The sequence below is a fragment of the Camarhynchus parvulus genome, chromosome 4, assembly GCF_901933205.1.
Source record: "Camarhynchus parvulus chromosome 4, STF_HiC, whole genome shotgun sequence".
NCBI classification, from domain to species: domain Eukaryota; kingdom Metazoa; phylum Chordata; class Aves; order Passeriformes; family Thraupidae; genus Camarhynchus; species Camarhynchus parvulus.
Window position 1 is genome coordinate 46,567,231 of NC_044574.1, and position 60,948 is coordinate 46,628,178.

At 40.2% G+C, this 60,948-nt stretch overlaps 2 protein-coding genes across 2 annotated transcripts; both read left to right on the forward strand.

The window, feature by feature from the left end:
* Window positions 1-5,678: 5,678 nt before the first annotated feature.
* SGMS2 (sphingomyelin synthase 2) lies at window positions 5,679-40,051 on the forward strand. Its single transcript, XM_030948427.1, has 6 exons — window positions 5,679-6,093; window positions 27,621-28,246; window positions 28,985-29,102; window positions 30,820-30,973; window positions 33,566-33,732; window positions 34,718-40,051. The coding sequence occupies exons 2-6, from the start codon at window positions 27,792-27,794 to the stop codon at window positions 34,919-34,921; spliced, it is 1,098 nt and encodes a 365-aa protein (XP_030804287.1). The 5' UTR covers window positions 5,679-6,093; window positions 27,621-27,791; the 3' UTR covers window positions 34,922-40,051.
* Window positions 40,052-46,499: 6,448 nt separating this feature from the next.
* On the forward strand, window positions 46,500-60,701 carry LOC115903666 (cytochrome P450 2U1). Its single transcript, XM_030948302.1, has 5 exons — window positions 46,500-46,987; window positions 52,236-52,868; window positions 56,068-56,229; window positions 57,193-57,360; window positions 57,777-60,701. The coding sequence occupies exons 1-5, from the start codon at window positions 46,549-46,551 to the stop codon at window positions 57,953-57,955; spliced, it is 1,581 nt and encodes a 526-aa protein (XP_030804162.1). The 5' UTR covers window positions 46,500-46,548; the 3' UTR covers window positions 57,956-60,701.
* The last annotated feature ends 247 nt before the right edge of the window (window positions 60,702-60,948 follow it).

Consider the following 60,948-nt stretch of genomic DNA (forward strand, 5'->3'; position numbering starts at 1 on the left):
TGCCTCATCTTTTCTGTAAGTTTCTTTCAAGTACTGGAAGGCAACAATTAGGTCACCCTGAAGCCTTCCCTTTTCCAGGCTGAAGAATCCCAGTTCTCTCAACCTTTCCTCACTGGAGATGTGCTCCATTTCTCTGATGACTTGGGGGCCTTCTTTACTTACTTCAACAGGTCCTTGTCCTTCCTGTGCTGGGCCCCCCAGAGCTGATGCAGCCCTGCAGGTGGGGTCTCACCAGAGCAGAGCAGAGGGGCAGAATCCCCTCCCTCCCCTGCTGCCCACGCTGCTCTGGATGCAGCCCAGGACAGGTTTGGCTCTCTGGGCTGTGAATGCCCATGGCTGGGTCATGTCCATCCTGTCACCCACCAGCACCCCAAGGCCATCTCAGCAGGGCTGCTCTGATCTGTTCCTCTCCCAGCCTGTGCTGGTACTGGGGATTGCCCCAGCCCAAGTGCAGCACCTTGCTCTTGGCCTTGTTACACCTCATGAGATTCCCAGGGACCCACTTTCTGGAGCCTGTCTAGGTCCCTCTGGTTGGTATCCTGTCCTTCATATATGTCAGCAGCATCACTAACTTGGTGTCATCTGCATCTATTTTCCTAGAATCACCTTACACACATATAGAGGTGATAAATTAGAATTTATTGTCATTGTTCCCCATCTCCCATTTCCCCCCTACAACCTCTGTCAAGTATTTCTGCCAAAGCCTTGCTTCATACAAGAAAAGCATTTATTGTATGCCACTGTTGTGTATAGAAAGGTCTCTGAAGTTAGAGACAGAGATTTTGGATGTGCATATTTTTAGACAGAAGATCAAATTTTGGCTTCGGTTTTTAAGGAAACTGGTTGAAAGACACTGAACCAAGATCTCTTTATTTTACAACTTCTAAGGTATGTCTGATTTCATATAGTTTGAATACTTAAAGAATTACCAAAATCAAACAAGAAAACACTCCCCCACCCTTTCTGTCCCATTCCTATATATATTAGGAAAAAATTTCTTCCCTGTGAGGGTGGTAAAGCACTGGAAGTAAAGCACAGGTTGCCCAGGGAAGTTGTGGGTGCCCCATCTCTGGATGGGGCTTTGGGCAACCTGGTCTAGTGGAAGGTGTCCCTGCCCACAGCAGGGGTGTTGGACCTTAATCTTCAAGGTCCCCTTCCAACCCAAAACCATTCTAAAATTTTATGATTCTATGATCCCACAATATATCCAAAGGAAAAAAAAATAGGATAAATTTGAGGTACAGCTTTTTCTGCTTATGAAAGTGAAATAGTGACGGAAAAGTAAAAAGATTGTTTTAACTTACTGCTTTGTTAAAAAGTCTGTAGTATAAATCTGTTTTTTTTCCCCTCGTGAGCTTTAGCAGGGAGTGTAGTTCCACAAAGCTTAATTTCTTTTCCCCCTGAAACTATCCAGGGATGTTCTCAGTAACACATAAGCCCTTGAAAAAATAGTTTTTAAAACATAATATCTCTGCCTAGCTGTTAGTTAGGAAAACAACTAATACAGCAATTTTTGAGGAATGTAAACTGTGTAAAGCACCAAGGTTAGGCAAACGGGAGACAATAATCACGGACTTGTAGGTCTCGGGAAGTCGAAAGAAAGTGACTGGAGGAAGCATCTGCTGTCTCCAGAGATGCCTCCAAGCTGGACCCCGCTGGCAGCGGATCCGGAGGCGGCGGCCGCTCCCGCCCGAGGCCGGCCGGCACCTGCGGGGCGGGCGGCTCCCGCTGCCATTGGCCTGGCGCCGCTTCCCGCCTCCTTTGAAAGCTGGGGAAGGGCGGGCGCCAGCCGTGCCTCGGGAGTCGGGCAGCAGGGCTGGGGCGGCGCGGGTCGGCGCGGGAGGCCGCAGGTGAGGCCGGGCAGCCGACGGGGAGCGCTGTCCCCGGGGGTCCCTCGTGGGGATACGCGGGCTCCTCGGAGCTGACGGAGCCACGCGGCGGTTCCTTGCTCGCGGGTGCTTCGTGCAAGGTGGTAGCGCTGGAGTGACGTTTGTGTGCTTAGTGTGGCTGCGCTTGCCTTGGTGCTTAGTGCTTCATAGTAACTAGTAGTCTATTTTGTTTGGTGGCTTTTTTCTTTAAATTATTTTTTGGGGGGTTGACCTGTTAAGGTAGGCTTGTTATCTAAGCAGCTAAACTTGTGCTTGATCCAGCTGTGGTGATTTATAAATGCATTTCTTAAGGCCCCAGCTTCTCCAGTAGTAGGGCAGGACTGTGTACTTTGGAACTGGGCTTATGATGGAGAAACTTGTCTTGTGATTTCTATTGTGGCTTATCTTTTCATCCACTTGTTCAGTTGCCAAAAAATAGTGACATTAATGGTGAATTTACAAGGTAGGCTTTCTTCTTGTTCTAAAGCCCTTGAAGATGAAAAAGAGTTAGTGAATGGATCAAAAATAATAATCTGGAGACCTAGAATTCATGTCATTGCTGAAGTGCATCTAATTCAAAAACTGTGGAACTTATTTTTGTTAGGGGGTATTTAAGGATTTAGGAAGTGTATACTGATGAAGAATCTCTTCATGGTATAATCCACTTACATTGGGCTTTTGTGTGTTTTGCTCTTTCTTAATTGAGGGGGAATAATAAATCATTCTGGAGTTACTCCATCTGTTTTAAGGTAGAAGTATCAACTATCACCTTCACAGATATAATAGGGCTGCCATGAGAACCAGGGTACAGAATATAATGTCAGACCTGACTAGAAGTAGTCGGTAGGATTACCCTGATTTATATGCTACTTGAAGAAAAGGCAAGGAAGAACTGTAAGTGAGTATAATTATGGCAGTGTATGGCATACTTCAATATTGAATATGTATGTTTTCATCTGCCCTTAATGCACCTGCAATGAAGGCTGCAAATATATGTGAGCACCTAAGAACATATGTACTTATACAGTTAACTAGTTCTGAAACTACTTAGGCTGAGCACAAGTACATAGTTTTTGCCTATCAGTTTCTGCACAGAATTCTGCTTGGCTACATACAAAAAAAAAGCAGCTTTTTTTTTTGTAGTATTACTGTTTATTCTGTCTATAAACTGTAAAGTCAGCTTGAACTAGAAATTTCTGTATGGTTCTTGGTTCCCCCACCACAAACCCAATCTCCCAGCTTCAGTTCTCCCATGGTAAGACTAAGCAGGATTCTGGTGGTAGCTACTTCTGCAAACTGCCCAAGTGTCTCTTTGGAAATAGTCAGAATTTTAATGCACAAGCTGGCTGTGTTTGTTTATAGAATTACTGTTTCCAATAATATCCCTGCTGATCTCATGAAAGGGGGAAAAAGTAAACAGTAATGAAAAAGATGCTGGGTTTGTTCCAAGTGAATGGAACAGTAATTTTTTTCCCCTCAAAGCTCTGTTTCTCTATTCTCTCCCTCTCATCTACCTCCCTGGGAGGTGAAGGGGAATGTGACTTGTATGTGAGTCTCCCCGTGCAATTCTGTCTGTGTGTGCAAGGTTTCTTTTTCCTCAAAATGAGTTATCATTTTGTAAGTATTGTTATCTCCCACTTAATTCCTGCCTGAAAACAATCTTCTGAAGTCAATTTAAAGTAAAGGTCAAGAGATGTGCTGCTATTTCCTCTGGCAAGTTTTGTGACTTCACAAATATGCTGCTTGCTTTTGAAGGTTTGTTGTTATTCAGGACTTGCAAACAGTTTTTACCGGATTAGTTCAAGATCCTCTTCTGGAAGCTGCTCCTCACAAATCGACCCCTGAGCTTTACACTTCAGCCTCTCATCTGCATGGATGGGCTTGTGGGGTTGGGTGTGAAGTGTAGCCTTGAACTGAGTAAGAAAATGTACTGCTACTTTTTACTTACTCAAATACTTCAGAGAATGTTATTATAGAGTAATGCTGGTGTTTCAGCTTACTGATCTCTCTAAATAATTTGGAAAAATGCCAGTAAAATTTCCAGTCTTTGCTTTTAACCTTTCTCCAGTGGCTATTTTTTAATTATGGAAGACTAGGGGAGGCCTCTTTGCTTTGCCTGTAGATAGATGGTTTTTTCCCACTTGCATTGCTGTTTCTACTCTTGATCTGTTACTCTGTCTGTTATTATCCTCTCTGTATAACAGCTTGAAGTAAGATATGATTCTGCAAAGGCACGCATGTGATTGTATCTGCAATAAGGCATATGTAGATATCTCTGTAATCAGTTAAAAACAAATGCCCTGGCCATGGTACCTTTTTTTTTTCCCCCTTTAGATTTTATTTTAAAGGAAGCATTACTTACTTGGGAAAATTGGGGGAGGGTGGTGGGAGGGAGGGGAGAATACAGTGGCAGTAAAGGGAGCTGTGAGGTTCCAGCAGACCTCTTTGGTTCAGCGCTACAGGTGTGTATGTGTATTCACCTAGCAACAGGACCAGCACTAGCCTTGCTGAATTGTTTATCTGGTATAAGAGACTGTTTGCATTAAGCCTGCAGGAGATAAAACTTGGAAATCCTGGCACTCTGTCTGTAGCAGTGCCCTGGCTGTCACTGTTGGACCAGGGCAGTTTCCCTGTCCCACAGAAATCTGAGAGTGTGGAAAATTTTTCCACTCTGTGCTGGAATAAAGCAGATTCTCTCTTCCCTTCCCCCAAGCTTTTGTGGAAAAAAACAAAAGTGTGAGCAACCCAAGCAGAATAGCCAATAGCTGGGTGAAGGGGGCTTTCCAGGGGTGTGACGAACAGAGGGTCAGGTGCCTTCCTCGAACCCGGGCTTCTGTGCCGGGTGTGTGCTCGGCTCTGTCATGTGCCCGCTCGGCGCGCAGCCGGGTGACTGGGGCAGGACAGGTGTGTATCGGCCGCAGCGAGTTTCGGTGAGGATGAGTTGACACCTTCTTCCCCTCCCTTCCTCCCCCGCCAATCACATGTTTCTTACACTGGAAAACTCCCAACAAAATCTGGCTGCTACGTAGTGATGGGGAACTTTTTTGAAAACAAAAGTGGGGGGAGGGGGAAATACCCCTCCATCCACCACAAAAAAAAAAAAAACAAAAAACAAAAAAAACACCCCCAAAAACAAAAAAAAACCCCAAGGAAAGCCAAGTCCAGAGGCGGGGGTGAAACACTTGACAAGCAGGGGGTTTCAGCGACAGTCATCTGTCACGTGAGCAGGTTTGGGGAAATCAAATTCCCCGGCAGAAGCGGGAAGCCCGTCTCTGCGGAGGGCAGCGGCGCCCAGCTCTGGCCTGGCTGCGGGGGCGGCCCCGGCACCTGCCCCCGCTCTGGCTGTGGGGACGGGCGGTGCCCTTCCCGTAGCCGGCGTTTCAGGGTGGGCAGGGCAGGTGTCGGCGCCCCTTTCTGCGGGCTGACGCGGTCCCTGCCCGGCGGCAGCGGCTCCCAGGGGAGCCGTGCGGGGCTGCAGGAGCGGAGCGGGCAGGGCAGGGGGTTCGGGCCGGGATGTGCCCGCCCGGGGCTGCCGCGGCCCCGGCGGAGGCGCGCGCCGGGGCGGGCAGGGCGCGCGGCCCTGCCGGGAGGGGGCGGCGGGCGGCGCGCGCGCGCAGAGGCGCGCGTCGGGGGTGCCGCGCGGGCGGGCGGGGCCGGCACCTTGCGCGGCGGGCGGGGGCTCCGGGAGGGCCGGGCGGGCCGGCCCCGGACAGCGGCGGCGGCGGCGGCAGCGCCGGGTGAGTCACTGCTTGGAAATGGAGTGGGCGGGCGTGCGCGTAGCAGAATGAATGATGTCAGGGAGCACCGCGGCGAGCATGAGGCTCGCGGCAAACGCGGCGGCGGCCGCAGCCCCGAACGAGCGCTGCCCCCGGCGACCCCCGGGCCGGAGCCGCCCTCCAGCGGGAGAGCCCTTCCAGCTGCGGCACTGCTGAGGCAGGAAACCTCCGCGAGAAGTGTCGCCTCCGCCGCCGCCCTTAAAGCCGGTCCCTTTCGCCGGGAGGGAGAAGAGGCTGAGGCTGGGAGAGGAGCAAATTGCAGGGGAAGGTAGAGATTGTGGCAAACTTTCTAGCTGCTTCTGCGTGCTGCTGCCTCACTGGTGGGAGTGTCTGCCCATAAGGAACTGCAGAGCCCAAACCCAGGAGCCCTGGGGCTCCAAAAACGACTTCAGCCGCCTCTGGAGGAGGAACTGCCAGCAGTGCAAGATTTTGCATATACGGCTGAGTAGGTAAGTTGGGAGCGGCATAGGTGGATTGAAAGCGTGGCGTACCACAGGTGCCCACTTGGAGACCCTCTTTCACAGGAGACCTGCAGCTGTCAGCCGGATAGAGACTGGGAAGAGCAGTCCCACGCTTGTGGTCTCTTCCATTTCTAGAGTTTGAGGCCCCTCTAGCAAGGGAGGGCACCTGCTGTTTTGATTTCTCTTGCCAACGTGGAACTTACCTAGTTTGAAAGTAAAATTCTATGGTTTTGGTGTGGGCAATGTGTACATACCTCTTAGGGCAGCACCACCTACCTAGTTGCTCAGGAGGGGACTTCAAAACGTGGGATTTCAGCTCAGGAACATAAAGTATTGTTATAAGGCTGTTGTAAAGGTCTTTTGTTGCAGGTGTTTGTTTTTTTTTTCCTTATTGTGTGTCTGGTCTGTTCAAGCCGCTCTTAAACTTCCTGAACTGCTGCTAAACTATTGACTTAGTGGCAGGTTGCATTTCTTTTAATGTTGTGCGGTTTCTGGTATAAATTTAGCTTAAAATCCTTGTGAAAAGTAGTTAATGCATAGTCTTCTGGCAAAGTAATAAAACTAGGATACAATGTAGAATATCTCTTGTTCAGTTTAGTCCATTTCTAAACATTTTGTTTCATTTGAACACGTAGGAAATCAAACATCTGTCCTCAAACCACTTGGCAGCTTTTAATTTATGCACAGTTCATTATACAAGTGAATGGTTCTGTAGGAGTATTAGCATAAACTGAGCAGATGCATGGTTCTTCATCTGAGACACCAGGCCTTACAGGAGTTTTTGGCAGGCTTCACTTTAAACCACATTTATTAAGTGCTTTGTCCAAAATCAATTTACTGTTTTTAATTATATTTAATATAGTTACTTAGATGTATTATTATTTGACAAGGCAGGTTTTTTGAGGCTCTATAGCCTAAATACTTTCTCACTGTGAAACTGTTAACTTTTTTCCTTATTTTGCCCTAATTTAAATAATCTAGGGCTTAATTTACTAGAAAGATCAATGTGCTTGCTTCCATATTTCTTTCCTTTTAGGTTGCTAGTTCAAAATCAGACAGATTATCACATTCTGCTGAAAAGCATATGCTTGTCTCTGTCCTTCACAAAAACATTCCAGTGTACCCTGGAAGTATGTCAGTCTTAGAGAGCATTGGACAAATTGAGTGGTGATCGAGAGAAACTTTAGGTGAAAATCTAAGGGGACAACAATAGTAAGGTGATAAAGGCCCCTAATGAAGTAGATTTCTGTGCTGTCCTTGAAGTGAACTTACACAATGGAGAAATGACAACTTGGAGAGAGCAAATACAGATTCTTTTTTTTTTTAAGTCACCAGTTGGTAATCTCAATATAGAATGCTTTTACTCCTATATTTTAAATATTGAGCCATGGATGGCATGTTGATAAGCATCTCCTTTTCTGCATTGTAATACTGTAGTTGTAATAGTTGTGTAGTTGTAATACTGTAAGACAAAAATTCATTCAGAAATGAATTTTTCAAGTAGACATCAGAAGTGTTATATCAGTGATACAGTATAGTGAAAAACTGAAGATTTCCTTATCAATGCAAAAAACTCAGCCCACACACGTACCTCCCTGTCTCTGGAAGAGCTGAATAAGAGACTTAAGATTAAGTATTTTTAATTCTAAAGCCTGGAGTTATTTATTTACAGTGTATGAGTATAGCATATTGAAGGTATGAAGACTGAAAAGTAGTGTATAGATTTTTAAGGATTAACAAAATAAGTATTGAAACAAGTGATGGATTTAAAAAATAAGTAGCCTTTTTAAAGGAGCAGAAAATATAGAAGAAGGTTTTTGAAGAAATGGCTCATTACTCTTAAATCTCCTGGAACAGAAGTGATCTTTGAAGATAGAAGTATTTGTAATAAAATTGCATGCCTTTTCTGTTTGGATTTTTTCCCCTAATTTTGGTGGGCTGTTGGCCTACGCTAGTTTTTGATGCTGTTTGTGGGGAGTGGACAATACAGATGCTGTGACATATTATTTAGTATGGCTGTGGTATTGCACTGGTCTACACAGATGCTGCGGAGATTAATGTAACACTAGGTCCACTGTCTTCAGAGATCTCTCCCTGCTGGGAGAATTGTTTGTACCATGGACACCACTGTCCCCAAAGATGCTGTGCACACTAAGAATGTCAGGCATCCAGGCACCACTGTCCCAGCAGATGCTGAAGACCTTAAGAGCTGCTAATAGCAAAGTTTTATGTAACACACATAGGTCTGTGTTATGTTTCAAACAGAAAGTCTATTCTGGACGTTTCTTAACTCTCCTGAAACCCAGCTGTTCTAATGAGGCTCCAGGATGTTAGTAACCACAAGCATCTCCTGTGTGAGGATGCTTGCTTAAGTTAACACTAACAGCTACCACTGTTTCTCTTCCCCAGAACAGATCTTGTGGGGATATGGGTGATAAAGAGAATGAAGTACTTCTTACCAATATAACTGGTTTTGGAAGTCTGTGGCTGTTGCTAGGAATTTTCATAAGACCAAAATATGAAGTAAAAGTGACTCAGCTTTAGGGAAACATGGTACTTACCCTCTAGCTAACATATATGCAGTATCTGTAAAATAAGGGGACTACTGTGCTTTGAGGTCATGCTTGTGGTTGCTGAGTAAAACTTTCTGCTTACTGTCTGTCAGGTGGGTCCTGCTTGCAATCTGATGGTATTTAAAAATGTTGGAGTCGAGTCTGTTGTATAGAAGAAACAGTTTGTCAGAGTGTCTCAGGCTGTTGAGGTGATCATTGCGAATAGAATGGTTTTTAATGAAACAGTGTTTGGGTTTAGATCATCAGAGAAAATAATGAGTGTCATTAATCAGGAGAACTTCACTGCATTCATTCTGACAAGAGAATTTTATAGCAAAAAAAGCATGTATTACTTATTTTTTTCAGGAAAAAAAAATAGTTTCTCCAATATGTAACTCCAGAATGGCAGAATGTCCTGTTTATTTGAAGGTCCCTGAACAAAAAAAATCAAATGTCACTTACCCTTGCTGTCACTTACCCTCCCCAGTTGATAGAGGTTAACTTTCAACTGCCATGTATAAATTTTAAGAACGTTTCACTTACTATTGATAAAGTTTGTATACAAAAATGAAGTTGCTGATCTTAGTAGATCTGTGAGGGTTCCGAAGTCAGATCTTGGCAGTCACACATTGCAATGTCTTCCTGTTCCTAGCTTTTCTCCTGGCTTTTAGAGTTCATCTCTTTCTGCTGTGTTCTGTAGTCATTTCTTCATAGTGATTTCCTCAGGCTGAATCTTACTAGGATCCCGTGCCATGCAGTAAGCTTTGCACTAAACTCTGCAGTGTTGTTGTGTCTGTGGTTACTGATGCAAATTAGGATTAGAGTTGTACACCTGTTTTTCCTTGGGGAAATGCTGAGCCTCTTGGGCACAGCACTGAACGTTTTCAAAAGTTGCATCAGCTTAATTTGGTTGATTTAGAGCTGAACTGGTGCAGAGCATTTAGGAATATGTTTGCTTAAGAATGGCTAAATTTACAAGAAATTCCCTCTGGATTATTTTTGATTTAGAAGTAATCTGAAATCTTAAATGGCATTAAGAGAGTTGGATTCAGTTTTTCAGATAAGATGTAAGCATATCATGGCTGAAACTGGGAAGAAAGTTTAAAGTACAAATAATGATTAACTGTATCTTCAGTTACAGTAAGGTTACTTTGATGGTGAGATTGATATCACAAAAGAAATCAGCGGAAGTGAGCAATAAACCCCAGGAAGCTACTTATATTTAAGGTGATTTTTCTAACCCCCCATCTGAGAGTTACAAACTGCCTGCAGCAGTTTATGATCACAGGTTTTCAAGGGTCCCCAGGCAATTATCATGTTCTTTGTGAAATGCTTCAGAGACAGGTTTACATGTTAGTTGTCATAAACCAGTATGGCCCCTGTAAAGTTCTGTAACCTCCCTGCCTTTGGGAAAGGCCTTTTTGCCTACACTGCCTGTTGCTGTCTTAGGCCTGCGTCAGTCTTGCTGCTACTGTAAGCTTAAATATTCAGAGTGAAGTTTTAAGTACTAATATGGACTAAATACATATAAATAAAAAAGCCCAATATTAGTACATTTGTCTAAATTAGTATATTATTTCTGTCTTTATGCAAGTTCAGATAGCAAAGTGTCACTAAGAGCTATCGAAACTAACTAGAGTTTGTGTTTGTAGTGTCTAACTTAGAGAAGGATGGGTTTTTTGTTTTGCTTGATCATACATCCATGATCATAGTTCATGCCTCTAATAATAGAACTTAAATTTGATTGGGTTTTTTTGGTTGGTTGGTTTTGATTGTGTGTGTTTGGTTTTTTTAAAAATCGAAGTTAACTATAAAATAAATGGGAGTCTTTAATCCTATCAGAGTGCAGAAATCTGTCCAGCCTCTAAGAACAGGCCTCTTGGATCTTATAAGACCTAGCTTAAAGCCCTAAGCACAAGGTGATGTTTTTCATTTCTTGAAGTATTATTAGAAGTATTTTGGCATATGCTACCTCCCGAGAAAATCTTTAATAGAACTCCTGTGTCAGTAAAAGTCCTTTATTAAGAAATCTCCTGCTCTCACTACTTGGTTTTTTAATGTTGAAATATGTTTGCATTTTCTAATCTTTCTCTTTTTAGAGTGTGTATTCTGCTTAGCCTCCTAAGATCTTAAACTGTTGTGTGATGAGTGCTGAATGACTTCTCACAGTTAGTTTCAGCCATGTGAAATGTACATAACAGTGACAAAATGTTTACTTATGCACACACCCAAGTTCCTGCTTATGTTCACTCTAGTGCTGGCCAGTTGGTTAAAGGAGCAGAGCTAAATAAGGAGACAGGGTCTCCAGACTTTTTTTATCCGGTTTCAGCTGTGTTATGCTTATGTCCTATCCAGGAAACTGAATTCAACTCTATATGCTTCATTTAATATTCCAGGCTACTGCTAAATCAGAAATAATGGGGCAGTCTCCTTATTTAGGTGACATAATTTGCTGAAGAGAAGCAGCAGTAGAGAAGGTCATGCCTCATAGTCATTAATTCTGTCTTTCATCTGGAGGGCATGATATAATCCTGTAGCTTGTTGATAGTTATAGTATGCTTCTACAGTAATTACAGTTTATTTGATTATTTTTTTAATTTCTTTTTTTACTTCCCCACATCAGCCTTGTAAATGGGAAACTGCACTTACTGTCTGTAGATGCTTTATGCCAAATACTACTGCCCATGCCTTGGTTTGAGACTGAGCACAGGCTGTATTGGAGCAAAGTGTTCCCATCACTGCAGTTGCTTAAAAAGGACATCTTAAAAGCTGTAATGCTGTGCTACTGTCTTAACAGTGCTAAAACAACACTTAATGTAGAATTCTGTTTCATCTTCTGACAGTTATTCTGGTTCAAATTTATGTACTACAGTATCAGTAAAAAAAATCAAAAGCATTTAAACTAAAATTCTGAAAGCCCTGTTTTGTTTTGGTGGGATTTTTTTTTCTGTAATACTGAGAGATATTAATTCTTATGACTCTCATTTGGATTAGTTCATTGGTGCTGGTTTTTTCTGGTAACTTTTTCAGGAGTGTATAGAAACTGGATATGTTGTAGCATAAAAAGTTAACTCATGTTACTTTTAGTTCCTTTTTATTAGGAGCCTGACAGAAGTCCTACCAAAGCTTGTGGTTTTTCCTGTTTTCATAATACTGTATTAATCTGTAAGGATGCCAGGTATGAGTTCCTTACAATGCCAGTCTGAGAACCATGAGCTTGTCTTCATTTGATTTTACTCAGATTTTGTTAGTTTGAGTGTCACTTGACAAGAGTTCATTCTTGTCTTTTGTCATACCATCTTGTTCTTTTAGAGGCCAAAACTTGGCTCTAATTTATAAGTGAAAATTAATACACTTGCTTGAGCTGCTGTTACTGAAATGCAGATGCTGTTGTTCACAGAATTGTTTGCAAGTTACTTTGAAAGCATGTGTATGCTTTGCATGCAGCTATAAGGAATGATCTTGAAATTTTTGGGGAAAAAATCAAGTCTACTTGATGTGGAAAATGTGCCAGAAAACTAAAGCTGGTCCTCCAAAGTGAATCTCTATTTACTTCCATTCTGTGAGAAAGCATGTTGGCTGAAGTTGTTTGAATCCTATTATTGACTATTAAAAGTGCTCATGCACTAACATAGGAAAACAGCACTCCAGTTTTTTTGTTTTCCTATAATTTTTTTTTAACTTTCATGGTGGACTTCAGTCTTGTGAGGAAGGGCTGTGGCATCCTGTTTGGCACTGAAGCAAGAAGTATTAAAGGCATTGTTCCTTCCAAGGTGCCACAGTGAACTTAGAAGGTAAATTAGGAGTTAATATTAAGGCAACTTATTGAAGAGTTTAGTGTTATCAGTTTGAACTTCTGTCCACTGCAGTGCTTGTATCCTGAGTTTTCAGATTATTCAAAATTCATCTTTTTAGTGATAACTATGACTTTGAAACTGAATACTACACATGCTGCACAGCTGAATGGCAAGTGCTTTCCAATGAGAATGGTTTTCTTGTTGGCCTTTGTTTTGTGTTCTGCAGTAACCATGGTCATTAGCTTCCTCCATGCAGGTCTTAAAAAATGGCTCAGCTATTTCCATATGTGCAAACAGACATAAGTGTTAAGATAAGTAACACTTCTTCATTCTTCTGTTTGGAACAAACTATGTAATCTAGGGTGGCATAATGTGTCTCTCTCTGGTAAAGTCAGTAAATTGTACTGACTTTTAAAGGTTAAGATGGATGAAATAAATCTCAGCTGACCGTCAACATTGCAAGACACAATACCTCAAATAGCCAAGCTTAAGTTGTTAGGCTAAATAAATATACTTCTTGCTCTTAAAGTATTTTTCTTTGATGTGAAGTGCTTGGGGTTTTTTAAAGTGTAATTTTACAGATTGCAGGCAGCTTATGCTTTCTTGTGTGCCTTACTTCCTAGTCACTAGACAATCTGAACTAGGTAAGGTGTGTGGCTTAGTTTTACTATGCAGAATGAATGTTCCCATTAAAAGTTTGTTTGTTTTTTTTCCCTTAATTTGTGGTAAGATGAAGTTTATATTAAAGTCTTAACCATCATAGAAGTTGACTAAACTCTTTACCTCTTTTATATTTGAAGAGCTCAGAACTGAATGACTGAATTTAAAATGGGATACTATGCCCCTTCCAAGGCCTGGAGGGCAGAGGAGAGTTGTAGGAAAGCAGAAGCTCTCTGTTCTTTTATTCCGCAGCAAGGCCAAACACTAGAACCATGTTCTCCTACCTTACTGTAGCTCTTCTGAATGTGCACACATATGTGCTTTCTTCTTATTCTCTCTCTGCATCCCGTGGTAGTAGAATCAGGAACAAAGCTTTTAGTTCTGCAGGCCTTTCTAGAACATGTGACAGAGGCAACACAGCTTAGTCAAAATGTGACTATGATGTGTGTAACATACAGATAAAGTTTGTTCTTATCAAAGTCTCTATTGCAGTTACAAGGACAGCTACAGGAGGAATATTGTACTTTGGCTTCCATAATTTGCTTGAAGGACTATTATCTTGATTCATCTTCCATAATACTATTATGAAGATGCTTCTGATTTTAATAGTTTGTATTGCTCAGAAGGTTTTAGGCTGATGTTACATAGCTTATAATTTGGTCATGCATTGTTGAGAATGTAGCATGAAAGATGTCCTAGTGTTTATGGTGATATTCTATAGTGTTTCCAATTAGAATCAGAGAAAAAGGCTTTTTTCATCAAAAGGCTTATAAACTGCAGGATGGTATTTTTAGTGTTGTGTATTTGTCATAGTGTGAGTTGAAGGAGAAAAAGACAATCTTAGTGGACAGAAAATGTATTGTTATTTAGGATGATGTTTTATGTCTTGTCACTATTATGACTGTTTTATAACAGTGATTCCACACCTTTCATCTCCTCTTTTCATGAGTCCTGTTGGTCTAGGAGAGTTCAAAGGTCTGAAAGGAGCTTTGTGTCTGTTTACCTCTTAGCCAGGCAGCACCCACCCAGTGATTGCCCATGACATACGTTTGCAGAAAACCAAGCTGTAAGTCAGATAGATTTTCATGCTGGTACATGTCAAAGAACATGCATCTTTTTACCTAACAGTTACAGCTCTAGGAGTCTGTGAGGTGTGTGAGCCCCTTGTTTTGTGATTTACTGTCTCCTGTATATGTTAAGAAAGTGATTTGTGTAGTTAGACTGAACAGTACCTGTTCCAGTTGGTGTTTGTTGGAAGTGTTTGTTTGTTTTGTGTTTGTTTTTTCAATTGCCTGCTGTGAAGTCTGCACGTTAGCTCAAATGTTGGGGGTTAGTGGCAATTCAGCTTCTTCCTGCAAAGTGTCTCAGTGTGTGTCTGTGAATATTCAGTGTTCTGGTGTCCGAATATGCTTAAGGAATTTTACTGCAAGTTTTTGTCCTGGACACTTCAGGTGATTGCCCCGACTGCCTCCTTGTCGAATAAGAGATCCGTTTGTGCTCTTGCCCCATAGAAGCAGAATTGAACAAGTGCCAGTTCTGTCTAAATCTGTTTTATAAATATTACTGTCAGATATGAGGAAGCTTTGGGAAGCCAAGAACTTTCTCTGAACAATCCTTTTTAGATTAGGTCAGTTACTCATGCTGTTGGATTTAAACTTCAATACTTAACTTGTTTGAGTATATTCTGTAAAGTTCTCCCAGGAATATAGGAAAATGTGGGCTATGGCAGATGCCTTAATTCTAGAGATGTGGCACTTCTTTTCTGCATCAGACCCACACATCTGAGTATTCAATGCTTAGGGCAGCTCACAATGTGCATTATGTGAAAAGTCAATCAGATTTGTTCAGAGGTTGGACTTATTTTTTGGGCTGATTTGTTTACAGTCTTTGCTGGACTGTAACACTGCTGTGTTTAAAACCTGTTTCTTTTGTGTTCTTTGTCTTGCATGAGATATGGAGCTCATCTGGAAGGTTTCAGAGAGGAATAATATACCTACTGTAGGGCATAGATTCTCTTCTGAAGGTCTTAAACTGTGAAATTCTGAGTCAATTTTTGTCTTATGCTAGAACAGCATTTTGCATTCCTTGTGTTAAAAGGCTTTTTTAAAACAGGGGTTTTAAAACTTTTTTCACATTAAAGTACTAGGAAGGAGAGAAAATGGATCTGCTCTGGGATTTCAGATAGATTTCTTCTGTTCTGTACCAGCAAAACTTACCAATGCATGGGTAACCTGTGATCCAGTATTGTTGTTTATACAGGTGTACAATATGGATAACTGCACTTCATGTGGTTCAATAAAATTAACATTGACCTGTCACATAAGTTAAACATGCATGGCCGAGACTGTTTGCATGAGCTTAACTAATTGATTCTGCTGCACTGGCAGTGGAACAGCTTAACATGGCCTGGAAGATGCTAGTATCCCAGCCTGACTTCTGCTTCCAAATAAATAAAATATGCCTTCCTGTGTGACAGCTTTTATGGCCATTCCTGAACCATCCCCATCTTTGTATGTTGTCTTGATAAAGCAGTGTTAAGAAATTCCATGAGCTGGGATTGGTATGGAATGTTTCAGGCCATCTTGGTCTGCCCCAGCTGTCATTAACATCTTAGCACGCCTCTTGAGTTATGGTTGTTACCTAATATAATGTGGAATTTTGATTTCTTCCTAATTGGCTTGCATGAGTCTAGAAGGCTGCTGCCTCTCCTTTGCAGACCTGTAATTGCTTGTGTGGGGGTGTTTCTTGTTTTACAATGTCTGTCATGCAGGGTGTGGCATTCACCTGTTTAATATTGTCATATGCATGTTTTGTGCTTCAGTTGTGCACCTTTGAAATGGTGAAGTTACCCACCTTTTAAAGTAGTGCTCAAGTGCAGCTGATGTGGGGACCTTCTAGGTTAAATCCCTGTGAGACTTCCCTTCGTTCCATTTGCTGATGTCTAGAATAGATTTGAATTTAGGGTATTCTTGGTACCACTGATACTTGGATGTGCCATCCTGCTCGTGGCAAGATGATACTCGCCCAGAGGAGAGTAGCAAAGAGACAGCAAAGACACCTGCAGTGCCTCTAGCTGCAAAATGGCCGTGCAGGAGCAGTTACTACAACAGCTGATTTTAGCAGAGGTTGTGTTGTGCAAGCCCTTGTCCTGGCCTGCATTTAGCCAGGTAAGTACCTTAAAAATGGCCTGGCTTGCTGTAGTGCTGTGTTAATGAAAGCTCTTGAAATCCAAGCCACTATTGGGTCTCGAATTCAAGCTATGCTCTAGACAACAATTTTCTCAGATTATGCCCATTTGTCCTAAATTTAGAAGGCTACTTATAAAGCCAGAATGTGATCTGTGTTTGCTGATAGATGCAGATCTTTTGACATATTTGGTATTTTTGAGGAAAACTTATGAAGGAACACAGCAGAAATAGCAGTATGTAATAAGATAGTGTCCTCCTTCATGGAAAAAGACAGTTGGTAGACCAGAATAATTATTTTTACTGTGCCCTAATTTTCCCAAGTTCTTCATTCTCTTCTTTTAAAACTGCTTGGCATTATTTCCAGTTGAACACTTAGTTCTGTCCTTAGACTTTTGTAACTGATCACAGTGATATTAGTTGATTCACCACTTGTTTACTTAGCTACATAGCATACATTCACATCACTGGTCTCAGGGAGTCTAGAAATGAGACTGACTTTGTCCCAAACAGTTTTTTCAGCTGCAGTTCTGACTGAGGAACAGTTTATAGAATCTCTTTGGCCCTCCATGTTTCAGATAGTCTACATGGCACATCTTTGGCCTCCCTTCCTCTTCCCAAATCAATGTGTATCTAGATGTCTGCTGGACATTGGCATAAGAATGCCATAAAATACTTTTTGGATAATTTCTATAGAATACTTTCTATTTTAAAGTAAGCTTTAGGGCCTCCCATGAAAATGTGACCAAGAATAAGGATGTATGTTTGTAAATCACTTTTTCCAAATATCCTTCCTGAAACATCTTTTTTGATCACTCATTCTTTACTACTTCTGCCCTAAAATTTTTCGTGGACAGTAAGACAAAGGTCAGAAGTAGTCCTGGTTTCCAGCCTGTGGGGTTTTTTTCCTGTGGAAATAGTCTCTTGACTAAAAATTTTAAGTAATGTTACTTAAATGAAGAAATGGAAGATAAATAATGTTCAGTGCAGCACATTGTGCTGCTGGTATGAATGCCATTTAGCAGGCAGTGGGATTGCCCAGCTTGTATTTCCGCTTCACATTCAGCCTTGATTGATTTGAGTGATCATTTGCTTGCCTATGCTTCCAAAGATAACAGGTTCAGTGATGGCCAGAAGCCTTCCTTGAGTACAGCACATAGTTGAAGGTGTGGAAGTTAATACTTGAGGTACATGGTGATACAGTGTAATATACATAATCCTGTGTAGATTGAGAGTTACTTCAGTACTTTCACACCAGGTTTTACCAGCTGGTAGGACAAGATCAATGTAATTTCAGTCATTAATTTAATTTGTTCCTTTTTAGTTATGCTGGGTGTGCATCATGTGCAAGATGTAGGTGTTACAAAGCAGTTGTGTGATGTTACAATGAAAGACTCTAATGATAGCTTTTTAGGAGCAATGATGACTTTTCAGCTGAAGATGCTATTCAGCTGTTTTCTTGCAGAAATAGTTTTAATCTTATATTTTTAATAAGTGGGAATTTGAACCTCACCGACTTCCTCATTTCAGTCCTTTGTAAGTTGGTTCTTTAAATCCTTTTTAAAAGCTCTTAAAAAGCAAAAAGAATTCTCAAACTATTAGGCAAGAAGGGGAAGACAAATAAATGAAAGTACTGATGTGAACGGTGAAACCCTTTATGCTGAGTCTCATGAGCTGCTTGGCATGAAGGAATTTCGTTATTGCCCTGGTGTTCAATGCAGGGTTGTTCTTACCGAAGGCTGCAGTTCAGCAGGGAATAATGAAGAGAGGTTGGAATTATTTTGGAGATGTTTACCTAGGTTCTTAAATAGTAGCTCTGTGAGGGGCAGTAAAAACACATTAAAAGGATTCTTCGCCTCTGTCTATGACCTCTAGGGTGGGGCTGAAATGGAGATAGCAAAATATATGGGAAGAGTATTACAGAAAAGTTTTAGATTATAATTGTTATTATTTTCCACTGCTGCCCCACTGTTAACATCCTCTCAGAAAATTTATTCAACAATGATATCCTGTGTTGTGGGGAGATAGGATAATCACTTCTCCTGCCTGGCAAGCTAAGGAAGTGAGTGTTCTGTTCATCAGTCTGTGGCAGAAACAAAAATGAAGAAGGAAGTGTTGAAGTGCGTAGTACTTAAGTGTTTAGTATTTAAAGCTAAACACTGTCTTTTCTTGATTAAATAATATAAAAAGGAAATATTTTTTCTTGCCAGCATAATGTGGAAAGTATTTTCTTCTATTAATAGAAAGCTTTGAGCTAATGGAATACTTGTTGAAGTTTAAAGAAAACCATGGCACTGCATTGGAAGCTTAGGTTGTGGTGCCTTTTTTTAACTGTGTAGTGCTTCAAGCTGGTGCATAGAACTTCAGTGAGAAACCCAGTTACATATGGAAAGCTTAGTATAATTCTGGTTTTGCAATCTGGAAGCTTGAAGAGTATATTATGAAAGGGTTCTTTGCTGCTTTTCTAGTCCCCTAAGTAAACATGTCTGGATTGATCTTGGCAATTGCTGAAATTTCTCAGTACTCTTGACTTGGTGTTAGAATTAAATTTACCAGGTTTTATTTCTGAAAGTGTATCGACAGAAGCTGGGGATGGGGGGGGCAGGGTACTGTTAAGGAAGCGTGTAGTGTATGAGCTAGATGCAGATTTGGATGTCTGAGCCTGTAAACGAACGGCTTGAATGAGGGATCTGTGTATTCCCATCTCTAGTTGACAGGGGTTGCTCATTGTGATGCACAAGCCTTAGGCTGCTTGGTGGTAGGTGTGGCAAGAAGGTAGAGGGGAAGACCAAAATAGGAACTGCATCATGTTTCTTGGTGAGTTTTAGTCACTCTGTTTACTGTGAGCATCATCCCTCTTAACTAATACTCATAAGTTTTCCAGGCAACTACATCAACAGAGTTGAGCGAGCTGAAAACTGTTCTTAGGGAGAAGAGAGGGGAAGCGAGTCATTGATGCTTTCCTGACCAGTTTTAACAGTGTGCAGTGTGCTAGTTTTCTGTTGTTGGTATAGAGGCTAAAACCCTGGTCAGAATGCCATCAGACAAGGGTGTGTGTGGGTGTGTAGATACGGGTGTTTCTGAAAGGGGATGTTTCTGCTGCTTGAGTCTCTGAACACAGCAAGTGTTGCTGCTATGTACACAGTCACAATTTGTAATGTGCTACATGAACTGAGGGATATGTGAAACCAGCTTGTGGTATGATACTAATTAGTTTTAAATATGCCTTGTCCTAAGAACTCATGCAGGGTGAGGATTACAGTCCTATGCTTTTCAAGGACTATTGTCTGTTTCAGGCTTTTAAAAAGGTGAATTATGAGATAGGAGACTCTGTGTACACCTCAGTGCTAAAAAAGCTTTTCTCTGGATTGTGCAGTTTTTATATGTATTACTGCTGATATTGTCAAATGCTGGGCAGGTATAAGCAATTACTGTCCTCTCACTTTAAACTTCTAAGGAGGAGGGTTCTTGTTGCTGCAGAAGGTACACTAGAATGTTCTCAGAAATGTGACCTCTTACATGTGGGAAAGGCTGTGGATGTTGTCTGTTTGGACTTCAGCAGGGCCTTTGGCAATGTCTCCCAGAGCACACTCCTGGAAAAGCTGCAGCCCCTGGCTTGGACAGGAGCACTCTTTGCTGGGTTAGGAACTGGCTGCATGGCCGGGCCAGAGAGTGGTGGTGAACAACGCTGCATCCAGCTGGGACCAGTCACCAGTGGTGTCCCTCAGGGGTCTGTGCTGGGGCCAGCTCTGTTCAAGATCTTTATTGATGATATGGATGAGGGGATGGAGTCCTTCATTAGTAAATTTGGGGCTGACACTAAGCTGGGAGCATGTGTCAATCTGCTGGAAGGTAGGAGGGCTCTGCAGAGAGACCTGGAATGGTTGGATGGGTGGGCAGAGTCCAATGGGAGGAAGTTTAATAAATCCAAGTGCTGAGTCCTGCATTTTGGCCACAACAACCCCCTGCAGCATTATAGGCTGGGGATGGTGTGGCTGGACAGCGCCCAGGCAGAAAGGGACCTGGGTGTGCTGGCTGGCAGCCAGCTGGACATGAGCCAGCAGAGTGCCCTGGTGGCCAAGGAGGCCAAGGGCATCCTGGGCTGTGTCAGGGATGGTGCAGCCAGCAGGAGCAGGGAGGTCACTCTTCCCCTGTACTGGGCACTGGTGAGGCCGCACCTTGAGTGCTGTGTCCAGTTCTGGGCCCTCAGTTTGGGAAGGACATTGAGATGCTGGAGTGTGTCCAGAGGAGGCAACGAGGCTGGAGAGGGGCTTGGAGCACAAACCCTGTGAGGAACGACTGAGGGAGCTGGGGGTGTTTAGCCTGGAGAAAAGGAGACTCAGGGGTGACCTTATCACTCTCTGCAGCTCCCTGAAAGGTGGCTGTAGTCAGGTGGGGTTGGTCTCTTTCTCCCGGCAGCACTGACAGAACAAGGACACAGCCTTAAGCTGTGCCAAGGAAAATACAGGTTGGATATTAGGAAAAAGTTTTCACAGAAAGAGTGATAAAGTACTGGAGTGGTCTGCCTGGGGAAGTGGTGGAGTCACCATCCCTGGATGTGTTTAAAAAGAGACTGGATGTGGCATTCAGTGCCATGGTTTAGTTGAGGTTTTAGGGCATGGGATGATCTTGAAGGTTGTGACTCTGTGATTTTGATGTTGGCACAGCTGCTTTTTGGAAGTAACATAGGGGAAAAATTTGACAGGCAATATCTTCTTAATAATTACTCAAATATTTTTAGGGTATATCACAGATCAATTTAGTGTTATGTAACTTCCTCTTCTAGCTGCCTGATGGCTGATAAGCTGTCACACAGTCACTTTAAAGCACACATTAGTCACTGTGACTCCTCACTGCCCTGTACTGAAAGTGGTGACTAATCTCTGGGTCTGACTTTCCATTATGAAGTGCAACCTTTACCCTTGGTAACTAGGTGGAGGACTTCACAAAATAGTCTAAAACATTCCTGCCTCCTGTGCTGGGTCCCCCTTACCTCACAGCCAGTGCAACTTTTGAGTCAGCTAGGAAAGATTTGAGGCATTTGTTGTGCTGCTAGGCTCTTAACAAATCTTTAGACTTTGCTGTCTCTTTGAGAAGAATCTTGCTTTGGATAGTGGCTCTTAAGCAGTGTCTGTGAAGCTCTAGCAGAATGAAAGAAGCCAGCCTGCACATAAAAGCCTGATCCAGAGGCTTATTTTGGCACTCATTTTTGGCATTTTGTCTGATGAAACTGAGGTAGAACAGTGACTTCCATACTTTGTACAGTGTTCATAATAGGCTTTTGTAATGAATAGAAGAAGGTTATGAGCCAAACTTTTTTTTGCAATGTTACAAAATATGCATTGGTAGAGAACCTTTTTGCCTTTATTCAAAATCAGCTGATTCAGAGCTAAATATCACTTCAGGTTAGCAGACCTTTCTGTGCAGATCTGAAATACTGAAACAGTCTCATTTTAGAGAGTATGGGTTAAGCAGGAAGAAGACTTAATCTTATTTTTCTGGTATAAAAAGGTTGTGAGGGAGTCTTTAGGCTTTAACATTGGAATAATGTTAATACTTCTTTCAGCTCAGAAAAGGGATTTAGCAGTGTGCATTGACAATGAAGGCAGACAACAGTGTCCTGAGCTGTATTTGATAGGAATATAGTCATTATTTATAGGGCAGTGATTATTCCTCTCTGCTCGGTACTACTTGGCTGTCTAGAATACTGTACCTGGTTTTTGGTCCTTCACCCTGTCAAAACATGAAATGGCAACAAGCCCAGCAGAGGGGCCATCGCGGTGGTCAGGAGGCTGGAGCACAGGCCTGGGAGGGGAGGCTGGGGGAGCCTGGATTGCTTCAGCCTTAAGAAGAGCAGTCTCAGAGTGCCTGACTGCAGCCCCTTCATACCTGCAAGGATACCATCAGGAACATGGGAACCAGGCTCTTCACAGCAGTGGGAAGATGAGATACAAAGGCTGTAACTTCTTATTAGAAGTAGATACAAAACCAGTAGATTTAACAATTAAAAAACAAGCAAAACAGCAAAAATAAGTCCAGCTTTCACTGTGTGAACAGCCATGCAGTGAAACAAGCTGCAGGCGGAGGTTGTGCTTCTTTGTACGCATGAAGAGTACAGCTGGATTGAAACCCTGAGTCACTGCTGATCCTGGCCAGAGGCCCAGGGACCTCCTGAGGTTTCTTCTAACCTGAATGATTCTGTTTGTTCTGCTGGTTCTACAGATGTACAACTGACCATTCTCAAAACACTTGTTTTAGGGAAGACTGCAAATAAAACCAACTTTGTCATGTACATATGATTTATTTCTAGAATGAGTTACAGTAGCACTAAAAGATAACAAATATGTGACAGCTGTTGTGATCTTGTTTCTTGAAAGATAAGGGTAATACTAATCACAAGTCAAATCTAGCCATGTCATGGGGTCACCTTTAAAGGACATCAGACTCTTAGTTACCAAATACAGTCCTTCAGAGTCTGGGGACCAAACAGTTCAAGTTCAAGCGGTTAATGCAAACCTACTCAGCAGTGTTCAAAATGATAAAAGAGCTTAAAGATGCTTTTTTTTCCTTGCTTGTTTAGTTTCTGGGGACAGGTTGGATGGCGCTTTAAGGACTTGCTCTAGTGGAAGGTGTCCCTGCTCATGGCAGGAGAGTTGGAACTAGATGACCTTTAAGGTTGTTTTCAACCCAAACCATTCTGTGGTGCTACAAATGGGGTTTTTTGGGTGCTTTTTGAGATGTACTGTTTCAGAAACCTGGCACTGCTGTAGAACACACTGGGTAATGAATTGCTAGGAAAATGAAACCTAACATACTTTTTACTATTAAGAGGTATGAAGAAACAGAATTCCACAGCACTGGTAAAACTTGGTTTGTACAAATGGATAACCTGTAACTTTGAAGCTTTTTCTCCTCTATTTAGTGTAGGGATTTAGTCCTTAGTCCTTATGTCTTCTGTTGGTATATTAGTAATCCTAAATGAGGGACTTACCAAATCTCCCTCTCAGGGTCGTGGGAGTAACTACTCTATTTCTACTGCTGAAAATAACTGTATGTGATGTAAATAGTTAATGGGTTTTTTTTATAAAAAAGCTAACATTTACTGCAAGTGATGATGTGATGATAGCGAACAGTACTTCTATAATCCAGCTTTGTTTTACTTGCAATTGTTTAGCATCACAGCAGTTGTCTTCTGGAGGTTTTGGGTAGTGTTGGGCTTGTTTTTTCTTCCTTCCAGCAGCCTGCATGCTGTGAGATGTACATATAGCCTGGAAGAAGGGATAGTGAGATCTGGAATGCTTTCAAAAATCAAAATTAAGGAGAAACCCCTAAAAGGAAGTTTTTATTCATTGCTGTCTAGATAACAGTGGTAACCTGGCTTTTTTAGTTCTAGTTCCATAGGTAGTCCTAAAAATTTAACTGATCAAAATACAAGCTAGCAAAAAATTCTGCCAGTAACTGTGTGATATAGATAAGTTACTTCAAATTGTACTTTGTTTGCAGACCCATTTTCTTCAGTTACCAAATACAGCTGTATCAAATGTTTGATTGATTACCAGCCTTAGCAAAAAGCTTTAAAATAGTACTATCAGAAGTCTTTTCCATTTTGTATATGAAAGTATAGCTTCTCTTAATGTCAGAATAAATCAGTCTCCCTGGTTTGGATATTCTTGTTCAAGTAGTATTTAAACAGCAGGTTAAGAACTGCTTATTTGAAAACCCTGTGCAAATTGTGACTTTTCAGTCCTTCATAAATTATAGAAATTAAAATATTTTGAGAAATGTGCAAGTTCCAATACTGGATGAGAAATACTGTTTGGGAGCTAACTTTATGTGAAAATGACCTTTACATGAAAATTGGATGACTAACAAGCTAAATAAAACTCTGTTATTCTTAAGTTCTAGCATAAAGAGCCAAATGCAGACATGCTTTCTGGTGCTTGTCTCAAAGCTGTGCCCCCCATCAACTATTTTCTTTCAAATGACAGTCAAATGGGGATGAAGAAAACTAAGCACTGCTATGTGCATGGGAGCAGGTAGGAGCTCATGATAAAATATTAGGACACTTCCTCTTTTAACGTCTTGTTAAAGATTTTCTTTGAAATTTTGTTCCTTGAGGCAGTTATGATTTTGCTGTAAAGCTGCTGCTTAAGAAACTCTGCTTCTTGATAAGGTAACATTCATTTTTAGAAGGTATAGAAGTGGTTCCAAAAGGAAAACCTTTTCCTAAAACTTGGAGGTATCCCTTATAGCAATTTCATTTATCCTTTTGGGTTACTTGGCCAGTTTTTTGTGAGTTTGAGACTTCCCCAGTAGTTGCTTTCTATTTTAGAGCAATTTAGTATGCTTTTGAGACCTAAATGTTGGCAGGATGGCCAGATATAAGCATTGCTGCCTGGTTGCTGAAGGCCTTTTACTAGGCAGTTTGTGGACATCTTCTGGTTTTGATATGGGGATGTTTTGGATTTGACAAAAAAATCAAATGGATATTTTATCAAAAGGATCATAAGGACAACATGAAGCTAAAAGGAGCCACTTTGGGTGGTGAATGGATATTTGAATTGGGGACAGGAACTTGGCAGAAGAACCTGTGCACTTTTGGGGAGTTCCTTTTACAACCAGTAGCAGAGGATGATTAGGCTGGTGGTGCTCTGTATCTGTCACTTCTCTGGCCAGTCAGATTGGCAGCAAGGGACTGAGAGACTTCAGTCTTTTTCATCGATAGAGTTGCTAATTTCTTTTAGAATGTGGAAGAAAAAGATTGAAAAGGTACTATAAAGGGAAGCACTTACCTACTTACAGATCACTCATCAGATGATATATAGCACCTTTAATTATCAATGTAAACAAACTTTTGGCTCCAGTATGCACTCTGCTTGAAATAATCTTGATGAACCATCAGAAGTGGTAGATCAATATGCCTTACAATCCATTTAAAAGTACCAGGAAGGAACACAACTTTCTCCTGCAAGCTGTAGCTATAATTGTTTTGCTTAATAAGTTAATATGAGAACATGAGCACCAATCGACTTTTTAGGTTCTTATGTTATTGTTCATCTGTACTTCAGATACTCTTTGATCTTTAAGGCTTGGATGACATTAAACATCTGAAAGTAAAATCTTTCACTTATGTCACTAGGCACTAGGTTAGGTATTTGTGGGGAAGAGAAGGAATAACTAAGGTAGTTGGCTCTCAGTTAATGCATAATTCTAATAATGTTTCTACTGCCCAGGATGTAAAATTTACCAGGTTTTGCTGATTGCTGCCTCAGTGGCTGCTGTATGTAACATAATGGTGAGAAGTGGGGTCTTGACTTAGTAGATGAATGTTAGGTACATGCATTCCAAAACATAAGCAATTGGGTTCCGTTTTTATTCACTACTGTCACTAAAATGTTCTGTCATATGCTTAACTTTAGTAGTAGACAGAAGGAATAGAAGAGTGTGTGTGTGTGTGTTAAGAAAAAGACTTGTGAAAGCTGAAATACTATTCTGGTATAGTTTTGAGTAAGGCTGTTGCTTTTGTAGATGCTCTAAAAGAGTATTTTTAGTTGTAGGAAGCAGAGAAGTTCTGGTCTGGCTGATGGGTTAAACATGCCCTTTTCTTAGAGATGCAGAGATCACTATATGATTGGTAGGAGGGATAAAAAGCATCAAAAATCACCACTTGTTTTCTTGGGTGTCTATTGTTTGTATGTGTTGTGTATGGATAGTTATCATACACTTGTTGATCAGGAATTTAGAGAATGTCAGCTAATGACAGTGGATTTCAGAAACACTGCTGGGGGATAAATTTAGAAATGCTTCTCAGCTATTTCAGTTTTATTTATATGAATCTCATATTTGGGATCTGAACTTTTACTTCTGTTTTTCAGTGGTTGGAGCAGCACCCTGGAAATCAGTGAGATTTATGTGCTGACCGTGTTAAATGTCTTCTCTGTTTGGGTGGGATGAGGCTGGAAGGATCAAAACACAATCACTTGATTTTCCAGGCTCTTTGGTTTAGATTGTCCTGTAAGCAGATGGCATGTTCTTAAGCAAGTTCTGTGGTGTATGGTTAGGGAGACTGGCAGCTCCAGCTGCCATCGTGGTGACTTAACTGCACAGAAAGCATGGCAAACTGGCAGCCTGCAGTTGGCATCCAGAGACTTGAGGGGGTAGCAGTGCTGAACTTCTCTTTCAGGAAACACTGAAATAGGAGAGAATCACAATTTACTGGTAGATGGGGAGCAACTTGTACATGGTAATACTATTTTTGTCATAGGAGCTGAACACAGTAAGAAAAGTAGGTACATCACAGCTATGGTAAGTGGTTTCACGGAACTTCAGAGATGGGGAAATGGCCTTTATTTTTACAGCAAGATGTCTTTGCTAGAGATGAACTTCATTCTTTGCTCCTTGTAGAAAAACTTGTTATAAAACACATGCACTCACCTGGTTTTTTAGCTTGCAAAACTTTTATGAATTAGCAAATGCAGCCTGAAATAAATCCTGAGTAATAATGACTCTATTTGTTCCTGTTTAAAAACCATCTAAATAGATTTGTTTTTAAAGTAGCTAAAGGACAAACACAAGTTCATTTGTCATCTGTTCTGTGTGTAGTGTACCATAACTAAGAATCAAATCCAGGGATATATTTCTCAGTTATCTGAAATTTCAGACATTTAGTGGGTATTACAATGGCTACATAAATGCATTTTTGACTTGATGGAATATTCATTTAGATCTAATGAAATTTAATGGAGCTATTTATTGAGTAGATTTTCTAGATGAATCTAAATTAATTTATGCCCTACAAAATTGAATTCTGTAGTACCCTAGTACCCTTCTGTTTTTTTTTTCCCATCACCTGAACTGACAGGATTTGTCTGATGGGTTGTCATTATATGACAGCCCATATTAATATCTATTAATATCTGTAGCAACCCTATGGTCAAAATCAGGATGTTTTGCATAGAATATCTCTAAGCAGTAAAATTCAATGTTGCTGCAAATATGGAGCAAATTTGGATGTTGCTCCAAATATGGATTAATTCTGATAACTGATAAAGCAAGGGATGTCATCATCATTAAAGTCTGTGGATCTTGTCCTTTATAAAAACCCCAAGCCTAAGCTGGTACTAGTTCTTAAACTGATATGAGATTTATCAAGTAGGAGTTGGCTTGAATTATTTCACAATAATTTGCCTTTTGACTGTGTTTCTAAGTAGACTTGGATGGAATTGAAATACTTAAAAATGACTGTTCTGAGAGTATTTTGTTCACTGTCGCATTACTAGTTATGAAGGCCCTCAGTATCTGTTTTGGGGTTTATTTTGCAGATGGTTCAGCTCTAGAAGAAAGATTTGTCTTCACAAATTCCTTTGAAAGCACAATGGATGCATTTTAGAGTTCTGCAGAAGTCATCTAGGAACAAGAACATTGGACTTTGAGGAATAACAGAGTTCAGAGAGCCCAGAAATTGGTCACTAATAAGGCCATACAGCTTGGAAATGAATACCATTGAGACAGCAAAGCTTGAAGAGCACATGGAGGGTCAGCCAAATGAGACTTCTAATGGCTACTCACGACCTACTCTCTCAGTCAGTGAAGAGAACAAAAATGGCACTAGCAAACCAAAGGGCTTGTCTAATGGCTTGCGAAAAACAGCAAAGAAGTATCCTGATTACATCCAGATTGCTATGCCTGCTGAATCTAGGAACAAATTCCCTCTGGAATGGTGGAAAACAGGCATTGCCTTTGTCTACGCTCTCTTCAACTTGATTTTAACAACTGTCATGATCACTGTGGTCCATGAGAGAGTACCTCCAAAGGAGCTAAGCCCTCCCTTGCCTGACAAATTTTTTGATTACATTGATCGTGTGAAATGGGCTTTTTCTGTATCAGAAATAAATGGAATGATACTACTTGGATTATGGATATTCCAGTGGTTGTTTCTTAGATACAAGTAAGTTAGCAATATTTTTTTTTCTCTGCTGTAGGTTTACATTGCTCATTTTGGGTAGAAGAAATCATACAGTGAAATCCTTAACAATATTGTGGAATAGGGCTGGCAGGAAAATAACAAAGGGATAGCTTATTTACAAAATGTTGTAGAGTGTTTATGCCAGATATGAAAATACAGGTTTTCTGATTATTGAATAATGTCTTTGAATTCTGAATTTCTGACACCTATGTTGTACTAGTCAAGTTAATTCTGAGATTGGGCTTTTCAAAGTGTGTTTACTGACCTGGGGGTGTTTAAACTGGGGAAATCATGATGGTGTAAGAAAATCTTATCCAAATTTGAGGAAGAGTTCACTGTCCTCTACAGCTAAATAGAAGTTTTCTCTTGTGTCTTCCTTAAACTACATATATTTAAGTCGAGAATGGGGTTAAAGTATGGGACTAAAAAAAAAGGCCACTGAGTTGAGGCAAACTGCCTGGCCACACCTGTAAGTTAGACTGAGGCCATCTTAAATTGGTGAGAGTTTCACTCTATAAGGAGCTAACAAGGCTGAAAGCTGAAGAGGGATGTTTTAATACTTGATTCAGAGAAGAATCTGTGTGTGGCGAAGAGCTGGGCTGAAGCTGCTCTTTCATTCTAAGAATTCAGCTATCTAATGTAGCTAAAGCTCCATAACTGTTGAATATCCTGCATATAAACTTTGTACTCAATCTGTTTCCCCCCTTTCCTTACTTTCAGATCAATAGTGGGACGCAGGTTCTTTTTTATAATAGGAACTTTGTATCTGTACCGCTGTATTACCATGTACGTTACCACCTTACCTGTGCCTGGAATGCATTTTCAGTGTGCACCAAAGGTAAGAGTCTTTGCTTCTTGCCTTAGTCTCTGCATCAGTCCTGATGGCTCCTTAGATCAAATAGAAGATAATGTTTCAGGTATTACTAAATAAGACAAATTAATTTCAGTTGATGTCTTCAGAAACATAGGTAGTGATAAACAAAAACTTGTGTGATAACAGAGCCTCAAATTGTTGATGAAGTTGGCTGCTCCCTTTCAGAACATCTTAGGTTGAAATAGTGCTGCTACTAAATCAATCAACTTGCTCTGAGGCTCAAGCTAATCACTTTTAATATTGTAGCAATATTTTTTCTTATATGGTAGGATACCCCAGGTCAACGCTGCAATTCATAGCCTGATATGCAAGCTTTTGTTGCTGTATCCCTGTAAAACCCCACACTGTTACATGCTTTGCCTAGTTTCTCACACTTATTTGGTCAAGAGCTATTGCAATACCTGAAGTCAGCTGCCTGTCTTGGTTTCCAACCTGCAAAATGTATAGGAATGTGACTTAAGTTCAGCTGCATAAATGAACTGATACATACAGAAACATGGATGTACTAATAGTTTTACAAAAATATTTTAAGACTTTAATGACACTGGAGTTAAATGGTGACATAAAGGAGTTATTGCTCCCACTTTAGGTTACTAATAAAAAGTTGTAGACTTAAAATTCCTTGGAACAAACTATTGTGTTAGCTGTACTGAAAAAAAGCATTGCCAGTTTAGTGGGGGGATAAATTTGTCACCTCTTGGATAAGATTTCTAGTCTTGAGTTTACAGCATCATTGCTGTTGTCTTGTACATTGAGAGAACTTGGGGATATAGTGGATGAAATAATTCTCTTATGAATCAGTGTCTTTTTGAAAATGCTTTATTTAACTGCCACTATTGTAAAGCTTTAATGACTTTGTTCTAGCAGCTTGGGGAATGACTATGTAATAGACTGTATTGAGGAGTGAGAAGAGGTAATCAAAGGAAAATGCAAATATCTCTGCTGAAAGTGCATTTTGCTAGCATGAAACCAAGATTAATTACTTGAACTCTGGAAAAACAGTTGATGATCATTCTTCTGGATTTTTTTTATATGTGAATAGTTTTCTGATTATGGAAAACAGTTATCCATTTTTCCTGGTTTCTTTTTTCTAGAATTACTTTAAAACAGCTAGATAAAACTGCCTAGTATCTATAAGAAATCAAAAGCTTGTCCTAATACATGCTTTAAAAATGTACATCCTCCAAATACAAGTTAAGTCCTGAATGAGTTTGTAATTAAATCTAAAATGGAGCGAGTTTGAGGGTTTTACTCAGTAGAAATACTGGTCGACTCTGGACAGAATAACAGAATTTGTATGCGAGGTTGTACCGGTTTTTAATGGATTTCATTGGTTATGTCAACTGCTGTGATGAGATCTGACCTTACAAATTTTTAATGTTTACCTTTTCAGTATATTCTGCATTTCATTCTCATACAATGCATATTTTAAAATAGCTTGGGAAAGTATAGATGGAATATAGACTGAATATAGATCGAAAGTATAGACCAAATGCTAGTGTTACCAAACTGATCTTTATCACCTGTCAACTTGGAAATGCATGCTTATTTGTTTAAGAATATGTGAAAGAAACCTGAAGAAAATTAAGATAATTTGTCCTTTTATCCCTGTCTCCCTGACTCTACATGTGTTTGGGCAAGAAGTTTGAGTCACTTATGATACTTCTTTCTGGTGTTCTAGTTGAACGGAGACTCTCAGGCAAAAGTTCAGAGAATCCTGCGACTGATTTCTGGTGGTGGTCTATCCATAACTGGATCCCACATCCTGTGTGGAGACTTCCTGTTTAGTGGACACACTGTAGTATTAACGCTGGTCTATCTGTTCATCAAAGAGTGTAAGTGATTGTACTTCAATGCACTTTCTTGTTCATATTCATTGTACGGGGAAAACTACTGCCCTCCAGAAGTTGTGTGAGTTGTACACAGACTGTATTTATATGGGTTTGAGACACAAATTGAGTGGAAATGGAACTGTGGCTCTGTAATAAAATAATAAAATGGTTAAGGTTGGGAGGGACCACTGTAGGTTATCTACCCCAACCTTTCTGCTCAAGCAGATTTCCATCGAGCACATTGCACAGGATTGCGTCCAGACAGTTCTTGAATATTTCCAGTGAGGGAGACTTCACATTGATGAGGTTTCCTCTCACACTCTAAGCAGGCCTGTTGTCCTATGTTGTTCCTCATAAGAGAGGTGCTCCAGTTTCCTAATCATCCTCATAGCCCTCCACTGGACTTGCTCCACATCTGTCTTGTACTAGGGAGCCTGGAACTCCAGATGTGCCTCACCGGACTGAGTAGAGGGTCAGGACTACCCCCATCAACTGCTGGCAATGATCTTACTAATACAGCCCTGGCTACTCTGCCCTTTTTGGCCATGAGGGTGCTGCTCATGGGCAGCATGGCCACCAGGACCCCCAGGTACTTCTTAGGAGAGCTGCTTTCCAGCAGGTTGGCCCCACCCTGTAGTGGTGCACCAGGTTCTTCTGGCCCAAGTGCAGGACCCTGAACCTGCCCTTGCTGAGTTTCAAAAGGTTCTGCCCATGCCCATTCCTCCAGTGTGTGAGATCTTCTGAAGGGCAGCACAGCACCACTCCTCTGAGCTTTGTATTCTCAGCCAACTTGCTGAGGATGAACTCTGTCCCTTCATCTAAGTTGTTGATGAGTAAGTTAAACAATACTGGGCCCAGTATGAACCTTTGGGTTGAGGTAGACTGTGCCACTGATTAAAAACCCTCCAAGCCCTGCCATTCATCCAGTTCAGTCCACCCTCACTAATTGTTCAGCCTTGAATGTGATAGACTCCAAATCACAGATTTGAGATGTTGTTCTTTGAATAGTATTTAAGATGCTGATTATAGTCTGATGATTCTTAGACTTAAGTCTAAGAATCATCATTGTTGGCCTTGTTTTGTCTCTATGTTGTATTTTAATGCTATTCACATACTCAGTTGTACCAGGAAGGATGAAGACAACCCAGTATTTTCTGGGCTAGTTTCTCCTGTCCTTTATATTATAAGGGATTGGTGCAATTTTATCATGCAAATTTTTGTAATAAGCTCTTTGACTGCTGCCTAATTGTTAGGCATATATTTCACTGAAATTGTGCTCTATAAATGAGAAATGCATAGCTTTCCTTTTTTTACCTCCCATATAATGATCAAAATGTTATCTGAACCAGGCCATAAGCCTATAATTGCACTGAATTAGAGGCTGCTTGTGGTGGTCCTTTTTGCTCTTTCAGTCACATGTCTTTGGTGTAAGATGCATTCTGAGATTTTTATATCTGGCTTAGTGGAGTTTTTGCTCTGTTCTTCTCTTCATTCCATACTCTGCCATTTTTTCTCTTATTCTCTGCACACCACATTTTTCACCAGAATAGTTATTCGTATTTTTAGCCTTGGTATGTCTGACTTTCTCAATGCTGTTTTCATCAACTTCTTGAGATTACTTGGCTTCTTATCTTAGATCTCCATCTACTGATTTTTTTTTTTATCTGCAGGGTTTTGGGGAGAGTTTAGAGAATATTTTTGACACTTGCATCAAAAAGTGGCACTGCAGTTATTGTTTTGCACAGGCCTCTGAGAGCCTACTGGGTAGGCTTGTTGAGATCAGTAACTTTTCTGCTGGTATTGTGTGAAAGTAAAGGCTGACCATTGCCCCACAAGGCAAGAGGTGCCAAAACCTCCCACTGTGAGTGAAATGAAGCCAGTTAGCCTGTCAGAAGTTATGAATGATCATTGTGACACTCAGGGCGTTAAAGAAATACAGGGAGCTTTTCCACTGAGGTGGCTGAAATGCATTTTGAATAGTTTTGTTCCCATTTATTAAATCTTTCATTTAAGAGTATAAATTCATATACTCTCCTTTTCTGTACAGTGTATTTTTTTTCACAGAGCTGAGGCTTCATGCAAATTAATTAAAACCTAAGAATTAAAATTAGTGTCTTTCTGTTTAATTTGTGGTCTCTGCTCAGGTTATATCAATTCTACAGACTTGAGTTTACTTGAATATAGACTGTGAAAAGAAAAGATTAAATACAACCAAGTTAAATAACCTAAGTGTATGTTTTACCTCAATTTTGTCTCTTCCTCTGCACCCTAAATCCTAGAAATTATTTAACTGGAAAACTTAATTTGACTAGAAAATGGGTGGCAGTGTTGTTTAGCTAACCCATCTTGTGCTCACTTTAAAAAGTAAGAACACCGCAGTAAGTTTGTGTGATTCATTATATAGATTCATACAAATCAAAATGGGATCTGTACCAGTGTGATAGCAGGGGATCTATACCAGTGTGATATGAGTTATGTTTTCAAATTTAGCGGCCTTAAATGAATTTTCTTATCTTTCCCCCTTGCTTTTGTGGATAGCTAGAATAACAGATGACTTTTTGCTGTGTTTTTCCCCATCACCTCCCTGTCTCACAGATTCACCACGTCATTTCTGGTGGTATCACTTAATCTGCTGGCTGATGAGTGCTGCTGGCATCATTTGTATCCTGGTTGCTCATGAACACTATACCGTAGATGTCATCATTGCCTACTATATCACCACTCGGCTCTTCTGGTGGTACCACTCCATGGCTAATGAAAAGGTGAGTGGCCTTCACAATCCATGTGTAGTCTGCATTTGTTACAATTGCCTGAAGGTCAAATCTTCTTAAATATTCTTAATCTCAGAATAAAAAGATGTTCCATATTGAAGTTTAATCAGAATGGGCAATAAGTTTCACTTCATTGTTATTTAAGTAAATAATATTAATTTGTCTTAAAAATATTTTTGAGCTTTTGAGGTTTTAATGCTGTAGTTGATGTATAGAATACCCCTTCTTTGTCTCAGCTTATGAGTAAACAGTAGTTGAGTAATAAAATTTCTGCATAACTGAAATTATCTAGACAGTCTCAAGCTGCATCAAGGGAAATATATGTTGGATATTAGGAAAAAGTTTTTCACACAAAGGATGGTAAAGTACTGGAATGGTCTGCCCAGGTAGGTGGTGGAGTCACCATCCCTGGATGTGTTTAAAAAAAGACTGGATGTGGCATTCAGTGCCATGGTTTAGTTGAGGTGCCAGGGAACAGGTTGGACTCAGTGATCTTGAAGGTCTCTTTGAACCTTGTGATTCTGTGACTCCTGCAATTCTAATGACAATTCTTGTGTAAATGTCGTTAAAGGTACACAGGTACACAGTTCAGAAGGTTGTTGCTGCTGTTGTTTCAACAACACTTTCAAGTAGAAGCATAGCTCTTAAGCCCATTTAGTCTAATTCTCAACTATTACTCATCAGTGGAAACATGACATGCCTGAAAGCACTCATACTGAAAAGTCTTGAGTGCTTTGTTGCCCCAAATTTTCCACTGCAACAAAGCATCTCTTTGTGGTAAAGATGCTCAGTTTGTAGCATGTATTTGGACTCTGATGTCTGTCTCAATTCTGTGTTTTTAGGCTAAATACTCAGTCTTTGCAGAAATGCATGCACATGCATTGCATTTTTGCTGTTGTCTTGACTCAGTGTAATTGATTATAAGCCTTTAAACTGACAGTTGCCTTTTCCTCTTTGCATGCTTGTGCCAATACAGACTTTAAAGGTGTCTTCGCAGACGAATTTTCTCTCTCGAGCATGGTGGTATCCAATATTTTATTTCTTCGAGAAGAATGTGCAAGGCTCTGTTCCTTGCAGTTTCTCCTGGCCAATATCTTGGCCTCCCAGCTGCTTCAAATCTTCATGCAAAAAGTATTCACGGGTTCAGAAGACAGGAGAGGACAATGAAAAATCTACCTGAAGAAAAGAAGGAAAGCATCTGCTCTGTTTTTTTCGTTTATTTTTTTTTTTTTACCAAAACATTAATGCTGTAACCAAAGTTCTTAAGAAGACTGTAACTGAAGAAGTGGACCAAGCTTCTGTGCAATTGATGGAAAGACAATTGTAGACACATATATTGCATTTCAGATCTTTTCTTCTCATCCGGCTGTACAGACCTATTCTACTCTTCAGTGCTAATGAAATGCACCGCTGATGGGATTTTTGTATTAAAGAAAAAAATGGAGCAGGATTGTGCTTTATTAATGAGATAGAGGTGCCAAAGACCACAGTAACACTTCCATTACTATCACTCATCCACAGAAGCACCCAAAAGTCTCCTCTTCAGAGCTCTGGAGTGCGTAAGGGCAAAAACATGCTAACTTGTAAAGGCACGACATTGGCGTATTGAGGTGTATAAAAAAATAACACAATTGTGGGAAGTGGTTTGTTGCATTATTCTTGCTAATGAAGGTAAGGCCTTTGTGTGACTGGTACAGCTGGAAGCAAGTCTGACTTTTTTACACACTGTGGGTATGAATATCTTAGGGCCCTAAAATACTACTTACCACCGTTAACTCCCATATATTCTACTGTATACCAATTTTTACATTTTTATTAGTAATTTTATATTTAAATAGTTGTGTTACCTGATGAATTTGCAATTCAAAACAGCTGCTAGCATCAGAGCTCAAGGAGCCTAAAATTTTATTTTTAGTAAGAGACACAATTTCAACATCTGAATCTTGAATTACAGCTGGCCTTGTATATATAGCTCTACAGTGCCTGTCAGTGTATATAGATGCAGACATACACAAAAGCACATACCTTAAACAAAATTACTTACTGGAAAGAGTAATCCTAGAGTTCTTGATGCAGGCAGAAGTTGTACAGCTCTCACCTGCTTAAGGAATGCAAGGCCAGGTCCAAAATGGGGCTACATTTAAAATAAACATTTTAATTTTAGTAGCAATCTCTTGCTGAAGCTGTTGTAGCAGGTTTGCTTGGGAGCCGTAGTTCTCCATTGAATTTCTTTGTCTTTTACCTCTTGACACATGTTTCTGTGACTTACTTTAAAAAAACAACCAAACAAAAAAGTTCTAAGATAAAATATCTACAACAGCAGCATTTCTTCAATTACAATGTAAAATAATTTCATATTAAATGACACTGTGGTAGACCTTAAAAATAGATTACCTTTTTTCCACAGGGCTGCAGTCCAGCTAAAATGGCTATCTAAACAAGTTGGCTGAGAATGGGGGAAACTACCATGGGGTGAACATGCAACAAAACCACAGATTAACAGCTACCTGTTTCTTGTTGGTTGATGTTGTTTTGTATTGTTGTGAAAGCCAAGTAGAAAATTAGCACACCATGTTTAGCCATTTATATTCTGTAATAATTTCTGCAGTTAACTCTATTATTTTCAGATATTCACTAAAACCTAATGAAAAGATAAAACTGCATTGTGTTGAGGTGATACTAATATAAACAAAATGCTGCATATTTTAAGAATGTCTTGAACTGAGTGACAAGTGTGAACACAATTTAAATAATGACAACTTGTTTTTAAAAAGTCCAGAGTTAAAGGTATAAAATGAAATACAGAGTATTCAAATATAATAATTTTCAGTTAAGGGGATCATTTCTCTGAGTTGTAAATGAGAATATTTTTGTGCATTTCAAATATTTTTGTGCATTATCAAAATAATACAATAAAAAGTGTTCCTTTCAATACATTTTTGGAAGAACTTAGTTAAGAAAGAAATTCTGCTGCAGTTTGGTTGTGTTATTTAAAATGAGTTTAGCAGCCTCTGATAATGTGCCCCTGAAGTTGTGTGTATATGGGCATATCTGTGCTTTCATTTACTTGCTTCTAGCAGACCTTGAACAGCTACAAAGCCAGTATCAAAAAACTTTTGGAAATCCTTTTTCTCTGTGATATAAATGAATCTGTTCAACACCAGTCAGTAGATCTCCCGAGATACTTGTTACATCAGTACTACTTCATAGATCATCTTTTTTAAAGCTAAAATCTAAGCTTTGTGATACCTTAAACATGGTCATGTTAATCCACTTGTAGTAATACTATCTTTTAGGAGTTATGAATGTATTTCATTAGTAGTCACTGTGCCTTGAAAGTAGTATGATGAAAAGCACTACCTAAGGAGCTTAAGCAGTGGTTTTCATCTGGTGGCTGAAAAATAAACACTTTGACAATGGGATTTCTGCAATAGATCTGCAAAGTAGGCTTTCTTCATGCAGGATGAGGTGTTTGGGGTTTTCTACACTTATTCCTGTCTCTTAAGGAAAAAAATGTGAAAATGATGGAATAGAACCAAGTAAAGACTCTGCTTTCATTTGGCTGCTGAATTTGATAGATACTTCTATGTAATACAACAGGAAAGTTTAACTAGCAGCTCTAGCTCAAAATACTTGATTCCTATTCTGGCTCAGTCCTCCCTTAAGTACTTAATATTTACCCATTGCAAGAAAGCTCTCCAGGGGGTATGTGTGTGTTTAATTAACAGAAAGCCCCAGTTTTCTATCCTCTCAATAGCTTTTAAGTGCTTTTACCAACTTGGATGGTATAGCTGTATTTGATGACTCTTTAGACCTATATGTAAGGTGATTAAATGGGGTAAGTAATGATATATTCTAGTTCTTACTGTTATAGTAATGTATCCAATATAAACCACAACTGCTATGTAAAAATTAATAACTGTAACGTCTTGGTGATCCTTGTATGCAAATACCATGAAGCTTAAAGTATAGTTCCATCATAAGAAGCAAGAGATTGCAGTAGGTAAAAAGGAGAAACTTGGACTTCCCTTAGGCCTACCATCAAGTGGTCAGTATATCTGGTCTGTATATGCCCAATACTTTGCAGTGTGTCACTAATTATTTTTTCCTAGTTACAGTAATATTTCTCAGATGTCACATGAGCTGCCCCTTTCCTGGGACTATAACATGCTCCTCTCGACTGAAGAGCATTTACATGTTGAACTTTACAGACACTTAATAAAAAAAAAAACCACTACATTTGTGCACCTATCAGTATGACTTAAATGCTGATAGGCTTTCTTAAAATGCCTAACATAAATTTAAATCTGGATTTTAAATGTTAACTTGAGCTTTTAAAGAAGTGTGCTGCTAAGTGGTCATGCTACAGATGCTTACTCCTAATGCCAGAAATTGTTAACATCTACTTGAAAGCACTGTAAATGGACACCTTTTTCGGTACGTGCTTAGCACTCCCGTGTGGACATGAATGGTACTAACTGTTAGTTATCCTTCACTGCTGTTTTCTTGGAAAGATCGCCACAGGTGGCGTAGTAGCAAAAATAGCTGTGCTAAACATTGCTATGAACCCTAGTACACGATTTGCTGCCCTCCTTAAAAAAAACTGGTTGGGAGAGAAGGAAACGAAAGAAAGTTTATGCTAAAACACACTACCTTCGTGTAATAGAGAAATAAAGCTCAGGAACAGAGACAGAACTGGGAAGTCTTAAAAGATATGAGAGACCATTCTCCTTATTGGATTATTGCAAATCTGCTTACTAGGGTCTTAAATCAGAATCTGTTCAATCTCTGGCTTTCTCTTATCAGTAGTATCTGGCTAGACAGTTTATCCTAAGTTGTTTGGTACTAGCCGAAATTCCTTTTCTCATTTCATTAGATGGGATTTACTGTTCTAGAGACAGATCCATTAGCTTCAGTGCAAGGTGAAGTCTTTCCCATGTACTTTAAATGAACTTTCCCGTGGCTCTATGCTACTTTTTACGTTTGCTTGCAGGATTCTTTTCTGTGTTAGTGGGGTTTTGGTTTTGTTGGTTTGTTGTGGGTTTTTTTTTTTTTTTCCAATGCATAAACCTTGAATCTTAAAGATTCATGGGCTTGTTTTGAAAATGGGTCCAAGCTGCCATATGGACTAGAACCATTTTGCCTTACTGGCAGATGTAATAGTTGTAAAACTCTATTGTCATTTTGATATTTTCACAATATACATGTTTTATACTTACCTAGAACTCTTTGCATGGGCACACAAAATTAGAGTGATGCTATGAGATTGATTTTACAATGCCTGGAATAGAACACTTCAATACAGAAGTGTTTAATGTCTTAAATTCAGTTACTGAGAATAGGGATCTTAAAAGTAAATACTCCTATTAGGCATCATTCAAATAGGTATTGCTGCTTAAGTACGCATGAGAAAAATATCCTAGCATGCCCCTAGTATGCTTACAAGTAAGCCTTCATGGGCCACTCTATGATGCATCTTAGAATCCAGAGAGAAGTGCTGTGAAACAAAGGCATTTGTTGCAGTATTTATAAGGAAAAGCAAAGAAGATGAAAACACTGAAGTAGATAGTGATCATATATTGCTTTCTGCGTGAAATTGAGCTTAAACTACACCTAACTTGTAAGAAGTGTAGATTTAAATTGTGTAATAGTTGTGAAAAAAAACCCTATAAGGAAGCAGCAGTATTAAGCACATCATTCTGTGGTACAGCTGTGTGTCTGTGCTGGCTCTCATCCGTAATTTACAACATAAAAACAAAACCCAACCCAGTGATAAATGCTTGGAGATTAAAGTACTTAAATATTATTAGCAGTCTTTTATAAGTTGTTCCTACAAGCTGTCACTAATAGTTTCTAAAACAAGAACAAAGTGCTGCAATGCTTAAAACATACTGAAGCTTTTTTCTAGTTGGCTTCAGTTTCCATGGATTTAACCATAAGATTAAATCTTATTAACCTAGAAAGCAACACATGAGGATGTCAGGCTGGATACGGGTAGCTGATGTATTTCAAGGAAACTTTCCAGTTTTGAACTCATCTTTCCTAACTAAACACTCAATGCCTGAATGATTTTTAAAGATGAAGTAACAATACTGTGCAGTCTCTGATGTGTATATGAAATACTGGTGTTGAGGATTCCTTCTTTCTACTGTAAGTCAGTGATTAAAAACCCACAAAGGTTGGAGTTGTTTTCAGTGAAAATTTTTTAATTGCAAAGGACTTGGAGTTGAGCAAATAGCTAGCTGGTTTTTTTCTGTGGCACTTGGCTGTGTACTAACCTTTAAGATGCAAACTAGGAAGGAGGAGAGGGCAGGCCACTTCTTATTGGGAGGAGCAGTGTGTTACATTTTGAATAAAAATTAGATTGGCTGCATGTTACATGCAGTCTTATCTGTACTACAGTTGAAAAAAGATGCTGTATTATACTATTATAGTTATTGTTTGCACTTTTTAAAATGATTCTGTAGTGGTTGACCCAGTCCTTTTACTGGATGACGAGTGAGTATTTTTGTCTTTTACTTGCTGTCTGTATGGTGAAATATAACTGGTTTTTGTTCTGGTAAATGTCAATGAAAAAATTGCAGATCCCTTGGATACAGTACCTAAGGTGTTTTAGGGCGTCTGTGCATGGGTTTCTTCTAGGAGAAATATTCTTCTTTCAAGCTGTGCCTAAAAAAATAATAATGTTAGCTCTTGCCTTTTCTCTCAGCATAATATGATCTTTAGGAGGTTAGCATTTGTGACACTACAAAGAATTACTACAGAAGAATCTCCTTTGTGCCAAATGAGTTCAATTTTCACAAAGTATCTTTGAACTATGTTTGAAGATGACTTTTGGGTTTGTTTTTTTTTTTTTTAATTAAGAGAAAAAGTGGTCAGAAATGAGTCTGAAATAAAAGCATCTCAAGCAGTTGGGGTCAGGCACCATGCAGGCCACATGGGTGTGGGAAGGGTTTCTCTGGCATAAGCAATATTGGATTAAGTACGCAGCAGCTTCCTAGGAAGGCAAACCAGGCTGTACTTGTACAGTGCAGATGGCTGGGAGCCATCTCTACCTGTCCTTTTGAGCTTCTTTTGGACTGACAGAGCAGTGCTAAAGGTGGCAATAGTTAAAAAGTGAAGGTCACTTACAAATCAAAATTATAAATGGGTGAAAAGGCAGATCCCTGTAAAACCACTTATCAGAGAGCTGCATTCCAATTCAATGGAGCATACAATTGTGTGTTACTTCAGGTGTGTGAGTTGTATTTAAGATGAATGGGACTGTTTGCTTTCTACTTTTTTTTTATTAAAGGTGGCAGGTGTGCTGAGAATACCAAGAGGAAATTTATCTCCCTGCTTACTTTTACCTCTGCCATTGAAGTGTTTGTGCGTGAACCTTAAACAATATTACTGAACTCCAACCCCTCTTTACATTTGGAGTAACTTAACAGTGCTTTGTTACTTCTGTAAAAACTGGGTTTGCATTCCACTTGTTTCAGTTTGTTGCCACTCAAAATGCTGCTTATGCTGAAGCCTGTGCTGCTTTAGACTCCTAACTACATCTGCTTCTACTAATTGCATTGTCTAAATGGCTCAGTACAGAAGAGTAGAATTTACATTTGACAAGGCTTCATAATTAATCCTAAAGCCAAAGGCATTCTTGTCAGACACATCTTTGCGCAATTTATACTTGATAATAATTTCAAGTTTTGGAACCTAACATGCTAGGACATACTTCTTTTCCCTCAGGAATCAATTCTTGCTTCTTCAATGTTTAGCACATTTGTTTGTGTTTATTTTCATGATTCAAGAGAGCGTATGTGAGATGTGAAAAAGGTTCTGCTGGTTTTTGAGGTCAGGGTTGTACCAAGGAACCTGAAAGTAAAAGCAGAAATAATGGTTTGATGGTTCTGGTTCTCATGTTTTCCTTGTGACTTTGAAAGCTCTCAAGACTTCCCTAAAAACAGCACAGGGCCTCACTTTGGCTGCAACATGGTTTCATCCTTGTCAGCTGACAGCTTTTCTTGCAGGACTTCTCCTAGGTTGGATCCTAGGTATCCATAGCTCTTTATGTCAATTGGAGCTGTATATCCAACCTTGGAAAAACTAGGCAAGAAAAGGCATTGGCTGCTGAGGAGCCCTCCAAGGTAGTATGAGAAAGCTGTAATGCGTGCATGATAAGATGGCATTGTTCTGTAGCTTCAGGGTCCAGTTCTGCAAACACCATGCAGCAGACTACTGCAATAACAAACTGAGAAACCTTTGGTGCTCTAGTTTCTACTGATCTTTGCAAATTGGGTGTCATTTTCATAGAAATTCTTCACAATTAGCAAGAGTTGGCTTTTATGTTGTAAAACTTTCAGGATGACACTTTATAACTGATACTTTGTCAGGTAACTGAGTATTATGGTTTTCTGTATATGTGCAAGAGATACTAGAGCTAGAGTTGTGATTTGTGCTGCAATCTGTTCACTGTGTTAAAACAACCCAAACCAAAACCAACTATTGCACTAGCTGTACTTTAAAAAAAAAAGCAATAATGGGAGCATCTTGCAGCTTTTCCCTCCAGAGGTGCTGTCTGTCATGGTCACTTCACTGTCTGTCACTTTACCAACTGTGAATTTGGTAAAACATGTTGAAGAAATTGTCCTATGTGTTTTACTTATTTACTTGGCACATACAAGTTGAAATTTTTTATTGTCAGCCTGTGTACTAATGAATACAGGTGGACTATTTACATAACCACCCACATATTTAAAAATCAAAAACCTTATATCTATTTATGGTGCTAATAATCTCAAATATTACAAAGAGCTGTTATTCTCTTATTAAACATGAACAGTAAGAAAAGCTGGTGTGACACCTTTCAATAAAATAAAATTTCTCTACATTTTAAGCCTGTTCCAAATGCTTTTTATATAAACACAACACTTTTCTATTTCTGTTTTATATAAAAATGGCAAAAATAGTATTTTAATGCAGGAAAACATTAGGAGTGTATGTTGTTCTAAATTACATGTCAAATTCTAAATTTTCATACATTTAGGATAGCAAATCTTCTGAAACTGTCTAAAATACAAGAATTTCACTAGGTAGGATTAAGGGACAGGCTGGTAGTTTAAACAAAATAATTCTCTGGCTTCATCATCACTGTTGAAGCCTTGGGGACAGAGGGAGAGGATGTGAAATGGACAAAGCTTTATTAGGAGGTCACTGATTATATAGTGTAGATGTATATTTTGCTAAAACTTAAAAAAACCCCAAACAACTTGTGATGGATATGACCATGTAGCTGTCTAAAGAACAGAAGTGAAACAATATAATTGTCAAGGCAGTCCACAGTAGGACATTATAAAAACATGTGAAAGAACCTTAAACTAGATTGTTTAGGTAGTGAAACAACAAAGTAATCTTCTAGCTTTGTTTGAAAGCTTCACAAGCAACTTTTTCTTAAGATGAAAAACTATCTTGTGCCTTCTGTTGCAGAAGTTATTGTTGCCTTCCCCCCTGCCTTTAGTTGTGATTTTATTGTATATAATGGACAGCACACTTCCAGATCTTTCCAAGAGGCATTTTTGGGCAGCAGTACCTACACTTTCTATCCACAGAGAATACAGAGCCTTTAGTTCTTGTTAAAGGCCCTTACTTGTGAGCTTACAGTTGTGAAGTATCTGCCTGTGACAGGTGTGGCAGTCCTGCTGGAGTCAGCTCCTAGATGAGCATGATGCCCTTAATTCTTCTGGACACATGAACGTGCAGAGTGGGTGCCGTGCCCGGGTGCACTGGTGGCACTGCAGCACACCCCTCTGCTCTGAAAGGGTTGTACCCCAAGCTGCTATGCTTCATATACCAGAATAAATTCTCTTTTATCACTTCTACTAGTACTTCCAGAAGTAAATGGGCTTCTCTAGGATCTATTTGATGGAACTTCTATATTGGTGCAAAGAATAGTCCATGTTTAGAGTAACTTAATTTAAAGCAGAAACAAGCCCACCATGTAGGATAAAACCAGGGCTGGGTGGGGTTTTTGTTGTGTGAAGGTGGGTAGTCTGGTAATAATAGTCTGCATTGTCTTCCTACTTGTCTCCGTGCCTGCTTTTATAGTAGAACCCTTGGAAAAGCCAAAGATTGAACAAATTAATCAATAATAGTCCTAAGCCACATTGAAATATAATTTTCCTGTCTTAATTACAAGATGCTTCAGAGAAAATGGATTGTATTTTTTTAATTTACAAAAAGAGTGCAATACTTACAGAAATATTAAGAGGCGAATGGCTGCATATTTCAATGCCCTGCGAAAACAAAACCTTTATGAGCATGTGACATGCACTTCACTAAAACTGGGGTTTTTTAGCTTTAGCTGCTGTTTTACAGAAACATGTCTCAGTGTACTAGTGTAACTCAGAATTTTCAAATACTTTCAATGTGCTTTTGACAAGGAGAGTGTTTTTATGAATAAAGTGCCTGTGGAAGTAAAAATCCAAAAGTTGCATGCAAGCTCAAATAAAGCATATAAAACCACAGCCCATACTTGAAGAGAATGGGTGCTAAATCAGCAGCTGCAGAGAACAGCTGGTCAACAGTCCTAAGCATTGATAGTGTTCAAAGATTAAGTTTGAGCAAAGATTATGTTGCTTTTGAGAGTTTACTGTGTTAATTAAACTTCCAATGCTTCTGCTTGGGCCTTAACTCTGTAACTTGGTTATCTTTAAGGAAAAATTAGTTCCTTTGAACTATTCTATTTTTAATGCTTTTTTCATTATAGTCTTGACTCTGGTGGGGATGTTTGTTTGCTTGTTATGTGGAGCTATTTTTTGACCTGTTAAAAGTGGAGTCACCAAATGCTTTGATTGCTCAGTTAGGGGTAAAAGAGTTTGAAGAATGGTGTTTCCTTAAGTGTAGGATTAAAGGGGGTGTGTTTTTTATTACACCGATGCTAGGACTGAACAGGAAGGATTTCCATGGAAAGTACTGTAGTGCTAAAGCTTGTATATGTAGTTATTGGAGTATGCAGAATATTAGTAAAGTACTTGGATATGTTTTGCTGTTAATTTCATGCTTTAAAAAGAGGCAATTTGGTTCTAATTTAAATTGGAGAAACTGATTTTAATGTTGCAACAGCTATTATTTTAATTTGAAATATCCACTTATCTACTGGTATGTTAGAGGAAAAGTTATATTTTATCACTTAACATTTTGAAATTAATCACATTTTCTATCAAAATGAATGTGCAATGTAATCTCGGGACATCCTAGAATTGGCTATATGCCACTGAAACCAAACTTTCAGCTGCACACATAGGGAAGGAAGGCATTTTTAAAATCTAGTTCCGCTTCTTGACTAGACTGAGAAGGAAATGGGGCTAGTTTACTCTTGTACAAAGAAAACAAAAACAGTAATGTGTTTCAGCTGTGCTGAATACCTTAGCTTCTTATTTTCACACTACAGAATTTAAACTTTTCTGGAGACTCAGATATAAAATATCTTTAGTTCAGCTAAATTTTCATCTGTTTTTATATATTTTTTTCTAATAGATGCATTTTATTTGTATACATTGTAATTAGCTGCTGAATTTCTGCCAAATATGGACAAAATAAAAGCTGAATTCTATTCTGCCAGTCTAAATCTGTTCTTAGTTTTTATCTTTTGTTCAATCCATGGCTGGTAAAATGTCCACTTGCTGTTTAGATTAAAGAGACAGTTGCCTTAATTGCTCAGAGGAAAACTGACCTTGACTATTTAAAGCTTTATGTATTTCTGAAATTGCTGTAACTTCTGTATAATTGCAATAAAACCTTTTTAATGCAGTTCAGCCACTATTTTATGAGCAACTTGTCACTATCTTTACTGAATGTTCAACTGTTTAAAAAAATAGTTTGTTTAGCAAAATCCTTTTTATTGGGAAAGCTCCCTTTATTCTGTCCATTGTTTTGTTTTTTGGGGATCACTTTATAGAAGGAGCACTGTGGGCAAAACATGAATACTTTTCTCTGTTAGTGAGGGTATATCAAGAGCACTTACTAAGCCCACTTATGCTGCAGTAAATTATTGGGAAGATCAGACAGTGGCAGTTTATGATGTCTAATTACCTCTCTAGGGGTCAAATTTTATATTGCTGATCAGCTGGGAAAAGTGCAGTAAGGTGTTTACTTAAAGGGAAGGGGAAGTTACTTACTCTGAACACCATTTCTGGGTGGGTTTGGGGGATTGGAGTGTTTGGGTGTGTTTTGGGTTTTTGTGTCTGTGTTTGAGTTTTTTATTACTATTTTAGTTGAGGGAAAGGAGGAGATGTCTTTTTCCTCTAAAATTTAAGTGCCTCTCTTCGAAGCCTCACTGTACTGTTTTGCATTTGCCGAGCAGGGGACCTAGAGCTGGGACATGGTTCTGGGTTCGTCCTTGGCTCTGGAAACAGAAAGTTTCGGTGTATTCCCTGGAATTGCCGGATTTTTGTGTTTGGGAACGGGAAAAAGGATCATCTGCATTTCCTTCCCTTCTAAACCGTTAAAAAAATACACATTTGCGTAAGGAGCATCTGAAAGCAAGTCCTGCGGGGGGGGGAGGATCGCTCCCTTTTGTTGTTATTGTTGGGTTTTTTACACGAGCAGGAGAGTGGGTTTATGTTTGATCCTTTATAAACCGGGGCTCAGTCGCGCCTTGCCGTGCGCGGGGGCGGTGTCGGGGCCGGGCCCCGCTCCCCGCCCACAGACCCGGCGGGCGGGGGTCAGGGCGCCGCCGGCCTCGCCTCCCGCCCGCCCCCGCCATCTTAAACCGCTACGCGCCGGCGGCGAGCCGAGCCGAGGCCGGCGGTTCCGCTGCCCGCGGAGATGGCGGGGACGAGCACGGAAGCTCGGACGTGGCTGCTGCGGCCGCCCACGGCCACCGAGCTGCTGCTGGTGGCCCTGTGCTGGCTCGGCTGCTACTGGCTGCTGCGGCGGCGGCCGCGGGCGCTGTCGGGGCTGCCGCCGGGCCCCGCGCCCTGGCCGCTCGTGGGCAACTTCGCCTTCGCCCTTCTGCCGCCTCCGCTGCTGCGCAGGTGGGCGGTGGATGTGAAGGGCGACCGGCTCTCCCCCGCCTTCTCGCCCCACGTCTTCCTCACCGGCCTCACCAAGATGTACGGCAGCATCTTCCGGCTCTTCGTGGGCAGCCGCCCATTCATCATCCTCAACACTTTCGGGGCGGTGCGGGAGGCGCTGGTGCAGAAGGCGGAGGTGTTCAGCGACCGGCCCTCCGTGCCCATCGTCCTCATGATCACCCACCACAAGGGTAAGCGCCCGGGGGCACCCCGAGACCCGCCCGGGCAGCTGCCGCACGGCCGGGGGTGCCCGGAGTGATGCTTAGGAGCCATGCGGAGCGGGGGCTGCTCGGGACCGGGGCTGCTCTACCGAAATTTATGTCTAACTCCCACGAATTGTGGACTGAACTGTTTCCTTGCTCTTTGCTCCTCGCCTGTGTCCCTCGCCCTGCTGCTGACAGAGAGAAACACGCCCTGACTTGAGGTTTAGCATCCCCTCGAAGTTGGCAGTGCGATGCCGTGCACCACAGAGCATCTCTGGGTGGCTGAAGTGCCCGGTGCCTTTAGCTCTGTGTACAGTAAAGGGACTGAGGAGCCTTTAGCTCTGTGTACAGTAAAGGGACTGAGGAGCTGCTGGGCTGGTTTAGACTGGAGAAGGGGAGGCTCAAGGGGAGGCCTTATCTCTCTCTCCAACTGCCTGCAAAGGGCTTGTAGCCAGGGCAGGGTTGGTCTCCTGGGTAATAAGGGATAGGACAAGAGGAAACGGCCTCAAGTTGCACTAGGGGAAGTTTAAGTTGGGCATTAGGGGGAATTTGTTCACAAAAAGGGTGGTTTGACAGTGGAATGGACTGCACAGGGGCATGGTGGAATCACCGTCCCTGGAGGTGTTTATGGAAAGGCTGGATGTGGCACTTGGTGCCATGGTCCCATTCACAAGGTGGTGTTTGGTCATGGGTTGGAATCAATCTCCGAGGTATGTTCCAGCCTCATTGTTTCTGTGGCTGCCATTTGTGCAGGGGTTTAAGGCACAGCTGGTCTGTCACCTGGGGACTTTCTGATTTTGGCTGTGTGAGGGGAAGAAATTTCGAGTACTTGGGCAGTGGTACAAAACTGAGCACTCCCCCAGCTCTTACCAAGGTAGCAGTGGCAGAGATCGGGCTTCTGTGGAGTCCCATGGCTGTGCAGTCCGTGCTGCCTGTGTACAAGGTACTGTTGCCGAGATATTTGCAAATGTGTTATTCTGCTTGTCAAAACTTACTGAGCATGTTTCGGTTTGGTTGCCTTCTTTTTTTTTAAAGTCCAGAGGAGAGTTACTAGCTTTTGTAGGAAAAAAGCATGGAGGGTTTAAACACATGCTGACAATACTGCAGGTAGAATTTCTTCATGTTTAGTTTGTAGGTCATTACTGATCTCTGTGTTTATGGAAATATACTTATCTTCTTCAGTTTAGGAGGTGGACCCCAGAAGGCTTGTTAGTGTGCTAGCTTGTTGTGAAACGTAGCTTTTTTATTTTTTCCAAGACTAGGGAAATCTGATTTTTAAGTGCATGAAACATTTATCGTTTTTTTTTTCCCCTATACCAGAATTGACCTAGTAAAGAGAAGAAAGTGAAGGACCTAGTAAAGAGAAGAAAGTGAGATCATGTTTATAAAAATGGCATCAGATACCATTGCTGAAATCAGTTTAAAGAATAAAAAGAAAGATGAATTGTGTTGGTTTAATGATATTGTTCCAAGACAGATCTTACTGGCACGTTGTTATCATGTGTGAGTATTTTTAGGTACAGTACTTCATCAAGAACTGGAGGAGGAAAGGGGAAGAGGAGTTAGATAATTTTAGTAGTTCTGCAAAACCTCATGTTCAGGCTAGATTTTTTTTTCCTTGAATGCTGTGAATTTCATATGTATCTTGTTCTTTATCAGACTTTTTTGAATATGACAAGAAGCCAGGGCAGCTGGCAGCTTCCAGCAGTGGGTGTTCCAGGAGAGCTGGACATACCAGGAACCTGTTGTCCACAGCCAGAGCATGCTGCAAGCAAGCCCAGGGATGGTGCCTGTCTGTGTTGCACTGTGGCAGGGACGTTGTGTTGCTCTGGGTTTGGTTTTTATCTGTAGGGTCACAATAGGCATGAGGACTGCAGCATCAGGGCTGCCCAGGTGTCCATAAAACATCCCCAGCTGTTCCAAGGTGCTCATGTTAGCAGCATGCTGGGTTGCCCAGATGCAGGAATATTGTAGAGTGAACCACAGGGCTGGTGTGTTCTGAGTGCACAAAGGGTGAATGTGGGCAGTGGGGCCACTGCCCCCCACAACCTGGTTCTCCAAATGCCTGTGGAAGCTGCAGGTGCTGTCCCTGTGCTGCCTTGGGTTTGGTGGTGGCATGAGGAGATGACTGAGCCTCTGCCATGCTGTGTTTGTGCTAACAAGTGTTGCTTTTTCCATCTGTGGTTTGTGGGGGAGGCAGGTGGGTTACAGCACTCAAACTGGAGGCCTCTTAAGATTGGTTTGGGTGATAATTTCAGGGGTTTGTGGGTGAGATGTTTCTGCAGGTCAGGACAGCAGCAGTTGTGTTGGTATGTACTAGGAAAGGAAGCAGGATGAGCCCTTACTGTTCATCCTTCAGCTCTACCACTCACAATTTGGGTGCTACAGCTCTGGGAGGTTTAGTGTCCATTTTGGGTTCCTGCGTGTCCTTGGGTTCTTTGGGTTCCTTCATTTTATAAGTGAGCTATTGTGGTATGAACTTAGAGATTTTCTTGTAAGCTACATTTGCTGGTATAGTTTTGTCTTTACCTTGAGCTGCCCTGCCAGGTGTGGGATGGAAGAGAGAGGGGCTTATGTCTGCTGTGTGGTTCTATTGCATGTAAGGTGCGAAGAAAATAATTGTGCCTGGGGGAGAGCAGGTAGAAGTATCAGAAGTGGCAAATACTACATTTCAGCAATGTGATTAGCAAGTGAGGGAGGCCTTCTTGGCTGGATAGAAGATGCCATAAGAACTTAAGGGAGAAGGTAGTAGTTAATTCTTAATTCATCATCACATATGTCTGCAGAAAGAGAAGTAGTAGACTGGGGAGAAACAAGACATTTCTGTGGTCTGATTTTAGTATTTTAGCTTTTTGTATTCTGTAGCTACGAGAGGTAGCAAAGACTGAATCTGCAGAGTACTTGGAGTCAGAGTGGTTGTCTGCCTTTATAGCCCTGCCCTGTGCATATCCACGTGTGGACATCTGGCAACACAGAAGTTGGATGTTATTAAATGTCGTGAGTGCTGTGTTTGTCAATGTTCCCAGGATTGTAGCAGCACTAGAGCTAGCAGTAAAAAATGTGGGAGATGGAGAGAGTAAGTAAGCCTTTGCTTCTTGTGAGGATTTTAATTTTTTCTGTGTAAAAAGGGGGAATAAAATGAACTCTCTGGTTTTCTGATTTTGTTGGTTGTATTGAAAGGGTTTCATGATCAGCTCATAGAAATTAGGGCTCTGTAGTGAGCGTGAAGTCCTGGTTATTGTTGCTTCAGAATTTATTATTGTATGGCCTTCAGGGTTTTTTTGTTGTTGTTTGTTTTGTTTTGTTTTAATTTCTTTACAGGGGAGGTTGTGTTTTGTTGTTTGTGGTTTTTTAAAGAGTAGAGATGTCTGTGCTGAGTAACTTGGCTTTTTAGGGCAGGCAAATTTTCTTTGAAACCAGCAAAGGACTATTCCATTATTGTAGATTGGTAGGGATGCAGTTGAGAGTTTGCTTTCTTCTCTTTCCTCTGTTGTTCTGTCTTTATGCTCTTCTTCTTCCTTAATCTGTCTTCTATGTTATTCTTTCCCAATTTACAAATCAGTTGTTAGTATTCTGCAGCAGTTTGGGGGTTGGGGACATGCAAAAACACTGATGCTCTCTGCAGGACTGCTGGAAAGACTCACTGCGTGTCGGGACATTTGTTGTTGGTGTTAGCTTTTCTGTGGGCCTAGGCAAGTCTCTTTTACATTCAACACAATAGATCTGTTTTGTTTTATTGAAAGTATTTGGATCCTAAAACTAATTTTCCTAACCAAAAAAAAAAGGGAAGAGACTGTGGGTGCATAGCCTGTTCTAGAGATATTTGTTGCGGGATAGAAACAGTGATAATTTTGTTTTGTTCCAAGAAATCCATGTTTCTTTCACAACCCAGCCACAAACCCTGGAGACCCAGGGTTTTTGGTTCTTGGCCAAATTCAACCCAGGTTGGTTCTTGGCCAAATCCAGCCCCAAATACTCCCGTTTTTTCACTTAACCTACTTGAGGACCCCAGTGCTAACAGGAAACAGTTGAGAGAGAAAATCTGGGAAGATTTTGGTTCTTTTTTTTGAAGGGCCAGGAAGTGGGCATTTGAATATATTGCCTGAGGAATGTCTTCGTGCAGAGAGGATGAAATTCAGCTGATTCTGAGCTTGTCCTCACTCTTCCTTGTTTAGGATGTTTCAAACATCCTTGTTTAGGATGTTTGAAGCTAGGTCATGTGTTTGTATTCTTTGAACATTAAGAACTTGGAACATTAACCTGTAATAGAAATGCAAGTAATGTTAAGTATTGAAACATGATGCATCTTCTAGTACTTATGTACTTCTATTTTCTTATGGCCATTTCTCCTTTTCAATTCAAGTTTAAGGTTTGCAGTTGACAGAACTGATGCTGCTTTTACAAAGTAACTTTTTGTTTCCAGAAAAAAAAATATGGCGTCGTTTTACTAGAAGAACAAATCCAGAACTAGATCATGTTTGATGACTAAACTTTCTCAGGTTAACCATGTAGTACATTAGAAATTGCAGGTTGTGTATTTGTTACCCTGTGGTGTCTTTGGTGTGGTCTTTTAATTCAACATAAGTGATGTTTCTGTTTGAAAGTGAGTAATAGGGATTTAATTTAAATTGTGTTTCTTAATGACACAATCATGCAGAACAAATGCCTACAGGCATCAAAACTGTTGAGATGCATATCGAGCAGGATTTTGCCAGTGTCTCTGAACCTGTTTTCACCTTCCCAGTTTTCTTGCAGTGTGAGTATCCTGTATTTTTATTATAACTCAAAGATAAATTTCACTTGTAATAGACACACATGCAAAAAGTGTTGGGAAGTTTGTATAACATGAAGGGGAAAAAACGCAAATCAGTTTGTGTTTTAATGTCTTCGGTTACACCTTGCTGAAGAAGTTCATGTCTCAGGACATTGGGGAGAAAAGGCTATATCTAACATATATCCCAAATTAACTGTTCTGTCTTCTCCATCTATTTGTTTCTTGCAAAGTCTAATGAAACTATTGATGTAACTTGGATATTTGTTTCAGTGATGAGGAAAAGAAGGGACAGGATTTCCAAAAGCTATAATAAAGAACTTTGTATTTTTCCTTTAGCTCCTAGACAGGTGCTTGGGAGAGATTTGCTGTGTCTCTTTTCTGCCTCTTGGTTTGCAGGCATGACTTACTATTTCTAACTGAAAGTTGGGCATTTTGGTTTCAGTCTCTCCCTTTTTCTTTCAGGTGTTATTTTTGCACCTTATGGCCCTGTCTGGAAGCAACAGCGGAAATTCTCTCTGTCAACACTGCGTCATTTTGGGGTAGGGAGACACAGCTTAGAGCCTAAAATCATCGAGGAGCTGAACTTTGTAAAGGAGGAGATGCTGAAACACGGGAAGGATTCATTTAATCCCTTCCCAATCATTCGCAACGCGGTGTCCAATGTTATCTGTTCCATGGCCTTTGGCAAGCGCTTTAACTACGAAGATGTTGAGTTCAAGACGATGCTGAAGAACATGGCCCGTGCCCTGGAGCTGAGTGTGAACAGCTACATGATCCTGGTCAACATCTGCCCCTGGCTCTACTACCTTCCCTTTGGGCCCTTCCGCGAGCTTCGGCAAACCGAGTTGGACATTACTGCTTTTCTGAAGAGAATAATTGCCCAGCACAGGGATACACTCGATGCAGCAAATCCCAGGGACTTCATTGATATGTACTTCATCCACGCAGAGGAAGAGAAGAACAACAAGGAGAGCAGTTTTAATGACGATTACCTGTTTTTTATCATCGGTGATCTCTTCATCGCCGGCACAGATACTACTTCCAACACATTGCTGTGGTGCCTGCTCTACATGTCTCTTTACCCTGAAGTACAAGGTAAGATTACTTTTATTCTAGGTGATTTATTCCAGACTGTAAAGCACCAGATGGATGCTCAGAAACAGAAGAAAGCAGCAACAGTGAAGGAATCATTTGGAGAGCCAATGGTTCGTGTTGTATGTGTGATTTGAAAGGCTGGTATGTAATCAGGCATCTTCTCTCCTGCTGTTCTATGATGATTTCTGGGTTAGTGCTATATATTAAGTGCTAAATAGCCCTTTAATCTGTGAGTTTCTTCTGGTTTGGGACAACTTTATCTTTCCCAAGCAATTCCAGGGAATTTTAGCATGTTTGAAAAAGTTTATCAGTTGTGACATTCCAAGCATGTAGTAGTGATAGAAGATGTGTGAAGACCATAGTGCTAAGGTCTGCTTTTATGGCTTCCTGAGCAGGGAGGTTCTTGGACCTAGCAGCAGAGTCTGGGGACGTAAAACACCACCTGCTGTAGAGGAGGATCAAATCAGAGACAGCTTAAGCAAACTGGACTTGCACAAATGCACAGCACCAGGTGCCAGTGTTGTTAGAGGGCTTCTCCCTGTCAGTCTTGAGTGCTCAGGGCAGTCAGGTGGGTTGCTGATGATGAGGGATGGGGGGACACAAACAGAGGCAGAACAGATTGGTCTTGTTCAGTATTAGAGAAGGATGACCTTATGCTATCTACAATTTTCTGATCAAAAGATGCTAAGAAGATGGAGGCAGATTCCCCTGCGATGTGCTGTGGAGGGAAGGAAAGGGAAGCAGTGGAAACAACCTACAGCAAGAAAGTTCTGATCAGATACCAGGAAAAGAAATTGCCCTGTCAACATGGCAAAGGAGTGACGCAGATTGCCTTGAGAGTTAACAGAATCTCTGGTTTTGGAATTTTTCAAAACTAAGTGGGTCATGACCGGTAGTAGTCTCATCTACCCTGAGTTGGATCTGTTTGGAAAAATCTCTTCAAATAGGTCAATATCATAGCTTATTGCACAAAGTCAAACAATCTGCTAAACAGGGAGAGAGTTCACTGGGGACAAATGTACAGTAAACTTTTATTGCATAGGCTTATTTTTCTGTTTTAATGCTGTGTGTAATCACTGCTTGACTTGATATGCAGTTACATGGATTAGATGCATTCTAAATTGGAATGGAATCCAGAAGAGTTTTGTGTTTGTTTTTTTAACCTTTTTTCCTTCTACCTGGTACTGTATGTGTATGTGCTAGTCAATTTTCACTTTTCTGCTGATCTCTAACAGTTTTATTACCTCTCTCTGATTTCCTCTAATGCTATGGCTCTTGTCAAGTAGTTTAAATATGCTCAGTAGTCCAGACTGTATCACTTTTAATATCCCATTCCTTATATCCTGATTACCTTGAAACTGTATATGGGCCCCTTTTTTTATTCCTGGTAATACATTTCTTTTAAATGTATTTCCTCTCTAGAGAAAATACCTGAATTGTGTATCCTTTAGAAGTAGCAAAAGTTGCTTGCAGTCACGGAAAGGAAACTAACGGCTATCAGAGGGAAAAGAAGTATTTTTCTCTGTGGAAAAAGGTGCTTTTTACATGGAAATAGAGCATATATGGATGGACAATATGGTGAAGCCATGGGGAGTATTTGGTTTGTTCTGTTCCCTGGCTTTGTTTTGGTCCTTGACTTCTGAAGATCATTGAGATTTTTAAATATATGAAAAGTTGTGGAGCAGTTCAAATAACATGCTGTTGCAGAGGCTGCTGAAGTTTACATTTTGCAGCTGGAAATGTGAGCAGCAGTTTGGCTGCTGTCTGTATAGTTCCTCATATTTTTAGAAATGCTGAACAAATGAGTTGTTCAGGATAAAGCACTGGTGTGACATTTGGTATGAGACAGTCTCATTTTTTTTAATATATATTGAAAACTTTATTTATTTATATTACTGTGAACATACATGCCTGAATATAGGGCTATGACATGTCCCTAATAAACGTGAAAGAAAGAACTTTCTTCCCCACAAAGAAAGTACTGGAGAGTCACGCCGTCAGCGCCGTCTCTTGCTGTATTTTTTTGTGTTTTTTAATGTTCCTCATGCATGAGCTTTTCTTCTGGGGCAAACCCAGTAGGTGGCAGCAGCAACTCCTTAGATGCAGTTCAGGCAGCAGGTGGGGATGCTGCTCAGGAAACTGGGACAGTTTTTTCACATCGAGCTTTTATTTAATCTTGTATCACTGCTAAGAAGAGAAAAGAGCAAAAACTCAGAGTATCAGCAGCCTGGTTGGAAAAGTCAAACGAAACAACCACAAAGTATGCAGGATATAAAGGGTAAAAATAAAAATTTTATTATTATTGAATAAAGGTTAGTTTTGAGGTCTCCTTCTCCAAGATTGTCTTTTGTGGTGTAGCCAGATTGCAAATTGCCTGCAAGAAAAGGCACATCATCCTGTATGTACGTAGGTGAAGCAAGTCCTGAATCTTGGAAACTTCTATGAAGAGAATTATTTGTATGCTGAGCCTTCAGCATACAAGGAAATGAAAGAGGCAAGCAAATAATTTGGTATTTTTTGCTCCCCATGAACAAGAAAGTTGATAAGCTCATGAATTTTTTTGACTTTGTAGAAGGGCTGCAAAGGGAAAGGAGCATCTGCTGCTGCCTTTGGGGGAAATGGGAAATATGTGAGTTTAGGTTCTGTGAATAGGAAGTAGTAAATGGCCTTAACGACTTAAATGGCTTCAGTGCTTGCAGTAGCAGCATCAGAATTCCTGCTCCAGAATGAAGTATCTAAAGCAACTGCATGAAAAACTTTCCCATCTCTTCATGCTCAGGCACACACTGCACACAGTTCTCTTACTGTTCAAGTTTTTAATTGCAGAGCAGAAGCTTGATCTTCCCATCATTCAAATTACTGTATAATTAAACTCCTTAAGTAAGATTATGAATACATTTGGAGTAGCAGCAGGACTTTTCTTGTACTTTTCCAATACTGGGGTGCTAGCAATGTCTGTCAGCTCAGTAGCTTTACTCTTGACTCTTGTCAAGATTGTGCTTAGTCATTTTCTTCATAGCTGAGTCTGTTCCTAAGGCTAATGTTGGCATAGCTGTTTCAGCTAAGAATAACATCTTGAAGTAATTTTTGAGAAATCTATGTAAACAGTGAAGCAAGCAAAGTCAGATGAAATTGAGATTATGTCTTCTCGCATATTATGTCTTTTGACTTCTTTATTTTTCTTGCTCCCTTTGAATAGAGAAAGTTCATGCAGAAATCGAAGCAGTTCTAGGACGTGACAAAGTTCCCTCTCTTGCTCACAAGGCTCAAATGCCCTTCACAGAGGCAACCATTATGGAAGTGCAGAGGATGACTGCAGTTGTTCCCCTTTCTATTCCTCGAATGGCCTCAGAAACTGCTGGTAAGCATTTCTAGAGACTTGTTACTACAGCGTTTCCTCTGGGGCTGAAGATCTGATGGGGTATCTAGTGATAATTTGCAAAGACCTCATTTATGTATTAGAGCCATAAAACAAATATGTAAATGCCCTTTATAGGGAGCAAGAGGCCTTGACATAGTTCTCTATGTAAGCAGCATGTCTGACCTGACATCCAGCAGTTTTTCTAATCTCGAGTGATTTCTTCTCTGGGGGTCAGCTTGTATTGACTAATGTGCTAAGTCCATAGCTGGCAGCTGAGACTGCAGCTTTGTACCTGAAACAGCAGAGCTGTTCTTGGCATTCTGACACAGAGGTCTGAAAACATCAGTTTAGAGTAATTGGTTTGCTAAAGGCTTATACCACTGACCTCCACACATACAGAAAACATTAAGAAATATCATCTCCCAACTCAGCTATGTGTTTTCATAAACATAGCTGAGCACTGGCCAAAGTCAGTGTGAGAGAGCAATACTCAGCTTTTGAACCTATTACTGAATTGATCTGCTTTTCTAAATGTTTTGATTTGCAGGGGAATGAGGTGCAGCAAGCTGAAATGAGACTAGTCATTTCAAAACCCTTGTGTCACAACAGTTCAAAGTCCATCCTTTGACTGTGGTGGGGCTCTGTGGCAGCACAGGAGCAGGAGGAAAGTGGGTCACAGTATTGGGGTGCTGCAGAGTTTATTTCTGACTTCTGCTGCTTCCTTCTCTCTGCAGAAGCTGTTGGTGTAACTTGGTGTCTTTCCAGCTGCTCAGGCTTGTGTGATTCTGACTCAAGCAGGGTAGGCAGAGATCACCTTTGCCTTCAGCTTTTGCTACATTTGCAGCCCACAGCTAGGGATCGATATAATTTTTTGTGGCATCCTCTTGTTGTGTTTTTACTGCTATTTTTCCCATGTTTCCTCTTAGCAACTTGTCACATCTCTGTCTCTGCTTTTGTTTAAAGTGCTCCAGGGATATACGATTCCTAAGGGTAGTGTGATTGTGCCCAACCTGTGGTCAGTACACAGAGATCCAAACATTTGGGAGAATCCAGATGAATTTCAACCATCAAGATTTCTGGATGAAAAGGGCCAGCTAATAAAGAAAGAGTCATTCATTCCTTTTGGAATGGGTAAGATAATCCAGATGGAGTCATTAGCGGGGTGGGTGAGTGGTGGTGTTTGAAGTGTAGGGCCTTGGGAATGAGAGATGTAAAAGTTGCACATAGGACCAATTATAGAAGTAAATTTATTGTCACAGTTGGTGGCTTGCAAAATGGTTTGAGTTCCTAAATAGCGAATCACCAGAAAGAAATTATGAATTGTCCTTTGATACTACTTTTGCTGTGGATGTAAATGTTGTTAATAGGAACTAGTACAGCTGAGCAAGGCTTAGACTCAAATACAGGAGGCCAGAGCTTCAGAGGTCATAGCTTAATAGTAGTTTGAGCCTTTTTTGGACTGTAGTAGCACAGGGGGATTACATGTGTGTTAACAAAGAGGTCAACTGTATAAAGCCAGTAATACCTTTCTTCTTACTGTTCTTTAGGTAAACGTGTGTGCATGGGAGAGCAGTTGGCAAAAATGGAGCTGTTCTTGATTTTTTCAAGTCTTATGCAAAGTTTTACCTTTATGTACCCTGAAAATGCTGCAAAACCATCTATGGAGGGAAGGTTTGGTCTAACTTTAGCTCCATGTCCATTCAACATAATAGCTTTGAAGAAATGATGCAGTGTCAAAAAAGATAAAGCAAAGAAATACTGCACTTTTAAAATATAGCTTTTTTTAATTTTTTTTTTTTATTATTTCCAGCTTATTTTGTTACTTTCTTTCCAGAAAATAACCTCAACTGCTTAGGCCTTCCTAGTCAGTGAGAATAATCCATTTAGCCTTCTGGAAAGATTTTTTTTGTCAGCTGTTGCATTCCACAAATGAACTGACAGCATAGTTTTTAATTTAATATTAAAACTTGGTGGGCTTAACCTCTGCCTATTATGGTCAGTTTGTCAAATGTTGATTATGGGAGAATGGTCCAAAACATTTGTTACTGTTCTGACAAATAGTAATTGTAAAAAATTGCGAAAGCTGCACATAAACATTTCATTTACCAAAGGAGTGAAGCACATAATGTAATATTAAATATATTAATGAATTGTTAGCATTTTCTGTGAAAAGAAAAGTTATAACTGAGCTTAAATAATTACTTATACTTTTTCGAAATTACAAAACTACTTTTAACTTTGGAGGATTGTTTTTTGTAACTAACTTATAGGTGTAGTAGATGGGATCCAAATATCTTTGAGATTCAGGGCTCACTATCAAAAAGCAGGTACCAAGTTGGAAAAGCCAGGATTTGAGGCTAAAGGAATCCTTGAATATGCCATATTCTCAACATGAAATGAGTGTGCAGCATCAGGATGCAGATGTTTTATCTCAGAATACAAACAAGAGCGGAATTCTCTAACAAGAAACAGCAGAACTCCGTTCTCTCTGGTGCCAAACATATTCGAGACATCTGTGCTGCCTCTGGCATTCATTGTTTGCCTCATGGCAGCAGTGGCTGCAGGCTGGACGGGACCAGCAGCCGCTCACTGGGGAAAACACTACAGTCTGCAGTGTGTAGTCCTGAAGTTGAGGCTGGCGCTCAGGTTTTTCATCCACAGGCAGCGTGGACGATACTTCCACAACCTCTGGCTTTGGGAAGTGGAGTCTTCAAATATGGCATCACTACAGCAGTACAGGTACTGTTTATACATTTACCAGGAACAGAAGGAAGCTGACAAACTTGAGGTTTGGATATAATGGCTCTCTCTTATTATCTTCCATATAGAGTAAAATAATCTGTAGTTCATGCAGCATTAGTGTATCAGTACTTTTTTCACATGCAGAATGTTAGTGCTCTTAACCACTGTCAAACCAGCTGCCGAGGAAACCTCATGTTAATTGTTTCAGAACAGGACACTCAGTCTTGCCTTGTATTTCAGACATGGAAAGTGATCTTTTGGGGGGCTATGTAACAACTAACCTTTAAATAGTTGTTCTTAATCATTCTTTAATCTCTTTACACTCCTTTTGATCTATCAGAATTTCATATCACATTAATTAAGTTCTTATATACTCTTGTAAAGATTTTTTCCCCTCACTGGAGATCTAGAGAATACTTGGAATCCTCCTAATGTCAAGTTTCCAAGACTGGAATGTGAATTTGAATGTAATTTAGAATTGGGTATTCCATAGCAGAAACAAAATTTAAATTGTAGAAGAAGAGACAACTTTTCAGCTTTAAATTAATGTCTGGTTTTGTCACTTTTAACCTTGAATTTTTAAAAGCCAGGTAGTGCCTAACAAAGACTATAAGATATTGCATTTAAATTAAGGTTTTCTGTTACCTGTTTTGAATAACAGAGTGCCTTGATTTTTGAATTATGTATTTGGTTGGTGAGGTATCCCACTGTTTCTGTAAGAACTTTCAATGCCTTTCAATTTAATTATGTTAACTTTGGACTATATAGGCTTGTGGGTTTGGTTTTTTGGTATGAAGTTTTTGAAAACTTAGTACAATAAAAAGTTGATTTGGTACCAATGCTAGTGAACTTGCTCTAAAACCTGAGAGTACTTGAGAATTAAGCACTTTATTTAATTTAATTTTGTATTTTCCAATGAATGAATAGATTCTGTAGGGTTGGGAGTTTTGTCTGGAAATTTAAAATTATGCTTAATTGAGAAGCTAAAATTAAGTGCTGATAATATTTATCTTTCTGTTGAAATGCCTCTTTAAACAACATAATGATGTTGGTGTGCAACTGATCACTTTTACAAAATACCTGTCCTTTGAATCAATGAGGACACATTTGAAAAGCACTTTAGTATTTTTTTACAGATTCCAAAGAAGATGCAATTCACATAATCCCCTGGTATGTGAAACTGTACATATTTGTGCTTGTTTTGCCTGCTGAGTTTAGTTTAAAATGTCACCTTTGAGAATTAGCCTTCTACAAATACTACTTTGACAATGTGGTTTTTGGTGATACCTGTGATCAAATGCTGAATGTACAACAGGCTAAAACTACTGATTGGAAGTTCCAACCACGTCAAGGTGTGCTAGAATACAGGATGCTGTTGGAATAAATAAAGACAATGAACACCTGTCTTTCATACCTTCCAGGTGCATTGAAATTTTCACAGGATACCATAAAACTAGCTAAACAATAGCATAAAAGCAGCAAAATCTGTAGTTTTCAAAGTGTGTTGCCATCTTTGGCTGACTGTAGAGAGTGGTAGCAAAGTTGGTTTGTTTTTGTAAATATATCCTCCCCCTCTCCTTTTTTTAGCAGGGGAAGCATCTCAAATGCCTTGTTGAAAAATGTATGCTCAGATAAGTGCGTGACTGTTTCTGAAGGCTGAAAATATCTTTATTTCTAAAATTACTTTGCTTCAATGTGTTTTTATTTTGAATAAAGTAATTCCCAAGTAAGTGTTTCACAGCTTTGCAAAGTCATTTCAATGAGTTCCACTTACTGACTAAACTTGTGGTGTTTGGCATCTTACATCTTGCAGAAAAAGCTTCTGAGTGAGAAAATGTTAAAAATGCTCTGGATGAGGAGTGAAGGAGGTGGGGAAACAAAGTGAAATTGGGAAAATAACATTGCCAGGCATGTTATGATCAAATGATAGAAAGAGGTTTTTAAAAAACACTGTTACCTAGAATAGAAGAAGAGGGA

Excerpts from the sequence above, each read along its gene's own strand:
- SGMS2 (XM_030948427.1), top strand. The coding sequence starts at position 27,792 with ATGAATACCATTGAGACAGCAAAGCTTGAAGAGCACATGGAGGGTCAG. Across the intron at positions 28,247-28,984 it reads TGGTTGTTTCTTAGATACAA|ATCAATAGTGGGACGCAGGT; the intron begins GTAAGTTAGCAA and ends CCTTACTTTCAG. Across the intron at positions 29,103-30,819 it reads ATTTTCAGTGTGCACCAAAG|TTGAACGGAGACTCTCAGGC; the intron begins GTAAGAGTCTTT and ends CTGGTGTTCTAG.
- LOC115903666 (XM_030948302.1), top strand. The coding sequence starts at position 46,549 with ATGGCGGGGACGAGCACGGAAGCTCGGACGTGGCTGCTGCGGCCGCCC. Across the intron at positions 52,869-56,067 it reads TCTTTACCCTGAAGTACAAG|AGAAAGTTCATGCAGAAATC; the intron begins GTAAGATTACTT and ends CCCTTTGAATAG. Across the intron at positions 56,230-57,192 it reads AATGGCCTCAGAAACTGCTG|TGCTCCAGGGATATACGATT; the intron begins GTAAGCATTTCT and ends TTTTGTTTAAAG.